This window comes from Rosa rugosa, chromosome 4 (assembly GCF_958449725.1).
Source record: "Rosa rugosa chromosome 4, drRosRugo1.1, whole genome shotgun sequence".
NCBI lineage: Eukaryota > Viridiplantae > Streptophyta > Magnoliopsida > Rosales > Rosaceae > Rosa > Rosa rugosa.
The window spans coordinates 26430713-26502801 of NC_084823.1; the positions used below are offsets into that span (position 1 = coordinate 26430713).

The following is a 72089-nucleotide window of genomic DNA, read 5'->3' on the forward strand; positions in this document are numbered from 1 at the left end:
GTACTAGCAGTACAAACACATCATAGCAAACCAATTCAAAACTTTATTTCATTTCGCAACATTCATTACAAATTGTTATGCCTCAGCGGCTACAACAAAAAAAGTAAGAAAATCTAGAGCGGTCCCAGCTGGCTTCAGGGGTTGCCTTCGGCATCTTTTGCTTCAGCAGGCGGCGGCACGATCGCTCGACTCGTTTGATCGGACCCTCGCGCTGTCGGACTTGGGGTCTCTATGGTGCCGTCAGCCCGGGTGTGCGCCGCCAGGAATCCAGCACGCGACACCTCTGACAGGGTGGGGTTGGGAGTCTGCTGGGACCCTTCCGTCGGATGTGCGCCACTTTCTCCACTGCCTGAGCGGACGCCTCCCGCTGGGGCAGGCACGACATCTCTCTCCGGCGGGGCACTCTTGGCCGACGGTGCATCAGGCTGTGACGCTTTGGCGAAGTCGATGGCGCCCTTCCGCTTCAGCATGTCTATGTTTGCTAGGGCCCCAGCCTTCGCTGACTCGGTCATCGCCTTCTTAAACTCCGCCGACTGCTTGAATGCTTCAACAGTGACGGCCGCGGCAGTATCCCCTTCAGCCCTCAGGCGGGCAACCTGGCCTTCCAGCCGCTTCAGCTCCGTCACCCTGGCGGCGGACTCCCGCTGCACGATAATAAGTTTCTTGTCCTTAGCGGCAATCCGCTCCTGCAGCAGCGCGACGTCCTGCTCCAACTTGGAGACGCGTTCATTCCTCTCCAAGTCCCGCTCGATGGCCACGTTGAGCTTACCGCGAGCGTCGGCAAAGTCACATTCCGCCTTGGCCAGCCGCCGCTCTACCTCCGCCAGTTTCTCCTTCGCCTCCGCCAACTCCCTCTGGAGACCTTGGATTTCCTCCCTGAGCTCCCCCTCGACCTTGGTCCTCTTCACCCTCACCGGCGGCTCCTCCCTTGGCGCAATGACAGTCTCCGCCGGCTGCATCACCCTCTCCTTTTGGGGGCCACGCCTGTTGGCAGGCATCCGCTCCTTCTGCTGCCCAGCTGCAGCGCTTCCCCTCTTCCCGCCGGCCACTTGGTCCCCCACCTGCACTACCGGCAGACCGTCCTCACCAAGATGGGAGTGGTGCGGCATTGGCAGCACCACCGGAACCTCGGATTGGCTCAGCGCCAGTGTCTCGGGGTTCACCAGCGTCTTCTGGGCCGCCAGCCCCTCGGCGTACATGGTCTCCAGAAAGTTGTCTATCTCCGCGCGGTCCACTGCTTTTTCAAAAGCGTCGCGACTCGATTTGTTACCCGGCGGAGTTTCTAAACAAAAAAAAAACCAGTCAGTCTGGATCACTTATTACAAAAAAAAAACGGTATGGCAGAGATTTCTCACCAACGGAGCGAGTTAGCTGCTGTTCGACCAGTAACTCCCAACCGGTCAGAAGTCGGAAGTCCAGCAAATTGCGGTTCCGCTAGCAACCTCTGATCCTTGCTACGCGACACTCTTCTTCGCGCGTTAGAGTATACCGCAGTCCCGCTGCACAAACACAGTAGTCGTTAGTAAGAATACAAGTCTGCAAATACGTGAACCCGCCAACTACGTTCAGCGGAAACCGGTTACCAACCTCGGATGGGTTGGAACTCCGACTTAATCTTAAATGTCGGCCCTTCCTCGTTCGACCTGGCGTGATACTCTCAACCCTCTGTGGTGACGCAGAAGGTCCCCCGCCAGTAGGACATTGAGTCCCTTAGATTCTCGATCAGCTTGGGCGCTCCCTGGCGGCGGCTCAAGTTCACTTGCCCTCTGCAACCCTGGCGCTTCACATAGACCAGCTCGTAGAAATGAAGCACCTCCGCCACCGTAGGCCCTTCACATCCGGACAACCGCCACAGAGAGTTTAACGCCAGCATCAACCGCCACATGTTGGGGCAGACTTGACCAAAGGCAAGGTCAAACTCGCACACCAGAATCTGAAGGTTGGGCACCAGCAGGAATGTCACTCCTTGGCGGAATATCGCCTCGTGTACGGCGGCAAACCCCTCCGGGAGAATCGACGCCTTCTCATCCGCCGTCGGCGGGCGCAGTTTCACCGAGCCCGGCAGCCGGAACGTCCGCTTCATCTTAGTAACGGCGGCGACATTCATCCGCCCTCCTGCCTCGTCAACAGGGGTGCCATCCTGGAGGAACCACGCTGACTCAGCGTCCTCCCCCGCTGTTTCCTCGTCCCCAGCGGAGCCGCTGGCAGCGCTGTTGCTTGCCAACCGCTCATCGCGCCTAGCTTTGGCCGCAGCAGCCTCACCCGCCCTAGAGCTCTCTGGACGTGATGCACGACCCATGGCTACTTCCCAAGGTATGGTCTGTACCGGCTCAACCACTAGCGGTTCTGGCAGTGAGGTTCCTGCATGGGCAGACGGACGCAACGAGTCAATAAATATCCTATCCGCCGCGCTGAACGACACGTCAGACCCGGAATCCTCACTGCTCGAAATCTCTATGACGTTAGCCATCCCAAACCCTAAAACCCACACCAGTTAGCACAAACACAGATCTAGCCTATTCTTACATCAGTTATAGCCAAGAACATCAGCAACAGTTTACCCAGAAAACACAAAAAAAAGAACAAACAACCCACAAACACTTGACCTAGATTCGACCATCTAGTGGATCCAGAAATCCCAACTGTGTCAAAAACACCAAAACCCATCCCCAAAGCCCACTTTACACACTCAGAACACCCCAAATTCACAAAACCCAAAAAACTGACAAAAGCAAATACACAGAAATTCAATGGAACAGGGATGAGATTCAGAGCACCAACCTTAAAGGTGAAATCTTTGGTGTGATTGAAAGCGCTTGTCCTCACCGATAGAAGCCTCGTCCCCAAGATCCGATAACTCCACAGCTTTCGTCCCGCAGAACTCTATTCGCAAATCGCAGAGAGCTTGAAGACGACGACTCGGGTTTGAAGTTTTCACAAAGTGTCAAATCTCGCTAAAGTTCCCCCCCCCTTTTATGTCAACATCAACGCGTTCTAAGCCGTCCGCTAAAAAACGACATCACACACCAGCCGTACACGTGTCACAAGTCTCCACTTACTCTCCGGATTAACCGAGGCGTCGCCTCGGTTACGAAATCCATAATTACTATCATTAATGGCGAGAAGACGGGCAGGCTTAGGAGACAAGCCTCCGCACGCTAACCCTCTACGGGTTGGACACGTGTCAACCACCACCAGACGAAGCGTCTGGTGGAAGTAACCACTTGGGATGAGTTCACCAACCGTCCGAAGCCTCCGCTGAGCGAAACCCCGCCAGCGGAACTTCTCCCTTGACATCTTCCAAGGGACGAAGTCTCCGCTGATCTCCCTTGACATCTTCCAAGTGACGAAGTGTCCGCTGAGCGAAACCCCGCCAGCGGAACTTCTCCCTTGACATCTTCCGAGTGACGAAGTCTCCGCTGAGCGAACCCCGCCAGCGGAACTTCTCCCTTGCCATCCTGCAAGCTGGGCATCTTCTGCTACGCACCTCTAGCGGAACCCCCTTTTCAGCTTGCTAGCTGCGTACTTTGTTCAGCACTATCGCTCAACAAAATACCGCCAGGCACGTCTACCGGACGCTGCTTCCTGCTACATTCAGCGGGGGGATATCGCCAACGGCGAATCCCGAGGCCACGCCTCACTCTGACAACGTGCGTACTTTGTTCAGCACTATCGCTCAACAAAATACCGCCAGGCACGTCTACTAGACGCTGCTTCCTGCTACATTCAGCGGGGGGATATCCGCCAACGGCGAATCCTGAGGCCACGCCTCACTGACAGCGACCGCCACGCGGCGTTACCGTCAGACCGTCCCTACGAGACACGGGGACTTGTCAACAGTCTACGACGGCCCTGATCAGGCACGTTGACCCCCGTCATTTGGGTACTAAAGATTGGGCTCGCTACCCAACACCCTCTGCTCCGTGCAGCTCCCCCTCAACAAACAATTTGCCGACCATCCAGAGGTCTATCTTTGCCGGGGAGTGGGGGACTCCCTGGGGGGCCTAGCAGGGGCCCACCCGAAAGGGTATAAAGCGTTTGCTCAGTAAAACCCACGGTTGACAACGCACTGACGCTAATTATGCTCTTGCAAGTCTAGCGGAAGAAAACGCTTCAAACCGCCGAACAACTCCCCAACCAAGATTGCCCTCCTTGACTGGGGACTTGGGGGACTTGTACATATATGTACATTTGCAAGCATAATTAGCTATAATGGGCTACGCTCATTGTACTGCTAACGGTACTAATTCCAACCAAAGGAATGACATGCAGACACACCGCCAGGCGGGCTACAGCCCCAACGTCGGACCACCTCCAGATCGCCGCCGACGCGCCGCGCCAAGATGGCATCAGAAGCTTCTGAAACTGGGAACTGAAGCATATCAGTCCCACATCGAAAACAAAGAGAAGATCAACCTCTTCCTCACCTCTAAAAGGTTCTCTCCTCTCTCCTCATTAATTACGCATTTAATACTTACCTACTGTTACTTTGTCAACATAAATACATTGTCTAACTTAGGCATCGGAGAGTTGAAGACCGCCCAACGCGGTCTCCCTCTGACGCCCTTTGTATTTTACTTGACAGGTAGCGGAGGCTTTGAGAGCATCACAAGTATCGATCCGCTCACCGGATCAGCGTTAACAAAGGTTCAGCTACCGCCGGACTTTTAGACATTAACAATTTGTGAGAATACGAAATTGTGGAGAGAATGTTGAACTTCTTGACATCATGAAAGCTTGTATTTATAATGAGATGTCCTCCTTTAAGTTCCAATTTGTATTTACTTCAATTCTCTAAGTTTATATTGATCCAGGCTTTTCTTTGTATCTCTGATTGGTTTTTTTATCGGTTGACACATCCTTGGACCAATTAAATAATTCCACATCATCAAAACTGCATCATAAGTCCAAACCGTATCCAATATTATCTCTTGAAGTGTTGGAAGTCACATGTATCTTCTCAAGTCTTCTAAAGTTCACGGCAAAAGAAAGTATGACGCCATTTAGTCTCTTACTTCAATAATTATTCCATTTTCCATCTTGAAATCTAATTGCATGACACCCTCTCTTGCACATGACGTTGAAACAACTTCTAGAAGCTTCATGAATTTTCTTTGATGTCTCCTAGCTTCCTCAGGTCTTATGGTATTATCAGGACTCCACATGCTAGCAGGTTTCCTAGTCCAATAAGGACTTCTTGGATGAAATGTTTGTAGATGATTCCGGAACCTTCTCAAGCACTTCTTGTCCAACAAGGATTCCTTGTGACACTAGGTTTCCTTATCCAACTCAGATTGGGTTTCTTGATTCAAGTAGAATTCCTAATTCCGCAACTTAAGAGTTTGAATCCATGTCAGCTTTTGATTCCTACTCCAATTAGGATTCCTTTTCCTAGTAGGATTGGGAGATTGAACTTTCATTTCTTCATTTCTCTTCATTTATGCGCCACTTGTGCCTTCTTATATCATTTTTAGTCTTTGAGACTCCATTTTGCTCCTAAAGTATCTCCACGACTACAATTTACCTATAAAACACAAACTGAGTTATTATGATTAAGTTAAAGGAAATAACTTAACAAAATATAGAGATAAAAACATTATCAACGTCGCATTTTATGCTTCTATCAGCAACATCAGCATATTTGTTAAAAATAAAAAATGCAAGAATAAATATTTGTTTACAAGGTCGCATATAATGATTCACAAAATATGCAAAGGAATTATCGTTGGTTGCAAATGATTTTAGGCGAGGTTAGGTTTTTTGTCTCATTTAACAATAAGCATAGTTTTGCCACATTGTTATGTATAAATAATGTGACAAATAGCTATTTCTAGCTCAAATTTAATTTTTTATTTAAATTTCTAAAATAATTTTCAATATTTGAAAAAAGTTACTTCACTAATTATATTTATTAAATCATAAACCAAATAATGTCTATAAATATTCTATCCAAAAATAATTATAGCTAATAAAAAAGAAAAAAATAGTTCACTAAGACTAGCTAAAACCTAAACCAAATATTACTCAAAAGGGCTAAATACTGATTACTACCCTGTAGTTTGGGTCCAAAATCAATTCAGTCCCTGAACTTCTAATTTCATCAAAAACACCCCTGCACTTTCAATTTTGATCTAATAGGTCCAATTTGTTAGTTTTCCAATAATTGAGTTATTTAACTTGTTAACGTGGCTCATATATGGCCTATGTTTTATGATGTGGTGTCAAGGTGGCCTACATAGTCAATTTAGGAGTGAGTCCTACTATTAAAAATAAATAGATTTTCAACAAATAATCCAACTATAACTTGAACTCATAACAGAATATTAACGAATTGGACCTATTAGATCAAAATTGAAAGTGTAGGGGTGTTTTTGATGAAATTAGAAGTCCAGGGACTGAATTGATTTTGGACCTAAACCACAGGGTAGTAACTAGTATTTAGCCCTACTCAAAACTACTTTCTGAAATGTCATTTTAAATTTAGCAATGAGAGTGTTGCAATAGTTGGTATATCAATGCAGATACTGTGAGGACAGGACTCTTGACTCTTAGGTGGTTGTGCATAGTGCTGTAGTTGTGCAGAATTGTTGTTGCATTGGTATGTGATTGAAACAAGTGAGATGTTTAGTTTACCTCCAAGTGGGATGGTAGGGTGCATTTGGATTGCGATATTAGGTGAGGTACCTATATCGATTGTTGGGCGAGATGTATGTTGTACCTTGAGGTGTGGAGATTCGATGTTTAGGTCAGCCTTATCTCCAAGGTGTTATGTGGTGAGGCATATTTTATTGTTTCTATGCCGATGATGAAGTTTACAATGGATCCAGTGTGGTTGATTGTAGTGTTGTTGAAATAGAAGATGTGGCGATCAGTGTTAGTGTTTGGATCGAGGATAAACTTTGATCGGGGATAATTGACTAGTTCAATACCCTGTGGAGGCTTCAAAATGAGTGCTTTTCTTGCAGGAGAATCAGAATTGGATTTTCTGGGGATGAGTTTATTCGTACTTGTTGGTTTTGTACGTTTAAATTTCGGGACGAAATTTCTCTAAGGGGGGTGGAATGTGATGCCCCAGAAATTCGTATTTATTTTCCGAGGATTTTCCGGAATCTAATTTGTGGTTATTGGACGGTTTCGTGGCTCGTGGATGGAGCGGAAGTGTTTCGGATGAATTTTTATTCGGAAAGTATGACTTTAGGGGGGTTGCAAAGGTTGACTTTTGAAGCGTTGAGATTCTCCGAAAACTTCCTTCACGAAAGTCGTAGAGCGCGTCAATACGAGTTCGTGGACATGTGGAATGCGAGAATTGGAGTTTGTATGAGAAAGTTATGAGCGTTTGAAGTTTTGGGAAAGTTCTATAAATAGGAGTTTCCATTTTCGGAAACTTACTATTTCCATTTTCACATTTACCATTTCCGGAAATCAGAAATCCTCCGTTCTCTCTCTTCACCCGCGCTCGACCCGACCCGAACCTGGTGATCCGACCCGGATTTTTCGGCGAGCTCCTGCGACGGCAGACCACCAGACGAGCCCAGATCGGTTCGCCTCCTCCGTGCGCTCCTCCCTGTGGTGTCCTCTAGCGCCGATTCTCGGTGGTGGTGGCGGCGGTAGAAGGCGGTGCAGATTGGTGTTTTCGGACTCGACCGGAAAACATAGCTCCGGCGACGGCACAGTTTCAAGCTTCCTTCCTTAGCTTCGTGGGGGTCGTCTGAGTCGATCTATGGTGTTTGTTTGGATCGATTTACGTGGAAATCGGTTCAACTCAGATTGGATTACTGTTCACGGCTTGTGAGGTAGTTTTCGACCCTTTATGCTTGTTTTCTGACTTCGAGCTAGTTATGAAAGTTCACAAGCATGCTTAGATGAAGAACTTTGATGTCGGGAGTTTTGTGAAATATTGAGTTTTGGCCGGCGACGGTGCGCCACTGCCTGTGGCGGTGTTCCGGCCATGTATGGGGCTGTTTCTGGTATTCTATGTCTTCTACTCGTCGATACGAGCGTTTTGATATATAATACGCATATTTTGGAGTTCGTATGGAATTGTTATGATTTTTACGGTTTCATACCGGTTAATTTATTCGATCCGTGAGGATCCGAGCGTCCGATCGACTTGTGGTTGGGACGTATCGATCGTGGATGTATTCTGGAGACTTTGGGAGGTCTCAGATGTAGTTTCGCCTCGATTGGCGCCACTTTGGGGATTTTAGTTCAAAACAGGGGTTTCAAACTTAAATCGTTTGTGAATCGTTACTAAGTTGAAACCATATGTGATTAGGTACTTGGGAAGTATTCTTGGACGGTTTTTTTGTGGTTTGGCTACTTTGTTCTATATTGAAGACGCAGCGGGAGTTTCGAGGTGAGTAATCTCACAAGGTTCATTTACGAACGAAATACCTTTATCGTTTTGAGAGTTATTTAGTAACTGCAAACTATAGTTGGTATTAGTATGCATTCCTGAGCGGATGACTACGTATATATATATTTACGTGAAATATATATGTTTTGGTGGTCTGTGGATTTATGAAAACAATAGGCATGAATGATGCGTTTTATTGTTTTGGGTTGTGGCTTTTGGAAAACAAATGATTGTGGAATTGTTGATTCGATTTGTTTTGAAAAGCGTTGAGTTTTGGGAAAAGTGTTGAGATTTGTGTATGAAAACAATATGCATGAAATGATGCTTTTTATTGTTTTGTGACTTTTCGGAAAACAATGATTATGGAAATGTTGATTTCAATTGTTTTCAAGAGCGTTGAGATTTGTGTAATGATTTTGAGTCCAGTGCGACTGCTTAATGATTTGCTCCAAGGGACTGTGCGGCCCAAGGAACGAAGGTCTATGACCTTGGGCAGAATATCAGGTAATCACGTCTTTGGCCGGACGAGTGATTACGTTTCAGTTAGAGCTCTAGTCTGTCTGCCATATAGGTAATTCATGGGGTAACGGGAATTGGTTATTGATAACTCATGACATTACGTGTTTTTAGGGAACAAGGTGTGAGTTGCTTCCTTATTAACGGTTTTTAAGGGGACAAGGTGCAAGTTGTTTTCCTTATTAACGATTTGGTACGATTGATAGAAATCAAGGTGTGAGTTGTTTTCTATGTTATTTTCGATAGAAATCAAGGTGTGAGTTGCTTTCTATGGTACGATTTGGTACGATTGATAGAATTCAATGTGTGAGTTGTTTTCTATGTTATAATTGATAGAAATCAAGGTGTGAGTTGCTTTCTATGTTATTTTCGATAGAAATCAAGGTGTGAGTTGCTTTCTATGGTACGATTTGGTACGATTGATAGAATTCAATGTGTGAGTTGTTTTCTATGTTATAATTGATAGAAATCAAGGAGTGTGTTGCTTTCTATGTTTCGTTTTAAAAGAAATCAAGGTTTAAGTTGCTTTCTTTTATTTCGATTTGAATGGGAATTAAAGTGTGAGTTGTTCTCCTTTATTTCGTGTTTTAAGGATCAAAGCGTGATTTGGTTTCTTGATTGAAACGTGTGGGCTTTTATCCCGTGATTTAGTGTGAGTTGTTTTGAGTTACTCATACGGGCTTGCAAAAGCTTACCGGGTTTGTTGTGTGACAACCCGGTGCACTATTCAAACGGTGTAGGGGTTAATCCTGCAGGTCAGGGTAATCGTGGCTGAAGTTGAGGTAGCTTGTTGGCAGCAGAACAGGTAGGAAGCAAATTTGGTTGGCTTTGCCATTGTTCTGACTTCCGCTATGTAGTAAACTCTGAGGAGCTTTTACGTTTTATCTTGTTGTTGACAATTTAATTCGTAAGCTTATGTAATATATGACTCTGTGGGTGGGTCAATATTGACATAGTGGGTTCAAGGCATCAATACGTGTGTAGTTTAAAGGGGGAAAAAGTTTCCAGGTACTTGGTATTGATGGTTGAACGATCACACATATATAATTATGGGGTTATATATCGATGTTTATTTGTGTTAAAAATCAGGGGCGTGACAATTGCAGTTGGAAGCTCCATGTCAGGAAATGAGCCTAAACCACGAACTTTTTTCCCCTTCCTTTCACATTCTTCAGCCATGATTAGAATCTCATCACACGCAGTAACTTGTACAGATTCTAGTGGAGTACCGTGTTCTACTTCAAGGGTTGGTTTCTCCTTATGCTCTTCTCTCTTACTATTCAGCCGATCCCGCAAAAATAAATATGTTATTTATTTATATATTCAAATAGTAATTATTCTTCAAAAACTAATACAACCTTAACAAAATCAATAATAAGACTTACATATTTATCACGTGCAGCATCACTAACCCAATTACTAGTTGTATCTTGATGCATAGTTGTCCAATTGTCTAGGAAAGACAAAGGATTCCCCTCCTATAGTTTAAAAAATTCTGACAAATTAACAGTTATTCAAGAGAACATTTAAATTAACTCACTTGAAACTCATCAAATTTACCTTGGCTTTCCTTAGGCCTAAGCCCGCCCGGCCCGACCCGACCCTTTCTCAAATAGGATAGGGTATGGGTCATGCAAATGAAGCCCAGCCCGATCCTTTGGCCCAGCCCTTTATATTTTAAATTTGTTATTTTTCTATTACATAGAAATAGAAATATTGAATCTATTATATTAGAAAATGGGTATTAAAAATTGAGTCTGTCATCTGTCCAGGAGTCCAAGTCCAACTCCAAGAGTGAAAAACCTAGACATCGAAGTCTCATAGACAGTTGAAAGATTAGCGTAAACTCAAGATCGAAAGAGGTAGCCACAGGACTCAAATTCAGCGCCTTTTTGCAAGAATTCTCCAACCCAAAAATCAATTTTGGCACCCCTTTGGGACTATACCCCAACCCATTCACTTTTCCCTTATTCTCTTCTCCCCCCCCCCCCCCCCCCCCCCCCCCCAAATCACTTCTCTTTCATCGGCGACCCAAACTGGTTTAGTAACTTCAAGGAGGAGGAGATGTCTTTTATGTTCGTTGAGTAGTGGCTCTTGCATTTGTTATATTTGACTTCAAGTAAACTCTAAATCTTTCTCCTAATAGTTTTGTACGGTGTACATACTTGTTGTATTGTTGTTCTACTTAGTGTTGTTTTCTTAGCTTAATTTCTCCCGACTATGATGGAGGAAATGTCTGAGTCAGTAACTAGTCTCATGATTGTTGCTTAAATATAACCAAACCCAACAACGGTGACTCAAATAGCCCTAGAACCTCATATACTCGGACAAATAGTCATAAAACCTCTTTTACCTAAAAACAAATAGATAAAAAAGAAACTGTTTGGAGCTTTTAGGAAAAGGTTGAAGTTCTTGATAATAATGTTGTTGTGCAATATGCTAAATGTAGTGTTTGCTCTCAATTATTGGTACGTGGAGGAAAGAATGGCACTAGCCATTTTCATAGGCATTGGGGGTCATATTAGTAGTCAATTGGTTGATATTAGGACTCAAATGCAATTAGGTTCAGATTCTAGTGGGATTATTAAATTGGTCTTATAATAAATTGTGCTAGAAAGGAAGTTGTGCACTATGTCATTAAGGCTGAACAACCATTTATATTTGTAGACATACATGATTTTGTGGGAATAATACAAAGAGGTTTTGCACGTCAGTTTGGGGGATTATCAGCTTCTATATGTAAAAGAGATGTGACGAAACTCTTTGTTGCAGGAAGAAATGAGTTGCTCAAAACTTTTGAAAGTTTTGAAGGGAAAATCTGTTTAACGTCTGATTGCTGGTCATCACGTCAAAAGATGGGATATAACTGCTAATTTTATTGATATAAAAAAGAATTTGAATAAAAGAATCATTACTTTTAAAATGATATAATACTCACACACCAGTGAGTCACTAGCTAGTCACATAAATGAGGAGCTGATTTCTCCGCACATTCATAGAAAAATATTTTCAATATCTTTAGATAATGCGACAAATAATGATGTTGTTGCTGAATTACTCCTTGATTTTCTCATGAATCTGTCCTTAAAAAGTTTTTTCATGTGCGATGTAGTGCTCACATTTTAAATTTGATTGTTCCCCTCATGCCTCTTATTTGATGAATTCATTCTAAGAACTATATTTGTGATATTTTCAACTGATAATTGTTGTAAAAATTTGAATATGCCAAAGAGGAATATCGATAATGATGTTCCTCATAGGTGGAATTGTGGAATCCCACCTTTGACCTATAAAGCATGGATACGTAGGATCTGAAGGTATGCTGAATGGTTTCCGTATCGAATATGGATACACCCTGGATACAGGTTGGGTGCGTATATATTGATGGTCAGCCGTATCCTTGACTATATAGTGCGTTTGACTTTAGGGATACGACTTTGGATACATATTGACCTATTTTGGATACATTCTGGGGGTAGTTTTGACTTTTTGTATCAATTAAAACCTAAATAGCAGCCGCACTCTTCTCTTTGCTTCATTCTTCGCAACTCCAGTATTCTTTGCTCTTCTCTCTTTGATCTGTTTTTGTACTTATGGACGATTTGAAGACTTGAAGGTGTGGGTTGAAGATTATTGAAGACTCCAAGTAAGAATTCGATTTCTAATTCTCCATCTGTTTCAATGTTAAGAGGTGACTCGATCTCAATTTATTGTTAGAGATGAAGTCCACAATTGTTATTTGATAATTTGTTATTGAGTTGAAGTGTTGGAGTAGGAAACATATGTCCAGATTTTTCGATCCCAGTTGATAGACTTAAATTTTTTGAATCACCTTATATCAATTACATCAAAAGTTAGGTAATTACGTCTTGGAGTAGGACTCATCCTTATTATTACGTCTACTCTCACATGAATGTAAGATAAAATGTTATTAATTGAATTTTCATGAATGTAAGACCAAATGTAAAGTCCATCTATTTCAATTATGAATTATTATTAATTGAATTACATGAATCATGAATGTAAGACCACATATCAGCAACTAAATGTTACTGATATTGTTACTGTCTTTTATTGTGATTATTGTTTGAATTGCTATATAAATTGGTTACTATTTTTATTGTGATTCTTTTTGTTCTGGAAGATGAGCGATGCAACAGCAACAAATCCGATTAAGGAGGTTTTCTTGCGGGGTTGATACCAAAGCATAGCTTTGTGCCGTATATCAAGCATAATTAGTGCGAGTGCGTTGTCCATCTAGAATTGGTCGGAGCGAACGCTTTTGCCCTTTCGGGTGGGCCCCTGCTAGGCCCTCCGAGGAGTCCCCAACTCCTGGCTATAGACCTCCGTATGGTCGGAAGATTGTTTGATGAGGGGAGCTGCGTTTAAGCAGTGGGCGTTGGATAGCGAGCCCAATCTTTGATACCCAAGTGTCGGGGGTTAACCGCCGGATCAATGGCTGCCGTAGGCTACGTTAACCGGTCCCTTTACTTTTTCCCGGAGGAGAAAAGTTTGACTGCGATGCCGCGTAGCGGTCACTGTCATTATGAGGCGTTGCCTTACCACTTGGCGGTTGGACGTGGACCATAGACTCGTGGAGTCTTTAGACCCGTTTAGGTCTCCTTCCCCTGGGGAGGGATTGACAAAATATGGTGACCAAGAGGCTAGACAAAATATTTTACATAGTGTACATGTCAATCTTGCTAATTGTATGAACAACAAATAAGCATGGCACATGTTTATTTAATTTTGCAATTAAATAGAAGCATGGCATGTGTATAGCATGTACTTATAGTAAAGTTGCTAATAATATTTTGTATTTTTCAAACATGCATAGGGATCATTGAGATCGGTATGTAAAGCATGGCATAGCTAGCATGTGAGGCCTAGCAAGTGTTGCTAAATCTACGAAATGTTGTAGGCATGCTCAAAAGTTATGAAAGCATGGCAAGACAATAGCTCAAATTGAAAGACCGTAAAAGAGAAGATATAGTTACTTATCTTATGCTGATTTGAACCGAGTTTGCATTGAAATTGACATAAGTTCCCAAATCATATTGGAGTTGTCCAAGCATGACGCTCCGTTGCTTTGGCGGATAAGGTGTTCCGATAATGTACGTCAACTCGTAGTTGCCGCTGAATGCTCGACAGAAATAGTTGAATTTCCTTGAAACAAAATAGATAATTAATATGTGTATTTGTAACATCACCATCGGTAACTTCCACAAGTGCTTTGACAAAATAGACAAATTATTTGAATATATGTATCAATTGAGCAAAGTGTATAAGCCATGTTTATAGCTAGTTGACGACAAATGTATATGTGTATCTATTTTGAATGTCGAATTTGCAGGGAGCATGCGAACTCTGACTATGTGCGATGACAATTGAGACATGCATGGTGGTGATGGTAAAAATTCATCATTTATATACAAATGCAATAATCATATGGTATAAGTGAGATAACCATTTGACATGCATGTTGTGCAGCGGTAATGTGCATGTTTGTTTTAATATGTATATGTACCCACCCTCTGCGTGCACGATAAAAAGCATGAGATTTGAAGGATATCTCACAAAATATACAATTATTTTGATGGCATAAGCCTAGACTTGCATGCCGGCATACTGACTAATTGATGTGTCCCATATTTAGTGGCACTTGGGCGGTAGGAGCATACACATATATGATGAGCTATGTACTTGAGATTATAGAATTCATGAGGGTATATCTATGTGAAGTAGTGATGGTTCTGGACACCACAAGGCAGCAAGTAATTAAACATATATGTGTAAGCCATGTGCCAATAATGTGTCCAGCGGATATGGCTGCAAGTAATTAAACATATATATATGTGGCTGCAAGTACTTAAACAAACAACGTGGCTAGCGGACATGCACCAAACACGTGTGTAAGCTATGTACATAGCTATGCATACCAAGGTGAGCTGAATGCTTGCAGGGGTGCACACGTGTTTAAGTACTCAAGTTATATGACAACAATTTACAGATGGCCATGTGCAGCAGTGCAGCACCCGGTGATTTATGTTTATAAACAAATGAGAGACCAGTGAAAGTCAACGAATCTTATCTTTGAGCTGATCGACCAACTGAGAAGACCTCAAGTTCAACTGGATATTTGCGCGGATAACTGAGGGCTGTTCCCAAATTTAGACTGAAGGCAACGTCAGAAATGGAGATGACGTGATGGTGACTGACCTTTCATCGGACTGCAGCTGGAGCCTGATGACCGGTGGTAGTTGCCGCTGATGGAGTTTAGCGGAAGAGAATTGCGGTCAATTGCCGCTGATTTATCTTAGCGGAAGAACTGTCGCTGATGAAGATTAGCGGAGCTTTGTTTCCCGCTGATGAAGCCTAGCAGAGAAGTTTTCCTGCTGATGAAGCTCAGCGGAGGCGCCTGCACGGTGCGTCAAGATGGCTGGCAGTTAGCGGAGCTTTGGCAAAGATGGGTTCGACGGAGAACTCTTTACTGTGACTGTGACGAGCTTTGTCAGCGGTGCTTTGTCAGCGGTGTTCGATTGGCGGAGATGCCTTCAAGAGGAGGATGTCAAGCGGACTGTGACCAGCGAGGCACGTCCAGCGGTGGTCGACCGACAGATTGTGACCAGCGGAGCTGAGCTTGTCAGCGGTGGTCGACCGGCGGACTGTGACCAGCGAAGCTGGTTGGCAGAGAAAGTTCTGCCAGCGGTAGCTATGGCCAGCGGATGTTTTTCCGACGGAGGATGACTCGGTCAGCGGAGAAGCCTTTTGGCTAGCTGTGGAGGTCAGCGGAGGAGCATGGTCAGTTGTTCGTGGCTAGCGGGGCTGACTTTGCTTGTGCAAGTGCTCAGCGGTGAGTCGGTGGAGCTGTGCTTGGCGGATCCCCTGACGGATTGGCTCTCGTGGTTCTTTGTTTTCGCTAGCGGTGCCTTGATTGTGTTGGCGGTGCCATGAGGAAGATGATGTGATGACATTTAGCCGCGCTGTTTTGTGGGGAGAGAGTGGGAGGAGCCAGAATGGGCGTGCATTGTTCGATCAATGAAGGGCTAGAAAGAAAGGCCGAAGTGAGTTTGCGTCAAAGAGATGAGCTCCGCTGATGCATGGGCTGGCTGTGTACAGTCTAGCGGAGACGCTGATGTTGACTGAAGAATGGTAAAGTGCCCAAAGTGGACCTCGTTTTGGCAGAATTTTTTTTTTTTTTGGTTTACCAGCGTTGACCAGCTCAAGTTTTGAGCGGGTGTTGCGTTGACTTCGTTTTGACTTGAAACCTTGCAACTTTGCAACCACTGGGAACAAATTTATGCTTGAATTTTTTTTTTTTGTTACCGCCAAGGATGGATAGCAGCGGATGTAAGGCTTGATTGAGAATATAAGGCAAGGAAGGCCGAGTGCTTCTAGCGCCAATGTTAACGTTAGAGTCCGCGGGGGTCTCTAGTTAGCTTTAGAGAAAGAGAGAGAGAGAGAGAGGGTGACACGAGATGTATAGTAGTTCGTCTCCGCCTTAGCGGGAGACTACGTCCACTTGAATGTTATACTAGTGTGTTGAGCGTTGCGGCCCAAGGGGGATTACAAAGTATGTAATGGGATGATTTTAGTTGTGGGAGGAGGCATTCCTTTTATAGGTGAAGGAAGCCATCTCCTTTACATTTTCTTAGATGTGGGATAAGAACCCACTATTCTAGTCTTGAAACCATGTTGTGAAGGAAACTTTGCAAGGCTGGAAAGGTGGCTTTCCGGTGACGTATTTGCCACTTCCGGATACCGTGGCGTAGTTTGAACATAGGGCTACAAGATGCAAGTAGCGGTTGGGCCTCACCATGGTTTGTGGGTGTCCCAAAGAGGGTGTTACTTATGCTTGGTGATGTAGCAAATAGCCTTGCTAGTAGAGGTATCTACAATGTGGCAAAAGCAATGGCCATTAAAAGACATGATATTAGATGATGATGCTTGGGCGAAAATTGATTACATGCTTTCCTTCATATTGCCCATATATGAGATGCTTAGGAGGAGTGACACGAATGAGCTATGTTTTCACAAAGTTTATGAGTGGTGGGACACTATGATTGAGCAAGTAAAGGTCGCTAGCTATCTATAAACAAGAAGACAAGGAACATACAGAGCCCTCGAAATTTTATGATGTGGTGTACACGATTTTGTTAGCAAGATGGGCTAAGTGTTCCTCACCTCTTCATTGCATGGCACATTCATTGAACCTTAGGTAAATTCGAACTATTTATTTGAGATTTAGTTTACATTTTTACTTGCAACTACAAATTATTAATTTTTCGTTATATATGTGGAACTTATAGATATTATAGAATGGAATATCTTCATGGAGCTCCGAATCGTCTTTCTCCACATCAAGATAGTGGGATTTCTAGGGAAAGAAAAGAATTTCTTAAGAAATATTATGCTAATGAAGAGGAAAAACGAAGTGTGAATGAGGAGTTTGCATCCTTTTCAGCATATTATGTCTTTCAATTGCTTGTTTCATTGTAATAGAATAACAACTCTTCAACTTGAAAGTTAGACAACTGAGCCTCCAAAATCCATTCCAAAATCAAATATGTACATGGCAACCACTAGAAGCAATGTTCAGTCAAAACGAAATACGGTATAGCATGAACACGCTGACGCACAGTAGGTGTTCAAGAAAATGCTCGGACAATTAAGAACACTTCAAAGCAATGAATCAAGTGATATCCATAATCGTACAGAAATGACATATTACCAAATGCAGGATCTGAACATACTGTAAATTCCAAATATTAACGAGTATGAGGTTCTGCTGAGAGATTGTAGTAGTCCAGCAGTAACCTTGATGTAGCTTAAAGAGACTTGAATGCGGAAGCAAAGAGAAGAATCAGACACAACTTCAATAAGGAATAGAGCACGGGATCAAGATTCCAGAGCCGTAGCTCTGATACCATGATAACATTGCAGCCATGGAAGCTTGATCTCAAGGTAGAAGATGAACATAAGCTAGACAGAAAATAGAGAAAATATGTAATTGAGTTTTTCAATAATGCAAGCTAATGAAAATTATTACAGCCACACCTGTTTATAGTAGTCTCTGGATAAAACTCTAACAAACTCATGTAACTAACTTTTACATAAGGTAAATCCTACTAGCATTTAGCTAAGCAAATAACAAACTGAGCCACATCAGCACATTTCATTTGGGCTGTTGAGCCGGGTTCTAAATCTCCAACTCACATTCATTTGTTTGGGTGTTATAGAAACTAGGGTTGTACGTTATAGAAATCAGTGGTTGGGCCTCGCATGAATGAGTTTGTTTGGGTCTTAAAGAAATAAGTGGTTGACCCTGGCATGAATGGGTTGGTGACCGGGACGGTGAGATTGGTGCAGCCCGAAGATGCCAGCTCAACTTCCGTAGCAGCCTTAGGATTAGCCATGACCGCTATTTGACCCTCCTAGTCAACTGCTTCATGATCAGCCGGAACTTGTTATTGGGGGAGCTTGGACAATTTAAGTTTCAAGGAACAAATGAGTTCAGACTTCTGATAAAAAAAGTTTTGATCTTATCTCATCATACGCTCTTTCTCCTCTCTCTTTGCTTCAAGTATCTTCATTTGTTCCAAAGGTCAAGAAATTTTTTCCGCTCTTTGTGTTGCTGAAATTTGCAATTGCTTTCCTTTATTTGATCCTTTACCCAGCTTATTCCTGATGTCCTTATCTCGTCGAACTTCATCTTAGAGTAATGTCAACTTCCTTGAATTCGTAGTTTTTTCCTTCTGGGTGTGATTAAGGTCTTTACATGTACCTTCAATATTACCAATCAAACCATATAATATCTTGTTTCCTCGAAGATGATTCAATGTCTTTCTTAGGTCTGCTAGGACCTGGCCATAATGAAAAATCGCCTCCGAATCACCTTGAACCATGTCGTCAATAAGGGAATAAGCATGATCATCGATGCACATGAGAAACCGATGTTACAAAAATCTACGGACATCGGTTTTTTACATGACTCGATATATTACAAGGTATTGGACATCGTTAGTTTACCAGAATTGATGTATAATGAGACAATTGACATCGTTTTTCTTTGAGAATCTGATGTTATTATATGTAAATATATCGATTCATACAATATTAAAGTGTTTATACTGACTCTGAAATCATGGGATATAAGGCAAATTATGCATCAAACTCATGAACAACAAGAAAAGTTCAAGGGAACCGATGTGTGAAATAGTATCAGTCATCGTTTCTTAAATGAATAATAATGTTAAAATGCACAGTTGTGCTGTTGGACCTATATTTCTTTAAGCATTTAATGCAATAATATGAGGGTTTAACAATAGTTAAACTTACAACTTTGTTATCATTTAAATGTATTTACATCGATTTATAATGGGTAACCGATGTCTATACTGATTTTGGATATCGGCTAAAAACCGATGTCTGGGTTTTCCGGATCTTTCTCATCACCCACAAAGACATCGGTTGAGATTTTTTTATCATCAATTTTTGGCCGATGTCTAACAGCATTTTTCTAGTAGTGGATTAGCTTCCGCCCTATTCTAGCTTCAGCTTATCCACCTATCAATGTCTGACTTAAGCATTGGAGGAGTGAAGTCTGGAAACCTCCAGACTTCCTCTTAACAACCCTTTTGTTGATTGCAGGCTATGCACCCTATACCCCGTACTCATGTCTGTGCATGATTTGTTGCAAGTAGCTGAAAGGTAATCTATATGTTCAAAAACTAACCAATCTAATTGCTATTCCACTTTAGCACTTCCCACTTGATAGGAGCATTTTAATGCGACGTTTTAACTGCATTTCCCTATGTTTTCTGCGCCATTTCCTTGGAAAAATCCCTGTTTTGGAAAGTTTCCATTCTTTGATTGGGAAAGTTCCTATTTGTATAAAGTTTCTATTTTTGTAGTTTTCATTTCTCATTTATGGCAAGTTTCTATTTTTCATTTTTAGTAACTTTCTATTTTTCATTTTTAGTAAGTTTCTATTTTTCAAATTAGGTAAGTTTCTATTTTTCATACTAGTTTCTATTTTCAGGACCTCCGAGCTAAAAAGTGGAAATGAATGCACGAATGGAAAGAGGAGCTTGCAAACGCCTAGGGGAACAAAAATGAAGGACATTGGACCACAGAAATGAGCAGAAATGAAGAAAAGAAGTTTTCCTAGTCCAACCAGGAAACCCTGCGAATTGGAGGAAGGCTTCCCTAGCAAGTTTCCAACGCAACCATGAAAAAGAAATGGAAAAATAATGTGTTTTGCGTTGAAAAATGAGAAGGCTTGAAGATGAAGCAACGAGGCCCAAGAACTCTATGGATTTTCGGCAAAATGGATCAAGGCCCATCAAAGCCTATGACATTAGGGTTTGTGACGCAAAACCCTAACCCTAGAGATGTTTTGCCGTGAAAACCAAAGAGAGAAACAAGGGAGATGGCGTGAAAATCAGAAAGTAAAAGAAGATTACGCAAGAGATTTTCTAGGGTAATTTTAATGGAAAGATAAACCCTAGGAGACTCTTGCCGTCCAAGCCAAGAGGAAAAGGAGGAAGTTGCCGTGATATTCATGATGAAACCCTAGAGAATTCGGCAAAAAGATATTCTAGGGAGAGTTTTATGGAAAGACAAAGTGTGGAGAACAAGAAATGTCCCAAAAGACGTCCAAATACATCCCTAGAAACCCTAAAGGTAGTTGGCCGAATTTGAAGTAGAAAATCAGAATTATCTCAAGGTATTTCGGCAACTAAATAATAGGGAGATATTTTAGAGAATTATGTGATTGGTTGGACACATCATAGGGCTTATGTGGCAAGCAAGCATTGGAGGAATATTATGGAGAATTAACAAGTAATTGCCGTGAGAATTTTGAGGAGTGCACGGCTTGGAGACCAAGTTTGCCGTGCTCCTATATATACTCCCCTCTTCTCAACGTCAAGGGTTCCCATTCTTTACGTTAGACACTTGAGAAAAAAATCAGAAAATCTTCTTAGCATAACCGTGAGTTTTTCCATCCTCTAGTCATCTCCACGAGTTCAAGCAAGGCCAAGGGAGAAGAAGCATAGCCGTGAGCATCCATCATCCATCTCCAACCTTGAAGCTTGCTTTCGAGATTCAAGAGACCATCACATCAATCGTTCATCATCATCTTCATCCACGGTGTAATCCGATTCTCCTTTGTAACCTTTGCTTTGAATTTCGTTGGATATGAACTAGTTGACATATATGTTTGAACAAGTTATTATTTCTGAAATTTTATGATTAATTGAGGAATTTTCAGATTCTTTTATTGCGATTCAAAGTTGCTTATGTGTGATTGTTTGATTAAATTTGTTTAATTGATAACTCTTGTATGTTAATTCTAAATGGTTCGAAACTTTTAGGGTTTATGTATGAGTGGTGCTACGAATTTAAGAACATGAATCAACTTTTTGGTTTTGTGTTCTTGAATCGAAAAGTAGTAAAGGTTTTGTACAAAAATCGGATTTAATCAAAGAGGATTGCAATTAGGTGGACTTTTTCATACTAAGTTGCACACTTGAGTTGATAGCCTTTCTAGGTGCTTATTGTGTTGAACATGACATGATTGACTAGCTTTCTAGGGCTTTAATGCATGTTTGATAGGATTAGTCTTTGTGCTTTCACTTAGATTAATTAGCGTTGAAAAGTAAAATATGGGAATTGTTTGCTTTCTAACGATTTACATGATCAACTCCTTTTGCATGACTTTGATGAACAATATTAGGGTTTAATCGATTTTAATCATAAGTTTGGATTTGATCTTTGTTCTCTCATTCCATTTGTGTTTTTTTATGTTTTTGTATTTTAATTGTTTTGTTAACTTAGTTTATTTTCGAAATCAAAATCAAAAATTCCCCCCTTTTTCGTAAATAGTGTATATATGTGTGAATACTATACTTTGTTTTAATTTTAATTGTTTAATTGTTTGAAAATGACAGGTGTACCCTCAATCCCCGGAATAGAACGATCCCTATTTGCTTATACTACTAACGACATTTTCAGGGTTAAATTATATGCTTGCTTAAAGCGTATCAATTTTTGGCGCCGTTGCCGGGGATTGAAAAATCATTTGTCACTTTGTGAATATATTGTGTTGTTTATATTGTGACCGAAAAAGAAAAAAAAAATATTACTTGTTAATTATTTTGTAATTGTCGAAAATTAGTTAATTAATTACTTAGGTTGTTATTTTTATTGTTGAACACGAGTTTAATTGTTAGTTGTAAATTAAAGAAGGAATAGGTGAAGTCGTGTTTATTAATATTGGTCTAAACCCCTTATTGGTACCTAGTTTAGGTCCCTTAAGGTTGAGGGCGGCCTTTATTAACATTCATTGAACTGTCTTCACACTTAGGACCTTTTATATCCAAGTAAGTATAGCCTATGTGGGGTGGTGTCTAGGAAGGGGACAACGTTCATAACGGGTTCTGGATTCAGAAGTGCTTACAAATGGGCGTAAACCACTATGTGGGAGTAGCCTATGCCCAAATGGATCCTACCTCTTGTGTTCGTCCTCCCCTACCTGGCCATTTCAGTAAGGTTGCCCAAAGGATGTAGGAGGGACTTAGTGTCTTGACGATTATACTTGGGCCGCACGTCCACTTGATTTACCGCTTGGAATTAAATTTGATATCAATAATATTTATGACAAACAAAAATGTAAGAATATGTTGTGATACATTAAGGTATATTGGATTAAACATAATCTTGGAAAGGTAGCTGTTACAGCCCATTGCACTCTGAGATTCCCTGTTCCCGTACCTAAGTGTTGAAAATAATTGTAAAATAAAAGAAAAAAAAAAAAATTTGTGAATAGTGACGTTTTGTGTGAAAGTTTTGTGCATATCTTGTCTAATTATATTTGTAAAGAATTATACTTAAAGAAATTACAAATGGAGTTATGAATTTTGTTAAATACTTAATTGTTGTAAGTGTGTAAAATCGTATGAGTAGACAAGGGCCCTTTTGTTAATATTGGCCTTAACCCTTCATTCGTACCTTTCTAAGGTCTTATGAGGTTGAGGGCGGCCTTTATTAGCACTTGGAGAACAGTTTAACACATGAGTAATTTCCAAGCTGAGTAAGGGGCATTACAGATGGTGTCTTAGGTTGAGACCCTGGGTGATGGGTTCAAATTGGATCTCAGAGATACTATAGACTGTGCGTAAACCACAATGTGGAAGTAGCCAATAGGGGCGTAAACCTCAATGAGGGAGTAGCCTCCGTAGTATCACCAAAATCAGTCCTCCCTCTCACTTACCTCTTAATCTGGCTATCTGGCCTTCTGAAACAAAGGAAAGTGACTTATGTCTAAGCAACTATCCCTATATCGTAGCTCACCAATAGTAGTGGTTTCTATTGGGCTCGACTTACAACTTGGAATCAATTGAGATATTAACTCTGTTTATGACATTTCCATGACAAAAATAAAATACTTGTACATAACTTTCAATTGTAAATTGGTCTGTTTTCTTACTTCTCTTACTTGTACAAAATTTGTAAGTCTCTTTTGTTGCATTGTGAATATTGACGTTTTTGTATGAAAATATTAACTTGTATTTTGTTTATTTTTGTAAGTTACTCACTTTTGTACATCTTAATGTTGTTCAGGAATTCCATGAATGTCCGAGTCCTCTAAAATCCCTAGCAGGAAAGAGATTGAAGAACGACTCGCTCGCTTGGCAAATCCTCCTACACTTGAGTACAGAAGACCTTCCTCCTTGCAATTCAAAGAGTACAAGTTTAACGAGCAGGGGAAGAGAATCTATTCTTCTGAGGAGTCTACATCACCTACACCTACTCCATCTCCTCCTTCACGTTCACCTTCACCTGTGGTTTCGTCCAACCCTACACCACCACCTGAAGAAGTTCAAGAAGAGAGAATGGCATCCATTAGGGAATTATCCACAGCAACAGTCGAGGGAGGACCCCCTATAGGCATTGTGTACCCTGTCCCTGCAGCAGGAAGACAAGCAGAGTTTGAACTGAAGAGTGGACTATTGCACCAACTCCCTATGTTCCATGGGCTTCCTATGGAGGACGCCAACAAGCATCTTAGAGCATTTCAGGTTGTGTGTTCTAACATGCAACCACAAGGAGCAGATGAGAACATTCTGAAGATGAAGGCATTTCCATTCTCCTTAGCTGACAGAGCCAAAGATTGGCTATATGAGATTCCTGCTGGATGTATCACCTCTTGGGAAACAATGAGGAAGGCCTTCTTGGAAAAATACTTCCCAGCTTCAAAGGTCATCACACTCAGGAAGAAGCTCAGTGGAATTGAACAAGCCCCAGATGAATCCTATTCCGCCTATTATGAGAGGTTCAACTCCTTACTTGCCCAATGTCCTCAACATCAGATGAAGGATGAGACCCTACTTACATGCTTTTATGAGGGACTCTTACCCTTAGAGAGGCAAATGCTTGATGCTGCAGCTGGAGGAGCTTTTGTGGACAAGTCACCTGCAGCTGGAAAGGAACTTATTGAGAATCGTGCCCTCAACAATCAACAATATGAGGGTATAGGGCACTCCATTCGAAAGGTGCATGAAGTAGGCAGGAATACTGCCATTGAGGATCAACTGAACAAGCTCACTCTCCTAATGAACCAAGTCGTCACTTCTAAGGGAATTGGTGCACCAATAGCTTGTGGGGTTTGCTCTATGCAAGGGCATGTTACAGATCAGTGCCCTCAACTCAATGAGAATGGAGGATGGGAATCCGCAAATGCTATTGGAGGATTTCAAGGTGGATATCAGGGAGGACCTCAACGTCCTAAGTATGATCCTTATTCCAATACCTACAACCCTGGATGGAGGGACCATCCCAACTTCAAGTGGACCAACAATGAAAACACTCAGAATCCTCTTGGTGGGAACTTCCAACGTCCTCAAGGGCCTTCATTTCAAGGACCATCTTTTCAAAGGCCTTACATGCCTCCTCCTCCACAGAACTCTGGGAATTCCAATTTCTCATTATGATAAGGCGTTGGAAGCCTTGACTAGCTCTACACAAGCCTTGACAAACTCCACTCAGGCTTTGATTCAAGGACAACAGACCCATACTAAGGACATTGCAGAACTCAAGAAGCAGATGGGCCAAGTTGTGGACTTCATGAGCAAGATCCATGAGACTGGGAAGCTCCCTAGTGTCACAATACCTAACCCAAAGGGTAATGTGGAGAATGTATCAGTTGTGACTACAAGGAGTGGAAGGCCATTTGTGGATCAACCCAAGCCACCCAAGAAGGCCCAAGTGAGCATAGAGATTGAGGAAGACCATGAACCCACAAAGTTGGGTATTGAAAAGGACCCTGCAACGTCCAAGGAAGAAATCAAGGCGTCCTCACCACTAAAGGCAAAACCGGAAATTCAAGGTACTAATTCTAACTTATCAAATTCGGTTATTGCTAACCCTTCTTCTTCTTGCATGCCCTTTCCACGCAGGTTTGCCAAATCAAAGAAGGATGAAAGTGACCAAGCTATCTTGGAAACTTTCAAGAAGGTGCAAGTAAACTTACCCCTCCTGGAGGCCATCAAACAAGTCCCTAAGTATGCCAAGTTCCTTAAAGAGCTTTGCACTACTAGGAGAGTAAACCGTGAAAAGGAGGTGGTAAAGGTAAGTGAGAACGTTTCTGCCTTGATTCAGAGGAAGATTCCTCCAAAGTGTAAGGATCCTGGAAGCTTTACTATTCCATGTACTATTGGTAACTCTAGATTTAAGAATGCCATGCTAGATCTAGGTGCATCTGTTAATGTTATGCCCTATTCTGTTTATGAAACCCTAGGTCTAGGGGAACTTAAATCTGATAATGTTATCATTCAGTTAGCTGACAGATCCAATGCATACCCTAGAGGTTTGTTGGAGGATGTGCTTGTGCAGGTTAACCATCTTATCTTCCCAGCTGATTTTTATGTGTTGGAAATGGAGGACTCCCCTGTGAGTTCCACTCCTTCGCTTTTGGGACGTCCTTTCTTAAGGACAGCTAGGACGAAGATAGATGTGTATGCAGGCTCTCTCACCATGGAGTTTGATGGTGACGTTATTGGCTTCAACATTTTTGAAGCCATGAGGTATCCTCTTGATATAAATGATTGTTATTCTATTGACATTTTGGATGATCTTGCCCAGAAAATGTTTGATGCCATGAATGAGGATACCCTAGCCACAACACTCGAACAAGGAGTAGGGTACACAAAAGGTGGTGCCATTATCTCAGAGGAGGAATTGAAGGACACTTGTGAAGGAAAGATCATTGAAAACGTCTCATTCCTTGAAGCTTCACCCTATGTAGGTAAGTCTACTTCACCCTTGTCCATTCAGTTATCTGCTAATAAGACTTTACCTTCAGTGGTTTAGGCACCAGAACTTGAACTTAAACCTCTACCAAACCACTTGAAGTATGTCTACTTAGGAGACAAGGAGACTTTACCAGTGATTGTGTCCTCCTCTCTTACTTCGTCTCAAGAGGAGAGATTGGTGGAGATGTTGAAGCAACACAAGACCGCCATAGGATGGACATTGGCGGATATCAAGGGAATAAGCCCTACTACTTGTGTCCATAGAATACTTCTTGAGGAGGGGACAAAACCCACTAGAGAGGCTCAACGTCGTCTCAACCCTCCTATGATGGAAGTTGTGAAGAAGGAGGTCATCAAACTCCTAGATTGTGGCGTCATATACCCCATTTCAGACTCCAAATGGGTGTCCCCAGTTCAAGTTGTACCTAAGAAGTCAGGAGTGACTGTTGTAAAGAATGCAGAGAACGAACTGGTGCCTCAAAGGACAGTTACTGGCCACAGAGTTTGCATTGACTATAGGAGGCTCAACGCAACAACAAGGAAAGATCACTTTCCTCTTCCATTCATTGATCAAATGCTTGAGCGCCTCGCTGGCCATGATTACTACTGCTTCCTGGATGGCTACTCAGGATACAATCAGATTGCCATAGCCAATGAAGATCAAGAGAAGACAACCTTCACTTGCCCCTTTGGGACGTTTGCCTATCGACGTATGCCCTTTGGACTTTGCAACGCCCCAGGTACCTTTCAGCGGTGTATGGTAAGTATCTTTTCAGATTATATTGAGAAAATCATAGAGGTATTCATGGATGACTTTTCAGTTTTTGGAAAGAATTTTGATGATTGTCTTAATAATCTGGAAATAATTCTAAAACGTTGCATGGAAACTAACCTTGTACTTAATTGGGAGAAATGCCATTTTATGGTTAAACAAGGAATAGTTCTAGGACATATTGTCTCTGCTAGGGGAATAGAGGTTGATAAGGCCAAGGTGGATATTGTGCGTTACTTACCCTCTCCCACTTCTGTGAGAGAGATTCGTTCTTTCCTTGGCCATGCAGGTTTTTATAGGAGGTTTATCAAGGACTTCTCCAAGATTTCGAGACCTCTATGCCAACTACTCCAGAAGGATGTGACGTTTCACTTTGACAAGGAGTGTCAAGATGCTTTTGACAAGCTTAAGGAGTTGTTGACGTCAGCCCCTATCATGCTACCTCCAGATTGGTCCTTGCCCTTTGAGTTGATGTGTGATGCCTCTGACTATGCAGTTGGAGCTGTTTTGGGGCAAAGGAAGGACAAACGACCCTATGCCATCTACTACGCCTCAAGGACTCTGAATGATGCACAAATGAATTATCTCCTTGCAGTTGTCTTTGCCCTTGAAAAGTTTCGTTCCTACTTACTTGGTACCAAGGTGATTATTTATACTGACCATGCAGCTTTGAAGTACTTGATGACCAAGAAGGAGGCGAAACCAAGGCTCATTAGATGGATCCTACTCTTACAAGAGTTTGACGTTGAAATCAAGGACAAGAAGGGTAGTGAAAACGTGGTAGCTGACCACTTGAGTCGTTTGGTGCACGCAGAAGACCCTCTCCCTTTGGTGGAGACGTTTCCAGATGAACAACTCTTTGGAATCCAGGTAAGTGAACCATGTTATGCGGATATTGTGAATTACATTGTTTCTAGGAAGATTCCTGATACCATGTCACGTGCTCATAGAGATAGGCTTAAGAAAACTGTTAAGCAATATGTTTGGGATGAACCTTATCTGTGGAAATATTGCTCTGATCAATTGATTAGGAAATGTGTGCCTGAACATGAACATAATGCTATACTTTCTTTTTGCCATTCTAAAGCATGTGGGGGTCACTTTGGGTCTAAGAAAACTGCGTTTAAAGTATTGGAATCTGGGTTCTTTTGGCCAACTTTATTTAAGGATGCACATGCTTATTGTTTGACTTGTGATAGATGCCAAAGAACAGGAAATTTAAGCTCTAGAGATCAAATGCCATTGTCTAATATCATAACTGTTGAAATATTTGATGTCTGGGGTATAGATTTCATGGGACCTTTCCCTTCATCTTTTGGGTGTTTATATATCTTACTTGCAGTGGATTATGTTTCCAAATGGGTGGAAGCAAAGGCCACTCGAACTAATGACTCTAAGGTTGTTGCAGATTTTATCAAGTCTAACATCTTTAGCAGGTTTGGAATGCCTAGAGTTCTCATTAGTGATGGTGGATCCCACTTTTGCAATAGGACGATTGAGGCCTTGTTGAAGAAATATGATGTTACACATAAGGTTTCTACACCTTATCACCCCCAAACTAGTGGGCAAGCTGAAGTCTCAAATCGTCAGATCAAGGGGATATTGGAGAAGACTGTGAATCCTAACAGAAAGGATTGGTCCTTGCGTCTGGAGGATGCTTTGTGGGCTTACAGAACTGCATACAAGACTCCCATAGGTATGTCCCCATATCGAATTGTTTATGGCAAACCTTGCCATTTACTTGTGGAGTTAGAGCACAAAGCTTGGTGGGCTGTGAAGCAGTTCAACATGGATCTTGATGAAGCTGGGCTTCATAGGAAGCTGCAGTTGCAAGAGTTAGAGGAGATTAGGAATGATGCTTTCGAAAGTGCCAACATTTATAAAGAAAAGACTAAGGCATTCCATGATAAAATGTGTACATATATACCTCCAATAATATGGAGTATTTACTACATCACCAAGCATAAGTAACACCCACTTTGGGACATCCACAAGATATGGCATGGCCCAACCGAGACATACATCGTGTAGCCCTATGTTCAGGCTACGCGGCGGTATCCGGAAGTCGCAAATCCGCCACCAGGAAGCCACCTTCCCACCCTTGCCAACATGCCTCCATAACATAGCTTTCTGCATGTTAAATAGACTAGAATAGTGTGGTTTCTTGTCCCACATCGAAGAACAAGTAAAGGAGAAGCATTCCTTCATCTATAAAAGGAATGCCTCCTCCCACAACTCAACAGATTCCACATTCATCCATCCCATTACATACTTTGTAATCCCCTTGGGCCGCAAGGCTCGACACACTAGTATAAGCTTTCAAGTGGACGTAGTCTCCCGCTCATGCGGAGGCGAACCACTATACATCTTGTGTCAATCTCTCTCTCTCTCTCTTTATTTATAGCTAACTAGAGACCCCTCGGTCACTAACGTTAACATTGGCGCCGTCTGTGGGAAGCCAACACAATGGCTTCGTCACCTACCGTGAGCTAAGTCTGCTTAGCGGAACTCAAAGAAAATTTTCCCTCCTTCTTTGAGCTACTTCAAATTCATTGGTCACCCATTTCTCTTTGGTCATTCATGAATTTTCATTGGTTCCCAGTGAGTTCATGTTTGAAGTTGTGTTTCTTGGCGGCAACTTTTGCCAAGGCATGATCAAACATCACTCCAGCGGTACAACTACTCAACTAGAGCAGAAATGTGCAGAAATTTGCACTTTGAGGGCCGGTCAACACTGGTCAACGCCGGTCAACACGTGGTCAACGCCCAAGGAGTGGTCAAAACTTGCAGAAACTGCTCAAAACACCAACATATGGGGCGGTCAATGCTTGGTCAACGCCCGGCGGAGTCGGTCAACGCCCATCGAGGGTCGGTCAGCGCCCATTAGGGCAAGTCAACGCTGACCATGGTTGGTCAACGCCAGCCACCAAAAAAAAAAAAAAAAAAAAATCTCGGTGCCAATTTTCTCTGGACACCCAGAGAATTCCTTTGGCCACCCTCCTTCTTCGCTGCATCAAACCGCCAGCAGCAGCTCGCACAACACCATCACCTCCGCCGAACTGGTCCTCCGCCGGACTCTAGAGTCCTCCGCCGACCTGGTCCTCCGCCGGACTCGAGTCTCCGCCAGACTTGAGCATCAGCGGCAAAACCTCCGCTTAGTAAGTAGCGCAGCCACTCCACCTTGAGCATATCCAGTCAAACGAACCGCCGAGCACCGAGCTCCGCTCCGCCGGAATCCATCACTGAGATTCTCCGCCGGACTTCAACACCGGGGCATCACCGCTGAGCAAGTGGGCAGCCTCCGCTGAACTTCTCCGCTAGGCACCGCCAAGGCTTCGCTGCCACCGCCAGCAGGCCTACCGCCGAGCACGCTCCGCTAGACAAGGCTTCACTGCTGGGCACCTTCTTTGGCCAGCCTCCGCTACCGCCGGCCAAGACTCAGCTGGCCAGGGATCAGCTGCTCAACCTCCGCAGCGATGGGCGCCGCTAGCAGTCATCCGCCCAACTCTCAACCCTCCTCCATCAACGAGCTCCGCCGGCGAGCAAAGCTCAGTGCGCTCCGCTCCGCCAGCAACAACCCGGTTCACCAAGAGCTTCCGCTAGCCTCTCCCTTTGACCATTACCGCCAGATTACTTCTCCCCCGCTGGGTTCCTGGACCGCCGCTAGCCACCTCCGCCGGCAGGCCTCCGCTAGACTCCGTCCGCTGAAGACCTCCGCCAACACAAACCGCCGGCCAAAACTCCGATCGGTCCCACCGCAGAGTATCACTTCACTGACCCAATGCTCCGCTAGCGCCATCTTCGCAGCTCCCCCCACCACCGGCGGTCACCAGCTCCGCTCACTCCATGCCCCGAGCTTTGATGGCTGTCAAAATCTGCAAAATAAGCTAAGCCTCTCTCCTCTCAATTTGCCTCTGCTACCGAGTTATATGAGATTGACTCCCTCCAGCTATCAGTTATATTATTAAGTTGTAATAAAGGGTGCACGTGCTATGCTATGCTATGGTCTATGTGCAAATATGAGATTGCTTATTTATATGTTCCATGTGCATGACTTGCAGCCACCTGCAGCACACACTTAATTGATAAGTTATTACTTGATAGGATTGGCCGATGGTAGTCATGGTACAAGCTAGTTTTTAACTTATTTGCTTGTTTCCAAATATTCAATTATGGCTGCACATGCATATGTGCTACGTATCCAAGCCTTTAGTTTATAAATTGCAAAGGAATCTAAACATATCTAAACTCTTCCGGCAAGAATAAGTCGAAATTGCTTTCAATTATCTACGACCTCATGCTTGAGTAATTGTGTCATGTTCATCTACTACATTCTAAAATGTACACATGTAATCACTTCGTGCCGTGCATATATGTCACCTAATATATTTACTCACTTTTATTCCTCGGTCGGTTCGTTGATATGGATACAATTGCTAAATCATTTACTTTATCTTATGTTAAGGAGACATAGGTACTTTGCCGGAGCAATGGAGCGTCATGCTCGGATAACTCCGCTAGCCTCCAAATCGGCCCAGGATAAGTCACTGTCTTATCTCTCACGCTCTCGCAATTAGAGCTATTGCCATATCTATACATGTCTCCATGACCCTTACGCATGCCTACGGCGTGTTATTAACACCTTTACTACATCGTACATGCTTGCTCTGTGTGTTTTGTCATTTGTCATTTTTTCATGCAGATACATACTTTACGAGTCTACGGTCTACGACCAAACCGCCACGCGGTAAGGTAACGCCTCATAATAGCACTGACCGCTACGCGGCATTGCAGCAAGGGACTAGTTAACACAGCCTACGGCAGCCATTGATCCGGCAGTTAACCCCGACGCTTGGGTACTAAAGATTGGGATCGCTACCCAACACCCTCTGCTCCGTGCAGCTCCCCCTCAACAAACAAATTACCGACCATCCGAAGGTCCGTCATGGCTGGGGAGTCGGGGACTCTCTAGCGGGCCTAGCAGGGGCCCACCCCATTGAGCTTCCGCTCATGCCTTCCCGGCACCCCATTGAGCTTCCGCTCATGCCTTCCCGGCACCCCATTGAGCTTCCCGCTCACGCCTTCCCGGCACCCCATTGAGCTTCCCGCTCACGCCTTCCCGGCACCCCATTGAGCTTCCCGCTCACGCCTTCCCGGCACCCCATTGAGCTTCCCGCTCACGCCTTCCCGGCATCCCATTGAGCTTCCGCTCATCCCCCTTGAGCTTCCCGCTCATGCCTTCCCGGCAATCCTCGAGCTTCCCGCTCACGCCTTCCCGGCATTCCCAATCTTCACATTCATGTCTACTCGACACACCACACGTTAATGGAACATGGAATTCTTCTACCATTTGTCGCTCCCGACAAATTGAATTTTTTTCGCGTTCCATTAATACGAGCGATAACCAAACGCTTACCTTCGCAGCGCTCATACAACTTACATTTATCATATGCAATCCATATGCTCACACGGCCATACGCGCTCTCGAGTTTGTACGTCATAATCGATCGTACTCGGCGCCATTCGCGTGTATACATCAACATGTATCACGCACCTCATACGTTTATATATGCCAAACGCATTTCAATGCAACTCACATTTGTTGCCCAATGCAACGAGCATTCTACGTATGCCTGCTTTTTGTTTTTGTTGTGCAGGTTAACGAGTCCCTTCTTGCTTACGGAGTTCGGAGACTTGTAGGGGCTCCGTACAGCCCGGTTACTTATGCTTGATGACTTCATGATTTGAACTCCCCAACCAAGAAGCTACTCTTACTCGGGGACTTCGGGGACTTGTACATACCTCCAATAATATAGAGTATTTACTACGTCACCAAGCATAAGTAACACCCACTTTGGGACATCCACAAGACATGGCATGGCCCAACCGAGACATACATCGTGTAGCCCTATGTTCAGGCTACGCGGCGGTATTCGGAAGTCGCAAATCCGCCACCAGGAAGCCACCTTCCCACCCTTGCCAACATGCCTCCATAACATAGCTTTCTGCATGTTAAATAGACTAGAATAGTGTGGTTTCTTGTCCCACATCGAAGAACAAGTAAAGGAGAAGCATTCCTTCATCTATAAAAGGAATGTCTCCTCCCACAACTCAACAGATTCCACATTCATCCATCCCATTACATACTTTGTAATCCCCTTGGGCCGCAAGGCTCGACACACTAGTATAAGCTTTCAAGTGGACGTAGTCTCCCGCTCATGCGGAGGCGAACCACTATACATCTTGTGTCAATCTCTCTCTCTCTCTCTTTATTTATAGCTAACTAGAGACCCCTCGGTCACTAACGTTAACAAAATGATTCGAAGGAAGACTTTTGTTGTGGGCCAAAAAGTTCTTCTCTTCCATTCTCGTCTCAAACTCTTCCCAGGTAAACTTCGTTCTCGTTGGATTGGGCCTTTTGTTATCACTAATGTGTTTTCTCATGGAGCTGTGCAGATAAAGAGTGAACAAACAGGTAACAAGTTCAAAGTGAATGGTCATCGCTTGAAGCCTTACTATGAGGCGTTTGTGGAGCATGAAGTGGAGGCTGTATCCCTCCAAAACGCCCCACAACCAGAGGATTAAATGGAGGTACAAGTCTAGGCTGAAAGACTATAAACATTAAGCGCTGCTTGGGAGGCAATCCAATTCAGAAGTAGCTGTGGAGGAGCCTTCAACGCAGATTTGCTTTTTCCTCCCTACTTCTCCATTTTGTATCTTTTGTTTTTCTTTGCACTCTATTTTCGTCAATTCCATCTCTATATGCTTAAGTATTTCATTGCATGTTTTTAATTGATTACATTAAGGACAATGCAATATTTAAGTGTGGGGGAAGAGATTTATATTTGAGTCTTTTATTGTGAGTCATATATATTGAAAAATAAAATAAAAAATCGAAAAATGTCAAAAATAAAAATAAAAATAAAAAATAAAAAAATAAAAAAAATTTCGTTGCTTTTGTTTTTATTTTGAGTCATAGGATGCCTTTCAACTGTCTAGGATGATTCTATATCTCTGAAATTATGGCTAAAAGAGGATCACAATATCGAGATGATTTTAACATGGTATTCTTTGGTTAATTGAGATATATGAAAAATGCATGCATGTGTAGTGGATATGGATTGCATGACCTTGGTACAGAATATGAGCATGTTAAGATGAGTTTTGATTTAATAAGCCAATGTGAGATATTTGAGCCATGTCCCTTTTTCTTGGAGTGAATGAAAAATATATATTCTAAATTTCTTGGCGATGTTTTGATGATCTCATTATTCTTTCATCTTGATTGACTGCTTGCCATAGATTAAGTTTAATGGACTAGAGAATGCTAGAATTCGCTCTTGTGCTTGTTGAGACGTTATATCAATACATGGCCCTGATTCTGGAAAGGATAGAGGCACCCTAGGAATTACCACCATTGCCAAATGAACCTGTGTCCCTAATTGTGCCCGTCGTGGGACTCCCCTAGATAAACCCCTTTGAGCCTACGTCAAGCCTTTTCTTTCATCACCCTTAAAATCTTTAACCTAAAACTTAGTATAGCTATAACCCTACCCTTTGTTCTAAGAACTTAGTGGAGCTAAATTGAGACTTTACTTGAAGATTTTTGGCGTCAATATTGAAAGATAAGAAGAGGTGAAAGCTCAAGTGTGGGGGTAGACTTGTCCATGAAAGAAAAATATGTGAAAAAGCCGAGAAAAAGAAAGTGAAAAAAGAAAAAGTGTACGGCTAGAAAATAAAAAGAAAGAAAAAGAAAGAAATATCTATGGATTTTAGTTCCCCATACTTGGTGAGTTTGGAGTTTACTTTGAATTGAAGGCCCACTATAGAAAAATTTGGCCTTTGTCCATTTCACTAGAGTTCAAGGGAAGTTTACAATGAAGATTGGGCCCAACATGAAGACATGAGGCCCCTTTATAACACCCCCATGGGATAGTGACGTTTTGGCATACTTGGTGGATTTCTAGAAGTCTCTCTACATTTACGTGAGCTCTACTAGGTTTTTAGGACACTTTGTTAAATTCCTTACCCTTCGTTTCTTTAAACCTTGAGCCATGGCCCCATTACAACCCTTGAGAAGACCTTCTTGATCCTTAAGATGGGACAGCCCTTGATGTGGAGATGAGTTGCAAGAGTTGAACCTATGGCTTGGGTCCATCCGTGCAAGTAGTTGATATCCTTCATGAGATCTTTAAAGAAAATTATACTTGTGCTTTCGTTTCTTGCATTATGTGATATACTTGCTATCTTTCACATATACTTGAGTGTATAAGCTTTTAAGCATTGCCATGATCTGAGAGAAGAAAGAGTGGATATACCTTGTGAGGATATGAATCATACTTGTCTGAAGCATGCTAAGCCTAACCCATCACCATTGTTACAACCAAGTCCTACTTATGCATGTGCGGATTATATGTTTTAATTAACTTTCGAATGCTTAAACATTGAATCTTGGTTGAGTGTTAATCTTGGTGTTGTGAAAGTAAGAGATTGCTGAGACAAATAGTTGAAGGGCAATAGAATCTTTGTTCGTTTAAAGTCTTTAAATTTCGTTGTGTCTTAGTGTGATTTTGCTAAGGGACTAGCAAAAGCTAAGTGTGGGGGAATTTGATAGGAGCATTTTAATGCGACGTTTTAACTGCATTTCCCTATGTTTTCTGCGCCATTTCCTTGGAAAAATCCCTGTTTTGGAAAGTTTCCATTCTTTGATTGGGAAAGTTCCTATTTGTATAAAGTTTCTATTTTTGTAGTTTTCATTTCTCATTTCTGGCAAGTTTCTATTTTTCATTTTTAGTAACTTTCTATTTTTCATTTTTAGTAAGTTTCTATTTTTCAAATTAGGTAAGTTTCTATTTTTCATACTAGTTTCTATTTTCAGGACCTCCGAGCTAAAAAGTGGAAATGAATGCACGAATGGAAAGAGGAGCTTGCAAACGCCTAGGGGAACAAAAATGAAGGACATTGGACCACAGAAATGAGCAGAAATGAAGAAAAGAAGTTTTCCTAGTCCAACCAGGAAACCCTGCGAATTGGAGGAAGGCTTCCCTAGCAAGTTTCCAACGCAACCATGAAAAAGAAATGGAAAAATAATGTGTTTTGCGTTGAAAAATGAGAAGGCTTGAAGATGAAGCAACGAGGCCCAAGAACTCTATGGATTTTCGGCAAAATGGATCAAGGCCCATCAAAGCCCATGACATTAGGGTTTGTGACGCAAAACCCTAACCCTAGAGATGTTTTGCCGTGAAAACCAAAGAGAGAAACAAGGGAGATGGCGTGAAAATCAGAAAGTAAAAGAAGATTACGCAAGAGATTTTCTAGGGTAATTTTAATGGAAAGATAAACCCTAGGAGACTCTTGCCGTCCAAGCCAAGAGGAAAAGGAGGAAGTTGCCGTGATATTCATGATGAAACCCTAGAGAATTCGGCAAAAAGATATTCTAGGGAGAGTTTTATGGAAAGACAAAGTGTGGAGAACAAGAAATGTCCCAAAAGACGTCCAAATACATCCCTAGAAACCCTAAAGGTAGTTGGCCGAATTTGAAGTAGAAAATCAGAATTATCTCAAGGTATTTCGGCAACTAAATAATAGGGAGATATTTTAGAGAATTATGTGATTGGTTGGACACATCATAGGGCTTATGTGGCAAGCAAGCATTGGAGGAATATTATGGAGAATTAACAAGTAATTGCCGTGAGAATTTTGAGGAGTGCACGGCTTGGAGACCAAGTTTGCCGTGCTCCTATATATACTCCCCTCTTCTCAACGTCAAGGGTTCCCATTCTTTACGTTAGACACTTGAGAAAAAAATCAGAAAATCTTCTTAGCATAACCGTGAGTTTTTCCATCCTCTAGTCATCTCCACGAGTTCAAGCAAGGCCAAGGGAGAAGAAGCATAGCCGTGAGCATCCATCATCCATCTCCAACCTTGAAGCTTGCTTTCGAGATTCAAGAGACCATCACATCAATCGTTCATCATCATCTTCATCCACGGTGTAATCCGATTCTCCTTTGTAACCTTTGCTTTGAATTTCGTTGGATATGAACTAGTTGACATATATGTTTGAACAAGTTATTATTTCTGAAATTTTATGATTAATTGAGGAATTTTCAGATTCTTTTATTGCGATTCAAAGTTGCTTATGTGTGATTGTTTGATTAAATTTGTTTAATTGATAACTCTTGTATGTTAATTCTAAATGGTTCGAAACTTTTAGGGTTTATGTATGAGTGGTGCTACGAATTTAAGAACATGAATCAACTTTTTGGTTTTGTGTTCTTGAATCGAAAAGTAGTAAAGGTTTTGTACAAAAATCGGATTTAATCAAAGAGGATTGCAATTAGGTGGACTTTTTCATACTAAGTTGCACACTTGAGTTGATAGCCTTTCTAGGTGCTTATTGTGTTGAACATGACATGATTGACTAGCTTTCTAGGGCTTTAATGCATGTTTGATAGGATTAGTCTTTGTGCTTTCACTTAGATTAATTAGCGTTGAAAAGTAAAATATGGGAATTGTTTGCTTTCTAACGATTTACATGATCAACTCCTTTTGCATGACTTTGATGAACAATATTAGGGTTTAATCGATTTTAATCATAAGTTTGGATTTGATCTTTGTTCTCTCATTCCATTTGTGTTTTTTTAAGTTTTTGTATTTTAATTGTTTTGTTAACTTAGTTTATTTTCGAAATCAAAATCAAAAATTCCCCCCTTTTTCGTAAATAGTGTATATATGTGTGAATACTATACTTTGTTTTAATTTTAATTGTTTAATTGTTTGAAAATGACAGGTGTACCCTCAATCCCCGGAATAGAACGATCCCTATTTGCTTATACTACTAACGACATTTTCAGGGTTAAATTATATGCTTGCTTAAAGCGTATCACCACTAATGATAATTAGTTAGTAGATACAATTGTGTGTCGCTTCTTAAAATTTTTGGATTCTTCAACAAAACCATATGTGGTGTGTATTATCTGACGTCATGTCATGTTATTCCTTGCTTAGTAAGTATTAATTTAACCTTTAATAAATATGCTAAATTAAAATGTAATTGATGCTGCTTTGATTGCTATGAAGTCAAAATTTTCTAAGTACTAGAAAAGTTTTCCTCCTGTATTTTATCTTGCTGTTGCTATGGATCCTAGGTTTATGGACTATCTCTAGTCTAAAGCATCAATTGTTTGAATTACATGAAGTGTACAAGGATAATGTAGTGCGTGTGGTTCCAAACTCTAGTATAAGCTCCAATTTAGCTGTCTCTTCTTCTGATTCTATTGTTTGACCTAATGATGAAGACAAGGACTATGCTAAGGAGATCTTTAAAAAGGTTAAAACAGCAACTTCTACTTCTAGCTATTCAAGTTTTGATTTACAATATTATATTGATATGTCTACACTTGAACATGTTGATGGATTGGGATTTAACCTTTTAGGTTGGTGAAGATCTCATGAAGAAGTGTATCATGTGATTTCCTTGATAGCTCGTGACCTACTATCTATTTTAGCTTCCACAGTAACATCAAAAGCAGATTTTAGTGCTGGCAGGAGAGTTGTATAGGAGAAGAGGGCAAGTCTGAGCCTAAAGATAATTCAAGCACTGATTTTCTTGAAAGATTGGAAGTTGGTAGAAGTAACACAACAAGATAAGGAGCAAGATGAGCTCTGAGCTGAAGAGGAACAAAAAGCAAAATTAGCAAGATCAGAATGGATGATTGCACTTGAATGTGCTCATTCAAACACATATGAGGTTGAGTCGATTGGAGATTGAGGAAAGGTATCCCTATGTTCCTTAGATCTAGTCTGTTTTGATCATGTGTTAAAATTCTGGTTTCAGTACACTTGTTTGGATGTGTTGTTTTCAGTCTAAAGAATGTGTAAATACACTTGATGCTGGTGCTTTACTTTAGTTGCTTTGTGCAATTAGCAATATATATGTCCAGATGCTTTGTTTTCAACAAATTAAGATGTTGGTGCAGTCATCCATTTTATTGGATTACATATTTAGCTTATCATGGTTTTGGACTAGATTTTGTGGGCATTGCTGCAGTTAAGTTTTACAACTTTGATTAGATATTGCTGCAGAATATAGTGCAAAGAAAATATACTAAGTTCATTAATATTGATCTAAAGACAATGTCAGAAAGTATTAGTAACTGGAAGAACTGAAAGTGAAACTGTTATGAATTAGGAATGTCTTAATTTGTTCATGATTGGATTGGAGTGCTTATAGTTGTTTAATATGTGATTTAGCTAAATTATTTATGCGGTTTTCCTTTGCAGGTTCTTTGTTTAGTTGCGATGAAAAAGGTATGTCACATTTTTGATAGTGATCATGCAACTTCCACTTGAATTGAGTATATGCCGATTGCATCTTATCATACATAAAATAGATAATTTTCGGATGTTCAATTTTCACGTCAAATTGTACCTAATTAAGAATTAATATAATCTAGTATGATATGAACAAAATATATTAATTTTGCATTAAACCACTGACTTTGTTAATGCTCAGAATACCGCCACTAGATGTCGGCTTCCAATAACATGGACAGGAGTCCAAATCTTCCGATATGTCTGTATAATTGCAAAATGCCGCTACTTGTCAAGAGAAATACAACGGCGTCAAGATGGGAGACCGCGGTTGGTTGTCTTCGCTCCTCCGGTGCTAAAGTCAGACAATGTATTTATATTGACAGAGTAGCAGTAGGTAGATATTAAATGCGTAATGAATGGAGACAGAGAATTGGACCTTTTATAGGTGAAGTGATGACTTACCTCAGTCTTGTTTTCGATGTGCGACTGATATACTTCAATCTGATGATCTTTAGCCCTTCCTGGAGGGATAACTTTGGGTGGCGCGTCAAAGCATGTTTTGGCCAGAGGCCGGTTTGTCGGTGGAGGTTGGCTTGTAGTGAATCTGGGGGGGGGGGGGGGGGTCACACCTGCACAGCCACTCCGACAATGAGAGATGGACTCTCATATGTGCTGATTATGGCCGGCAGTACCATGTATATATAGACTTAAACTTACCATCAATCCTTCTCTCAGTGTCTTCTTAATATCTGCTAGAATCTTACTCCATCCGCGGTAACATATCGGAGCTCGACTTCGAACCTCAATCCCTATAGTCAAATATTATAGAGGTAGTGAACTTCTTATTACTGTACTCAGTATTTGGGAACCAATGCTCCTAGTCAAATATTATTTCCACCTTCTTGTTGTCATTGCTAGCAATCATCTCAACCATACATTTTCTGGTTGTTTATTCACGTGCTTTTTTAATTCATCAGCAGTAGAGGAAGTCTCAACATGCTCAGATAAAAAGAATGAGAAGACATAAACTGAAACTAATATCTTATAAATTTATGTTCGGTTATATATCAAAGGGCTAAATACTAGTTAGTACCCTATGGTTTAGGTCCAAAATCAATTCAGTCCCTGGACTTCTAATTTCATCAAAAACACCCCTGCACTTTCAATTTTGATCTAATAGGTCCAATTCGTTAATAACTCAATTGATTTTGGACCTAAACCACAGGGTAGTAATTTGTATTTAGCCCTCAAATCATCGTTAACGATAACTAGTAACTTATGTATTCACATCTTTACCTGAATTATGAGGTATAAGGTGTTGATCAACTGTTGACTCTTTAAATGACAGTTGAGTTGTTGTGGGTGCTACATTAGAAGTTGCTCTTAGTGCCGATGGTGACGACATTTGAGAAGCTTATTTGGATAGTCTTATTTTTGCATTAGGAATTATTCTTGCTGCAACAGTAGTAGTAGGCTTCCTTATCATTTTTCCTCGGTTGGCTTGTAGAGATTAAGGTGTCATCTGTGACAAATAACGAAAAAGGAGTTGAAATCCTATAAAAAAAAAGTACAACTTGTTATTCAAAGGTTAGTCTCTGCCTAACATATAAACAAAGGTATGGTTGAACAAAGGAGAAGTATTTTGTCACGATATTAAAAATAATTCCATACAAATTGAAAAGAAAAAGGAAAATGGTCGGCGATGGAATGTACTACATAGTATCATAAATTGCAAGACTTGTGTGCACTAAAAGAAACCAGGCATCACAACCATTAGTACAGTTATGTCATGCATTTCATACCGTGCTTCACTTTGCTCAGTGTCTTTTAATATATTTGAAAAGAAGAGAGAAAAGATCAACATTGATATGTATTGGTTACAGGTACTTTCAGCTCTAATCCTAATCAATCTAACACCAAAAAGTCCTAACCAATCCGTAATTTTTTTTAGTGTTATAGGATTGTCCCTTTTTTAGTATTATAGGCTGTCATTAGTTTCTTTCTACCAGTCAGCACCAAGTTTCTTTAGTTTCTTACCACAAATATCTAATTACATAAGAACATAGGAGTAGGCTGCAAACCACCAAGCTAAAAAGAAACCAAGGTGACCTAAGGACGTGGCAGTTTCTCCTTCACAAAAAATGATGAAAAAATGTTGACTTTTAAAAAGCTGTTACTGTAATTCTAGTTCTATCATAGTGAAAGCAGTAAGGATTTATGGTCATTTCGCATGTTAGAGGACAACGACAGTAACAAATATCTGGTTTGGCGATATATACCTTTCGTGCTTGATTAGCTGATCAAACGCACGGAGGTCCGTTGTATCAACCAGCCTATTTTGTACCTTCTGCGAACGACATCAATATATATGTAGCCTCAATCAGGTTGGGCCCACCCATCCTCTTCCTCCATATAATCGGAGACTTGATCGGCCTGCTTGACCATCTGGGTGTTCCTGGCCTGGTGGTTCTGTTTGTTCAGTCCCAGAAATTCCAAGAGGAAGCCTGTTGATGAGTTCATGCTTTTTTTGGGATGATTACTACATTTGCAGGTTTCGGGTAAATTGGGAGGTTTTTTTTCTTTCTTTTATTCTAAATTTGAAATTAATTGTGAGAAAAACATATTTTCTTACGCAAGTTGGAGACCTTCATAAGGAATGTAAAGGAGAATAACAGGTTTCAGACCGATTAGTACTATCAGTTAGCCCAACAAGGCCTCCCAAGGCAGCGCAAAGAAGCATTAAGGAAAAATGACATATACAAATATTGGGTTGATGTTGTTGTGCATGATGAATTGAAAGTTGCATACTCAGAAACATGAAACAATAAATGACTAATAACAATTTATATGTGGCGATAGGCCAAAGTTAATAAAATAGTCTAAATTTGTGATTCAACTTCAAGTTTTTATACTTAGATAACTGTGATTTGTTATTGTATGTTATTGAAATGTATGATTCTGTAATAGTTGGAAGATATGTTTATGGTAGCTTCAGTTGGGATGACCTTCGAAGTAGTTTTGTACCAAACAGACTAGTTTGCAGCAATGTAAGTAAAACTCACTGTTTGTATGTGAATCTGAATAGGGGTGATTGAGTGGAAGGAAAAGATGACTTGGCTCTTTGCTTGATGTCTCCCGATAAACCTACAATAGAGGAAACGGTTAAGACCTCCCAGACTTCACTCCTCCAATGCTCAATTTAGACATGGGAGCAAAGCGGAAGCTAATGAGGAGGGAGAGTTGGAATGGAATAGAATGATTACCCAGAGCCTAAGGTGAGACCCCCTTTATATAGGTGGTGGTGTGCGCCTGCGCGCTAAGACCTGTGCCAGTTGTCGCTTAGCTGGAAGGCTCCTTGTGCACATATGTGGGTTAGGATTGCATGAATGCAACCATACACTAATTTTGTGGGCCTACCAACAAGTCCCCAAGTGAGAGGGCTCTTCTCGATCGATTGGGGGTTTTCCTTGTTTTAGTGTGTCCGCACATGTTGAGTATATGCTGTGTGAGTGCAGTGTATATTGGCCGGACACGCTCTTCATCATTTCGGATGGGCCTTCCATCAGGCCTGTTGGGGAGTCCCCCACTCCCCGGTTGAGAAAAGTCCTTAGGAACAATTGTTTGAAGAGGGGGAAATTGCGCGGAAATTGGGCATCAGGTAGCGAGCCTAACATAGTTGCCCAAGCATTGGGGGTTGACACACCGGATCAATGAGGGCATTGTGCTTGTCAACCTGTCCCTTGCTATGTGTAAGCCTTGTGTGCTCAGCGGACGGCCTGGACAGTTGAATGCATTAAGAGCAATGATGATCGTGTCTGGAACTTGTGACACGTGGCGTGATGTTATTCTCTGAACATAGACGATGTGAGGCATAGAGAAGTGAAGGGTTTCGCTTTGGAGAGCGTGTAGTGTAATTATTTCATTGGTGAACATGTGGGGTGATCTAGGGTGTTACTCTAATAATTGACGGTTACGATTTTGTCACGGACCTCTATAAATGGCTGGTTGCTGGTTTGGAAAAACACTTTACCATTCTGTGTCGTTTGCATACTAGTGTTAGAGCTTGCGTTTGTCTATCTTTGCATTGAAAAGTTGTTGATTTATTGTTAGATTTCGTCTCGAAGACAGCTACAGGTAATGACCTTGATCTTTCTCAGTTTATTATGTATTGAAATAGGCTGGTGTAGATTGTCGTGGCGTAGTATCTGTGCTTGCTTTTCTCTTGTGATTGTATGATGTGACTCGATCGGCGTCTGTTCTTAATTTCTAGTGTTTGTATGATGATCTAAACTGTAACGTCCCATATCTCAATTTACCCGTTTACTAGTCATTTGGATGATAAACGACCTTTACTTTCACTTTTACTGTCGTTTCAGTACTTTTAGTGGCCTTAAAAAGTTGACTTTTTGTTCGGGTCAAAATTTGAGGAAACTTTCTTCATGAAAGTTGTAGAGGACGTTATAGCGCGTGCATATGTGGTACGTAAAAATCGGAGCTCGTATGCGAAAGTTATAAGCGAAAAACGGAAATTACTGTTCATAGTAATTTGTCTATAAATAGCCGAGTTACTGTGGTAAGTTTCCATTTTCGGAAACTTACCGAGCTCTCTCTCTTCTCTCTTCCTCTCCGACCTCTTCACCTTCTTCCGGCCATAACTCCTCCATCCGGTGATGGATTTTGACGCATAAGCTGTCGTTGGAAAGCTCTCTTCCTTCTCTTCATTTCTGGGTTTGTTTGGTAGCTTAATTTGAACTGTGGAAGGTGCAGCAACGAGAAGAAGAGGACGGTACTGTAGCAGTTTTGAGTCAACGCCGATATTTTCCGATTCCGGCCGTCTCCGGCCACCAAACCGGCGTCGAAGGTTCGGTTTTGGCCAAGGATCATTTTGCCCCTAGCCTTGAGCCACGATTTGCAGCGTGGAGGAAGAATCGAAGAGATGAATTTCTGGGTTACTATTCACCGATCGGGTTCAACCTTCTCCTTAATTGTTGAGGTACTTCTACTTGTTTTCTGACTTTGTCTCAGTTGAGAAAGTTGTTGGGTCTGTCGAGTAGGTGCTGCTACCAAAGTTTGGTGGTCATCGGAGGTGGTGGCCGCCGGCGCGTGGGGCCCACGCGCTGCCACTGTTGGTGGCGCGTGGAGGCGAGTAAAGTAGGTTTTTAATTTCTGTTTTAGCCCAATTAAATCCTATAAATGTTGTGGAGCTTATATATGAAGTTTGGTGAAGATTTGTGAGGTTTTGAATGTATTATGAATTTTCAAAAATTATAAGTTTCGATTATCGATTTACGACAATCCGACCGTTGGATATCTCTTGGTTCTGTCTTGGAACCTTTAAATTAGCGAATTGGTATTAGTTGTATAATTTGGGTTGAGTCCGAGAAGAAGTGGAGATGTGATTATGAGGATTTGATTTTAGGAATCGTATTAAATGGCCGAGTTGTTATTCACGGAATATAATTGTGTACAGGGCGATGTACCGAGCTATTGCTCGACGAAGGAACTCGGATGCGTGATCGCCTAAATAGTACAGTGAGTGGACTTTTGTTTAAATAATGATGCATGCGTTTATTTTCTTGAATTAATGCTTTATTTAATTAACATATTACTTTTCGAGCATATGAATTGATTTCGGAATTTGATTTCAGTTTATCTCGTGGATTTGCTTTCAATAATGATTTTCATGAAGTGATTATGATTTATTCCGGTTGTGAATTTCGGATATTAATTTTGTTATGTTCGGATTCGAAACTTTGATTTATGTTGTTTTTCAACAAAGTATTTTCCATGGTATTTTTCCAAAATGGAATATTAGTTTATTATTGAACTTCCTTGCTTATTCATCATTGACTCGAGAATATTTTTGGCGTGTGGGACACGCCGTTGATTTATTGATCTTTCTTATTTATTTATCCACTTTCGGATTTGGCATTGGGAATGCCTTGATGATGATTTTGGAATTGGTTTTGTTTCGAATTATGGAGATTATGATTTATTATTATTTCTCGCATTTTTGCTATTGATTTGAGATACTCTTGGCGTGTGGGACACGTCGTTGGAAATTCATTTGCGAGAGTTGGGGAAGCCTTATGTATTTACGGATTTATGTGGTTTTCGGATTTTCTTTTGCCATACTTTGGGTGACTATTATCATTGCTAGCATTGATTCGTCCTCCTTTGTGGCGAGGTGATGGGATCACCGAAGCCCGTCCTCCTTTGTGGCACTGGTTACTGTCTTTGTCACAGTAATGCTGAAGCCCAGTATCCTAATCGCTACACATAGTGGCGTGTGGGTATATAACGGGAGTATATGGGAGTACTTTAGCCTGGGAGGCTATCACCCGAGCCTGGGAGGCTCATTCGTATGGCTATCTTCTTCCCCTACTTTTATATTATTACTTGACTAGCGGGGCCTAGTCCGATTTTCTCTTAACCAGTGGGGCTGGTATGTTTCCACGAGATTTTAGAGTTTAAAGAATTATGTTTTATAATTGTTGCATGCATCGGGTTTTTAATGAAATAAATGTGGGAAAGTATAAAATCCTTTTTCTTTTCAATTATTTATTTTTGTCCACTCACGCTAATGTTTTTATGTATTTTCCTCTGGGCCCTTCGGTTTCAAATGCCCAGTTTGCAGGCGAAATTAGTTGAGGTCGGGCGTACATGGAGTCGAGGCATAGCCAACAGCATTGCTTCCGCGTACTCATTCTATTTCTATTTTCTTTGTTACCTAGTGGATTAGTAGTGCTCTGATAACCTGTGAGATTAATATTGTTTTTAGGTTGAGACTGATATTTGTGAAATTGGAGTTGTGATTTGGGGAGCAGGTGGCTCCAGAAGAATAAGGATGAGTGATTTAGAAGTGTAAATTTCATTTCTCCAGGTTTTGGGTAGTCCATTTTAGAGGAAATTCTGCCAAATTTTTGGAAGAATTTCTTCTAAGGTGGACCCCGCAGGGCCACTTCGAATTTCAGGGTGAAATCCGGGGGCGGGTCCTGTCATAAACTCTCCCAACCTTATCGAGACTCCAAGAACGAGTTATTGTGTGGCTGGAGTTTTTCTTTTGGTAATACAAGTTGGGCTATCTCCATTGGGCTTGGATTTCCAGATTTGTGCAAGACCCTAATTGGGCTTAAAATTGGGTGTAGATGGAGAGGATGGGTGTCCAGTGGACCAGCCACCTACAAATGTCGAAGCCCACTTCAAGACAGTTCGTCTCAATGTTCGGGCCTGGCCAAATTCGTTTATCGACAACGCAAAAGCCCATTCATACGGTCCAGTACAAGATTCAATACATCGGGTGCCCAAATTAAATTTGGGTGTCTGCAGAAGAAATATATTCGACGGATTCAAAAATAAATATATGTACATCCGTCAATACAAAAAATTCTCTCAACACCAGAAATACAAATTCCAAGAACTACAACGGTTTGATCCATCCTTGAGGGTATGTAGGCAATCTATCGACCCACTAGATGCAACCGCAAGTCCAAACAAAATCCCTGACTCCCTGGTTCAATTCAAATCCTTGACCTCATCAGTCAAATTTCACCAAACACCAGGAAACGTCATAGCCTTTCCAAACAAATCCAAAATAAATCGAATCCCTGGTTCACTTACACCAAATTTGTCCAAACACTATTCTTAGTCCAAAAAGCAATACCCTCCAATGGGTCATTCACTCATTGGAACTCTTGAACTACGAATGGCTTGATCCCTCTCCAAGGGCACGTAGGCAACCCATTCAGATATCCGGGTGCAACCACAAAAACAAACAAAACACACATCCCTACAATTGATTTCTTTATAATAGGAATCAAATGGTGTTTCCCTGTAATGGGGATTGTAATTAAAAGACACATTCTGTCTTGAATGGGTCGAACCCGAACTAATTAAAACTCTATTCTTTTAATGAATACGAGTGAAATTATGTTGGGTGATATTTTCGCTCATTGTGTGCAATTTTTACTCAACAAACCTGGAAGAGGATAAGAAGTAGACTGGTCCGCTGAATGAGGGACTCAACAGGCTGTTCAAGCTGAAGCCTGCGACTCACAGTTCACATTCTTCCGTGATAAGAAATTGATTAATCCTCAAGCCATGACAGCGTTGCAAGAGGAGGAGAAGAATAAAAAAGAGAAGTTGGAGCAACTAAAGCCGGTAGCAAAGGAGCGTGCTGGTGGTCAAAACATCCAACAAGGAAGCGAGAGATAGAGTGGATGGAGAAGAAGCGAGTGTGTCGAAGGAAGAAGAGGAAGAGGAAGTGGATGGGATATATATGAGGTTAAATGAGTACATATATGTATTATTAAACATGATAATTACGTTAGCAAAAGGCGTAGAGGCCAAATTTATGATTCCATTTCATATTTATTTATTAACGATGCAAAACACCCAAGTTAAATGGTTCCAACAATGTAACAAATGACATTACATCAATGTTGTATTATATAGTACAAAATTTCATATATTGCATGTGCTTGTTGTAGGTCATAAACATGTTTGCTAGGTACCTAATTGATCCACAAAGTTAAGTTTGGTTCTTCCCAACATAATTTGGGGTAAAAAATTGTCTCCTTGATTTATAATATTACACTTTTGATTTGAACGGATTTGTCTTTTATGAGATGCAATAATCACTATCTTTTACATTTTCGTGTATTAGGAGGGTGTAAACAATTACATAGAGCTACCAGGTATGAAGGATGGGTGGATCATATTAGAAGCTACTGCAGACTAATTGATTATGATCCTAAATTAAAAGAATGAAAAGGGTATGGATACTTTTATCTTAATCAAAATGCATTTAGTACAAGGTGCAGTTTATCACAAATTACGTGTGATGGTGGTTTAGCACTGCAATACATATAATAATACGATATTATGCAGATAATCATTCTATCATGTAATGGTCATGAGTGTGGACATTGATACTTGTTGGTGGTTAAACTTAAGACCAAAATTGCTAAAATACTTGATAGTTACCCTGACAAAGCAGCAAAATCAAAAAAGAAAAAGACTGCTAATAATTTGTTAAGTATTGGCTTCAAGTAAGCTTCCTTATGGCTAATAATTTGTAAAGTATTGGCTTCAAGTAAACATGAAGACTGAGAACATGACCATGATTTGTAAAGTATTGGCTTCAAGTAAGCTTCCTGATGGAATGACCTTTAACATTGCTAAATGTGTTAGAGTTGGAGAGAGAAAGTTAATAGGGCTTAAAAGACATGATAACCATATTATAATGCAGTATTTGTTTCCCTAAGCTATCTGTTATGCTCTCCCTGAATATGTTGCAAGGATATTTATAGAACTAAGCTCATTTTTATAGTCAATGATGGAGGATGATGAAGTAAAGGCAAGATGGGATATGACAAACATTCCTACAGTAGAAGACCAAATTTGTTCCGAAGGTGAACCATGATTTTTCCAGTTTTCAAGTGTTTATGACTTGTAAAACGATGTTTCATTTTGTGTATATTGAATGAGGCTGATTCAATTTGTTTTGGGTTCATTAGTTTCAGCTTATATCAATCAATTGATCAATTGAAGCAATGTGTGCAAGGTACTGTGTAATGTAATGAAGCTTAATTTTAGTATGTTTACCAAATCTAGTTATTAGAATTAATTCAGTCTTTTTTTTTTTGTCTGAGTTATTCTATATAAGGATGTTTGACTCTTTTGCAAGTTATTAAGTGTTGATTGATCAAGTTCGGCCCTAAGAGCAGTAGATTCATGATATCAAAGGAAATATAATCACAACATGATTAAATAGACTACCCTCAATGTAAAAAAAATAAAAAATAAAAAACTAGACTACCATAAGTTGAAATTGTCACTATAAACTGACATTATTTTTAACATACATTAAAGGACTCTTAGCTTACATGTGTTCTTCATGACAAACCATCTTTTCCCTACCAATCTCCTTCACTAGCTTCTTTTTTAAAATTATCTTTATTGATTGTAGAACCAGCTTTCTTAGATGTCATGCTACAAACTTCTCCCTCACTTTTAGCATATTGGTCTCCATGATAATGAGCAGTGCTAAGAACATCAGTCTCACCACTAATTGAAACTGTTTTTGGTTGTAGGTGAGTAGATGAAGTTAAATGAGGGCCGATGCGTGGAATATTTGAAGCCGCATGCTGTGGTGTTTCAAAATGAAACACACCATCATTTGAGCGAGACCTTGCATGTTGTTTACAAGCAACATCATTAGCTTGGTGGAAATGCTCTTGTGCTATTGTTAGTGTGGGGACTAAGATTCTCATCATGTCTCGTGCATCTATGAATAAAGGATTAGGAAGGGTCTCACTGGACAAGTGAGCAGGAGAGTGTTTACATTGATTTCTCTCATTCGGTGCATCATCTTAATATAGATGGCGAGATGACTGAAAACACCAGATGGAACAACAATTTAAATTAGATGATCAATTAGTACAAGTGAAAGAAAACACAAGCAATTGCTTACGCAGTGTAAACCTCTCCACTGAGGAAACTTCACTGCGTGGCTTTTAACGTAGCCAACACGATAGTCAAATCCAATATGAATCAAATCGTTACAGATCACAAGTAGTGGTATTCAACACAACCACATTGACTAGCAACAATGCTAACTTGTTCACAACTGTAAAAGATCTATTCTAAACAATGATGAAACACTATGTATAGATGAAGAAATCTGGACACGTCTTCAGATTCAATCTTGTCTTGAAGCCTCACTGATCTCAATCACATATGTAAGTGATGAATGCAGTGAACACGTAGTATGATCAATCAATTAAACAAACAATGAGAGTTTTGTAAAACAGTTAGTGCAGACTATGCAGCACAATTAAAAATTCTCAATCAAAAAAAAAAAAAAAAAAAAAAAAAAAAAAAAAATCTCCGTCCATAATGCAGTTTCAAAACCTTTTATAGAAGACAAGGACTCCCCCTCAAATCAATCATCTTAAACATTGATTGAGATAGACATGGAAAGGTATTTAAAACTGTTTTGAACACATAATCGGATATGTATCCGAAAATAGATTTTTAAGATCAATTAAAATCAATGCATATCAATTTAGGATCATGCACAAAATGATATGTATCTCGAGATCTTTATCTTCATGTGATCTGCCTTTTAATTCCTTTGATTCTCCGAGCAGTTAGGAGAGGTACTCTCCTAAATCTTTGCATATCCTTTTTCCTTGAGATCTTAGGAAATCATGTGTTGAAGGGAGTAGTCCAAGTACTTACAATCTCCCCCTTTGGGCAATCCCATTCAACACATGACAATTTTTCTTCTTGATGTTCCTGCATGTTAGAATTTAAACAAACATACATATAATGTGAACAAAAAAGTGCGACTTGGAAAAAGGAATCAGTTTCCTTCCTTTTCCTGTCCAGGTTGCCAAGATAAAGTTACTTAAAAATAAAAAGCATCCAAAAATATCTGTGCTTATGCACTTACAACCCAACAAGCAAAAATAAATATTGTTTGATAGAAATTAAACTGCAGAGATCATAAAAAGCAGAAAAATTAAAAAAGTTACTTCTCCCCCTTTGAATGGGAAGGCACATCAAATTCCTCACAAAGCTTGGTGACGTTGTCCAGAAACTCCTCGTCATCCATGGAAGCGGAGCTCTCCTCCGGTGTAATAGGTTCCGACCTGACGTCGGAAGGACGGGGAGCGTCAAACCCGGGAGGGTGACGCTGCATGTTCCAGATCTCCTGTGTGAGTGTGGTCAGAGCATGACGAGTACGAACTAGAAGGGAATGCATGTCGTCCATGTCCGTAGTAAGGCAGGCAATGCGCCAGTCAGCCACCATGATCTGGTCACGGAGACTATCCAGAGAGACAGGAGGAGGAGGAATAGCAGAAGAGGCACCAGAAGAGGAGGGGCGAAGAGGGGGGCTCCGACTGCGTTCACGTTGCATGCCGGGATGGAGAATGTCGGCTCTGGCAGCAGCCTGACGGCCTTCCTCTGGAGGTGGCAGGCGGCGATGTCCACCAAGGCGAGTTGTTATTTTGGTGCGAACCATGGTGAGAGAAACTGTGAGAGAAGGAGCCTGCATACTTAAAACCAGAGTGAAATCCGAGAGAGATAACCAAGGATATATATCATGAACCAGTAGGTCTTGAGAAACTGAAGAGACAAGTCAGTTTGAGAAGGCGTGTGCAAATTGGAGAGAAATTATGATTCATTATGGTTCCAAGATACGCATGCAATGAATCTCTCCCCCTTAACCTATACTTAACCAATAAGGCAATGAATATCAACCAGATGGCACTTAATGAGAGAGAGAGAGAGCAGGAAAAAAAATATGCGAAATCTTCACAATCTGTAATTAAATCTCACAATCAATTTGCTTATTGAGAATCCAAGCAAGGAATGCATTGGTCATGTTGAAGGAGAAAAAATAGCATAGTTAAAGCACAGAGAGCATTAATCACTTAGGGAAGTAACTATACGTCAGAGTATCAATCATGATGTATTCTATCAACAAGTAAAGTGGGTACTCATGCGTAGACTTCAAAGAATAGACTGATGAGTAAGAGTTTATAAGCAAGATGTGGGGCTTAGAGACAAGTTTAGTGAGAGAGAGAGTCGTAGTAAAGAAGAAAGACTGAACATAGGAACTGTGCTCACGAATTCTCCTAAGAGAAATAGGAAACATTTTTCCCAAGAATTTTAGTTCTCTGAGTCATAGACTTCTTTATTTTGTAACGACATATACTCATGTAGCAAGACATGTCTCAGTAGCTCCCAGATCAGATGATCTTAGGGTACTAAGCATAACAAGGATGCTCCATGGAGAGAGTCTTGAGTATATGTGCATAGTTTCTCAAGGTACATACATTGATCTACAACCTTCTCTTTTCTTGCAAACCCTGGAAAGTTCACCACAACCAGAGCCTGATTACTTTGAGAGGTGTGATATGATTTATCCATTCTCGTTTCTTGCAAATCCTAGAAAGTTTACCACAACTAGGACCTGATTACTTTGAGAAGAGGGAATGAGCTTATTTGAGCAATTTAGCCAGTTCTCCTACAATACTAAGACTCTCTTTGTCAATAACCAAGAAACATGCCACCACATAAAGTTTATAAGTGCCGTGCATAACAACGTTGCCTGATGTAAGAAGCTAATCATGAGTACACAGTTAAATGTCCAGAATAAGACATGATGACGAAGGATACTTAACTGAAGATAGTATGATTCACTAAGGACAATGGTCAAGGTACACTAAGATCAATATTTTCTCAAACTACAGTGGACAGACATTCGTGTGTGTTAATGCTTGGAACAAATCCCAAGTGCATTTCTTAACATCTCAAACCTAGCAGTATCGAGTGGCTTAGTAAACAGATCAGCCAGTTGACTTTCAGTGGGAACAAAGCTTAACTCAAGTAGATTTTGTTCAACTAAATCCCGAATGAAGTGATATTTAAGATCAATGTGCTTTGTTCTAGAGTGTTGAACAGGATTCTTGGTAATGTTTATAGCACTTGTATTGTCACATAAAACAGACAACTTACCTTGAGAAAAGCCATAATCATGAAGCATTTGCTTCATCCAAAGCATTTGCGTGCAGCAACTGCCAGCTGCAACATACTCAGCTTCTGCAGTAGACAAGGAGATGCAGTTTTGTTTCTTGCTATGCCAGGCAACTAGATTGTTGCCAATGAAGAAGCATCCCCCTGAAGTGCTTTTCCGATCCTTTAAATTTCCTCCCCAGTCAGCATCAGAATAGCCTGCAATTTCTACATTAGTATCGAAGGTATAGAAAATGCCACAATTAACTGTACCTGCCACATAGCGGATTATTCTTTTGACAGCATCCATGTGAGATTCTTTGGGGTTTGCTTGAAATCGAGCACACACGCCCACACTGTAAGAGATGTCAGGTCTGCTTGCAGTGAGATAGAGCAAACTCCCGATCATACTTCGATAGAGGGTAGGATCAATTGATTTTCCTTCATGATCTTCGCTCAACTTGGCAGTTGTACTCATGGGGTTGGTCACTGTCTTCTTGGAAGCAAGACCGAATTTCTTGATCAGGTTCTCAGCGTATTTTGATTGAGAGAGAAATAAACCTGTGTCTATTTGCTTTACTTGCAATCCAAGAAAAAATGTTAGTTCACCACACATGCTCATTTCAAATTCACTTTCCATGACAGATTGAAATTCTTTGACAAGATATTTAGAGGTGGAACCAGACACAATGTCATCAACATACACTTGGGCAATGATAATGTCATTTTTGGTTTGTTTCATAAACAATGTTTTATCTATGGATCCTCTAGTATACCCTTTTCCCACAAGATGAGTGGATAGCCTCTCATACCAGGCTCGAGGAGCTTGCTTTAGCCCATACAGGGCTTTCTTGAGCCGGTAGACATGATCTAAGTTGTGTGGATCTTGGAAACCAGGGGCTGTTCTACATAAACTTCCTCCTGAAGAAATTCATTCAGAAAGGCAGTTTTGACATCCATTTGAAACAATTTGAACCGGAGATGACAAGCAATGGATAGGAGTAATCTAACATATTCCAACCTAGCTACAGGAGCAAATGTCTCGTCAAAGTCAAGTCCTTCAACCTGTGAATATCCCTGAGCAACTAGTCTGGCTTTATTCCTAATCACGTTTTCCTTTTCATCACTTTTATTTCTGAAAATCCACTTAGTTCCTATAACATTGCACTTACTAGGTCGTGGTACTAGGTACCATACATCATTCCTAGTAAACTGATTCAGTTCATCCTGCATAGCGCTAATCCAGTTATCATCCAACAAAGCTGCTTTAATATTTTTTGGTTCAACGATGGACACAAAACCAAAATGAGATATAATGTTCATGCTTACCAAATTTTCGGTAATAAAACACAGTAATACATTCTCTTCACTTACCTCGAAGGAACTTACCTGAACTGCAGCCTTTCTCCTTGTTATCGGACCATCTGTTAGATTGCCGATGATATCTTGAGTGGAGTGGTCTTTTTGAACTTGCTTGAACACTCTTCTTTGGGTGGGAGCTGGTTCAAAAATGTTGTCATGGATTTCCTCTTCCTCTTCCTCAGATGATGTTTCAGTAATCTGTGATGGTGTGACCGAGAAGGGTGAGGTATCTGCAAATGTTACGTCCTGTTTCACACATTGATCATCAATAGAAACATTAATGGATTCCATCACAACACGAGTTCTTTTATTGTAAACCCTATACGCTCTACTGTTCAGAGAATACCCCAAGAACACCCCATCATCACTTCTAGCATCAAACTTACCGAGGTGCTCTCTATCTCGTAGAATGTAGCAAGGACTGCCAAACACATGAAAGTGTCCAACATTTGGCTTCTTACCTTTCCACAGCTCGTAGGCAGTTTGATCAGTACCTGGTCTGAGGAATACTCTATTTATTGTATAGCAAGCAGTGCTAATCGCCTCAGCCCAAAAGTTTGTGCTTAAACCTGCAGCATGTAGCATTACTCGAGCCATGTCTAGCAATACCCTATTTTTCCTTTCCACTATCCCATTTTGTTGAGGAGTGATTTGAGCTGAGAACTCATGTGACACACCAAGCTCATGACAGTAGTTAGAAAAATAGGCATTTTTAAATTCAGTTCCATTATCTGATCTTATTCTCACTAAGCAGTTATTAGATGACTGTTTCTCAATGATTAATTTTTGACTCAAATTCTTAAAGGACTCAAACGTTTCAGTTTTGTCTTTTAAGAAGTTTACCCAGATGTATCTTGAGAAATCATCCACAACCACTAGTATGTAGCTCTTACCTCCAAGACTTTCAGATTGAGCTGGTCCCATGAGATCCATGTGTAATAGCTCCAATACTTGTGTGGTTGTTGCAGAATTTATCACTCTGTGAGGTGCCTTAGTTTGCTTTCCCACCTTGCAGTCTCCACACATCTTGTCAGTTTTACCTTTTAAATTTGGCAAGCCTCGGACACATTGTTTGGAAGATAATTTCAGCAAGTCCTGATAGTTGACATGTCCCATCTTTCTGTGCCAAATTTCAAAGGTTTCCTCTGTGGATTTAACAGACAAACAAGACTGCAAACTAGAAGATTCATTAGCTTGAATGTGGTAACAGTTATCGACAGATCTCTTACCTCCCATGATACTTTCTCCTTTCTGATTTAGGACCAAACATCTCTGTTTGTTAAACCATACATCTTCTTAGTCGTCAGCCAAATGGCTGACGCTAATCAGATTTGCAGTTAATCCTTCAACGAATAACACATTTTTAAGGTTAGGTATACCTGGAGTGTTTACTGTACCTCGAGCTAGAATGTTAGCTTTCCTCCCATCTCCAAACGTGACTGATCCAGTGGTATTTTCATCCTCAAATGAAGTAAACCAGGTTTTGTCTCCAGTCATGTGTCTTGAGCAACCACTGTCAACATACCAAAAATCTCGTCGCTTGTCAGCTAATGCAGTTAAAGCTACTAAACAAGTTGCCTCAATGTGAGAGCGTTGATGAGTTTGGCTAGCACAAACAAAAAGACATGTATCATCAGTTTCATTAACAAGGGACCTATGATTTTTGCTTTCAATTTTTCTGGTCCAGACATCTTTTCTTCTTTCAGCTTGAGGATTCTTCTTAGAAACAATTTCAGTTAATTTGTTAATAAGTTCCTTTTGTTCTTTAAGCTCAACCTGTAGGGTTTCAACAGTACATTTTTCTTGAGAAAATTTTAAGTTTGAAAACCGTTCATTACATCTAGGTCTGATATGGCCAATCTTACCACAGTGATGACAAGTAGGAATAAAGGTTCTAGGGTTTGCGTACCTGGGTTGACCAGTGGGGGATTCTTGGTCAAGTTTTACCTGAAGGTGTTGGTTTGAATTATCTTCCTTTATACTTTTGACATGATCATCAATGGAGACATCTTTCTGCTCTACAGATGGTTTTGAGGCTCGTACGAACTTGGTGCTTTTGGAATTTTCTCCAGTGTATCCTAGCCCACATGTATCATGAGGAGCTTTTCCTGATCCGAGCAACTTGGACATGGAAGTGGAACTGATATCGAACTTGATGAATCTTTCTTGAGTTAATTTTAACTCGTGTTGTAGAGACTCATTTTTCGCCAACAATTCCAAGTTCAAGGCTCTTTGTCCTTTAACATCCAGCTCTAGTAGTTTGATCCTGTTGAGAAACTCATTCTTTTCAGTCTTCCACGTCAGTATCTCTTGGTCACTTTGTGGATTTGCTGATTCACTCAAGAATTTGCTTTTCTCCAACTTCCATGCAGATTGTGAGGATTCGAATAGATGCTCCACCTTTTCTTTTTCAGTTCTCAGGAAGTCTACTTCTTTTTCCAAGCTCAAGTTTCTAATCAGAGTAGCCTTTGAAGCTTTGTAGAGTTGTTTGCAGCGGACATTTGTTTCATCATCATCAGAGAAATACTCGTCACTTTCATAATCAGGCAACAGTGATGATACAAGGGCCACATTTTCAATTTCTTGAGATTCATCATCACTCCAAGTTGAAAGGAGAGACTTGTTGTTGCTGTTTCCAAGCTTCCTATTTCCACAGTCAGTAGATATATGACCAAAACCACCACATTCATAGCACTTTGGTTTTCCTGATTGATTTCCTTTGAAGCTTCCTCTTCCACTCTTACCATTGTAGTCATTGTTGCTACCACTGCCAGTATAGTTATTCCTTCTGGGAGCATTTGCGTTTTTAGAGGAGTTCTTGCTTTTGAGAAATTTTTTGAATTCCTTTGTCAGTAGAGCTAGGTCCAGCGATCCTTCTTCCTCTTCAATTTCTTTCACAGCTTTGAAAGCTACACCCTTGTTTTTCTTCTCAGGTTTTAACCTCATCTCATAGGTTTTCAAATTTCCGATGAGCTCATCAAGTGGATAATCATCTATATCAAAAGAGTCCTCTATGCTAGTGACTTTTGAGTGAAATTTTTCTGGCAGAGCCCTGAGTATCTTTTTGACTATTTTATCTTCATCAAAAGGTGCTCCTAGACTGCGACACTGACCGGAAATCTTAAGAATTCTACCATGGAAGTCGTCCACGGTTTCATCATCTGCCATGGTCATGGTTTCGAATTCAAAAATCAGTGCTTGCAGTTTCTGTGCACGTACCTTTTTATTTCCTTCGTAGGTAGTCTGTAGGAGATCCCATGCCTGCTTGGCAGTATCACAATGACTTATCCTCAGTTTTTCTTGCTCCGATAGGGCTGTGAAGATGCTGTTCTTAGCCTTGAAATCTGCTTGCAAGTCATGAACTTCTTCCTCAGTCCAGTCCTTCCTTGGTTTGGGAGTGGCAGTGGAAGAGCCTTCTTCTTTTGCTTTTGCCATAGGTACATTCCAGCCATTTTCTACGATGTTCCACACGTGTTCATCTTGAGCATAGAGGTATGACTTCATGTAAATTTTCCATTGAGTATATTTTTCACATCCACCTTCGAACCATGGAGGACTATTTATAGATCCCCCAGCAGCCCTATCACGTGAATGTTCCATCTTTCCTGGGATCTCTAGAGAGTTCTAGAACCCGCTCTGATACCAAATGAAAACACAAGCAATTGCTTACGCAGTGTAAACCTCTCCACTGAGGAAACTTCACTGCGTGGCTTTTAACGTAGCCAACACGATAGTCAAATCCAATATGAATCAAATCGTTACAGATCACAAGTAGTGGTATTCAACACAACCACATTGACTAGCAACAATGCTAACTTGTTCACAACTGTAAAAGATCTATTCTAAACAATGATGAAACACTATGTATAGATGAAGAAATCTGGACACGTCTTCAGATTCAATCTTGTCTTGAAGCCTCACTGATCTCAATCACATATGTAAGTGATGAATGCAGTGAACACGTAGTATGATCAATCAATTAAACAAACAATGAGAGTTTTGTAAAACAGTTAGTGCAGACTATGCAGCACAATTAAAAATTCTCAATCAAAAAAAAAAAAAAAAAAAAAAAAAAACTCTCCGTCCATAATGCAGTTTCAAAACCTTTTATAGAAGACAAGGACTCCCCCTCAAATCAATCATCTTAAACATTGATTGAGATAGACATGGAAAGGTATTTAAAACTGTTTTGAACACATAATCGGATATGTATCCGAAAATAGATTTTTAAGATCAATTAAAATCAATGCATATCAATTTAGGATCATGCACAAAATGATATGTATCTCGAGATCTTTATCTTCATGTGATCTGCCTTTTAATTCCTTTGATTCTCCGAGCAGTTAGGAGAGGTACTCTCCTAAATCTTTGCATATCCTTTTTCCTTGAGATCTTAGGAAATCATGTGTTGAAGGGAGTAGTCCAAGTACTTACAATGACTTGCACCACACTTCATTTTTTCACTATATTAAGAAAAATAAGAAAAAAGAAGTTAAGTTAAAAATTAGAAGAGATGTCTAAATGAAAAGTATAAATTATATAAAAAATATTATTGTATTATCAAAATCACAGTCAAGAATGCAAAAAGAAATTTTAAGCCTAAAGATATCCACTAGTTACTACTAATCTTTAAAGAAATTGTAGATGTACTCGATCCAAAGATTGGCTTCTCATGTGTGGAATTTGTTGTGGTTTAAGAATGTTATTTATACATAGGGACATTAACCGGTGTTGGTTGGCTAGTAAAAATAAAATATAATTTAATAATAATTTTTCTTTTGACGGTATAACAATTATAAATATAATGAATAAAAATCTATCGGAATTGTTTCAGCTGTATAGATGGAGGTCTAGTCCAGCGGAATCACGAGGTATCTCGCTTTATCACTATCGCTATCGGTCTCGTTTATCTGTAAAATAAATAGAGGTCAGAGGGAAGACTGGGTATGCCGGTCTTCGAGGCTCCGATGCCTAAGTCAGTATCGTTATAAGATAAAGATAATGGAAAGCGATAGTAAACAGTTGCCTTTTCGGGGCGTTGGAGATGACCCATTTGTAGAGGATTTGGAGAGATGCGGTTTCTTTGCACCCAATGTGGGCGGTTGAGTTTCCTATCAGGAATCCCGCTTACAGGTACTTTGCTATTCTCTGGTGGTTAGATGAGCTTTGTGCTTCTGATACTTGTGCCCGGAAGGTATATATACCAACATGAATATATTTTAATAAAGAGAGGGGAATATCGCAGCCTTACAGGATCACAAACCAAATTGTTCCAATGCTAGGTCTTTTCGTGGTTTGTGACAATGGCTAGATAGTACAGTTTTCCGCCACGAATTTTGGCTTCCTGCATATATTTTTCACTTCAAAAATCAAAAGAGGGACACAAGTCCTTAATATTCTGTCAATTAAAAGAATGGTGGAGGTTCGTCATATCACACCAGGATGGATTTCTTACTTTTGAGCGAAACTACTTTCTCAGAGACTGAATAATTAATATTGATGTCATTAATCTTAGAATGCATTAGGCAAATTGAAGAGCTAAAAAATGCGTCTCCAATCATGCTAATCTTCAAAGGTGTCTACTGGTAGAGGTTTGTCTGTTACCGTTTACATATATTTTATCTTTTAGTAGTGTATACATTGTTTATATAATCTATCCGTCTCAAGTTGTAACTCATCCGTGTAATTAGAATATGTATGGCATTAATGGCATGATTCTAATGGATAAGTAAACTGAAAATCCTTTAAGATTTAGGAATAATGAAGATCGAATTAAGTTAGGATTTATGATTTTGGTATATTCTAGTTTTTCTATTCAATTAGACCGATTGAACCAACACGATGTTTTTAATCTGTATCGAGTTGTCATTTGACAACTATACTACATAAAAGTTAAACCTTTAATGACAGTTGGTGGAATAGTGCAATAGTTAAGTAATTTTTGTCTCGTGTCTTGTTGTTGAGTACTTATTGAATTATATGAGTATTAACTCAGCTCATTTAATTATAGGTTCTCTAGAACCATATATGTGAGCCCCGGAAAAATCTATCGAGATAAGGTGAGATCGTTTGGAATAATTTTGACAATCTCGGTAATTATTAAGGTCTTCGGGAATAATTATTGGGGATTTTTCACAAGGTGGAATCTCCAAAGTTTGGGATACTACAATAAAGTACGCGACGTTACGAGTCTGTGAGAATTTTCGGGGAATTTTTCCGACACCGGAACTATTTATTATGAATTTCCGAAGTCTGGGAATTATGGAAATTCATTTTATATAAAAAGGAAATGTTTTGGCACGATCTGAGCCGTTGAACCATTCACCGCTTCATCTGAGCCATCCAAAATCGTTTAAGGGAAAGTATATAAGAGAGGAGACTTGATGGACGCACTAGATCGTTCCAGAAACTAACAGAAGCCTTGACCGTTTCTCTAGCTCGACGACCCGCGACGGCGACCCACGACGGTTCTCCATGGTCCGGCGACGACTCGACGGCGAACCACCCTCGCTCTAATCCTCTTTCCAGCGCCGACATGCCTCTGGTCATGGATCATCCATGCATGGAGTAAGGAGAGAGAATCGAAGCCCGAAAGCTTCGGGTTTTCCGGTGAAGCTTCTGCAGTTTCCGGCGATTTTCGGGGTTGCCTGAGGTATGGAAATTGATCCTCTCGGTGAGCTCTACGTATTGGTATACTTATTTTTTAGTTCTGGATGTGTTTTGATGGATTGATGTTTTGGTGGGTGTCGGGTACCAGCGGAGCCGCTGTCCTCTTTGGTCGTTCTATGCTTCTGGGCTCATATCCGACATCTTGGAGCATCGTCTGAGGTCCGGGAAAGCTCTGCTCATTGGGTTGTTTGAATTGAGAAGTTTGGAGTGGGTGGAATGTTGAGGTGATCAATAACAGGACAAGGTTGCTTCGTTCTGTGTTGTGAAGTGAAGGCAGTAGACTCAAGGATCAATCCTCAATCCTATAAGTAAAGGTAAGCTGGAAGTTGTGTTGAAAATTTACTTGGAATCCATAAGTGGAGTATGATTGTAAATGTTGGGATTGAACTAGTTTCGGGTTAGTAGTTCTGTTTGACAATTCGATGTTGTGGAAATCTGGAAATTTGGTTATTAATGTTTTAAATGGTGATGCTGCTTGTGGACAATTGGAGTTTGAGAATAAAATTATTGTTTAATGGTTCTTGACTATGTGTGGTTGAATTGCACGTGGTAGCTCCCTTTTATTTGGCTACTGGTCATTGAAGATTAGTTAAGGTTAGTAAGGTATGCTATAATATATTGGATAGAGGTGAAATCGACTTGGCATAATCATGGTTTATATATATTTATCTTGGCTTATCTGCATGTTGAATGCTACACTGTGAGACTTTAGAAAGTTCGTCATGGTTTATGTTAAAGTTGGGTGCCCTTAGTAAACTGGGCGCAATGAATATGAAAGTGAAATAATTCCATTTAAGACATGATTCATTGTAATTGATTGATATTCTAGCTCAAAGGAGAATGTTCGATAATTTGGATAGTTATCGAACTTATCACGATTGGTCAACCATGAGTCAATGTTGGTTATATCCTTGTCAAACCAAGAAAAGTGGGTCGAATGATTTGTGAATAGTCAAAACTTTAGTATTAGCTCATTGAGTTAATAACGATCATTGTGTTGGAAATTAGGACTCCTGCTACCCGAGGAATGGAAGGTTCGTGAATTCCGGACAACGCAAAACGGTAAAGCTTCGGAATCCAGGTAGGGGATTCGGGACTCTCTTCGATTAGTGGGTTTATTATATTACGATTTTTATTAAATGATGCATGTTAAGTTTATGTGTTTTGGCTATGTTAAAATGCAATGCATACTAACCAAATCGTGAGAGATGTGATGGCTTAAGAGCGAAAGGTGGCTCTGACTTCCTTGGGTTCGATCCCCAAAACCTCCGGAGGGTTAGCTACACCGGTCGGACGGTGCGTGATCGCAATGACGACCCGATCTGTGTGTGTAGCTAGGTAGCGAACGCTCTCGCTACGCTTACCTGGTTATAAATTAATTTGAGGTAAGGTCGTGTAGTGGGTCTATGGGACCGGCCATCAGGTAATATTTGGATTTGGCGCCGTATTTATTTAAGTATCATGCATCGGTTTTCGAGTTGAAAAATATTTTAAAGTTTGTAGTTCTTTAAATGACATGGTTTTGAGTATGTTTTTATACTGTGGCCACAAAGCAATATTACATTGTTTTCAAACCTAGTCGAGATGATTTCCCAATGAGCAGCGAGGACGAAAGCTCACCCCTACAATAGTGTGGATGCAGGTACTGTGCACTGGTGACGGGATTGACGGACGGAGCAGGGTGCGCGGAGATAGCTTCGGTGAATAGTAGTAACTGAATTCAGGTTCCGTGTCTAGTCTTGAACTCTATCTCTTGAGAGTCGTTAATTTGGAACTTGTTATTCCTTATTTCGTCTTGTATCGGAGTGTACCAACTTTTATTTACCCTAGTGGTGATCTAGAAGCGCTTTAGACGAATAAGTTCGATAAATGATTCTAAAAAGTTTTCACCTCAAAAAGTATTTCGACGTTTCCGCTACGCGATTTACGAAAAGTGATTTAACTAAAATGCCTTGCGGGTTTTTAGGATGTAAACTGAACATTCAGTTTATGTCTTAGAGACACGCGGCACTGTGACGTGCTCAAGCTGATGAGGTGCAGTTTGGGGTGTTATAGAAAGTGGTATCAGAGCAATGTTTCCAAAGTTTCGATTTCTGTCGATTTACAATTTCTGGTACCACAAGTGTTTTTGTCAGCTCGGAAAATCCAAATTTTGGTTCAAGTTGTTTGTTTTTAAATGTGATTGTGTTCAAGGAATTTCAACCAATTTTCGAAAATAAAGGGTTGCAAGTATTACCAACGAAACCCCGTTGTTTGAAACTTTTGCTTTGGAAACTGTGTTTTAGAAAAATGTTTCGAAAAGGTATTTCAAGAAGGTGGTTTAAGCTTGTTTCAAAAAGTGTTTTGAAAATTAATGATTTGGCAAAGAAACTATTTTGTGTTGTGACTTGAAAGTTTAGTTGCGATTTAAAATCATTGACGTGATTTTGGTTGAGCCGACACTAAAATGCATTTTTGTCAGAAAAGACAGGTTTTAAGTAGAGCTATTGTTGTAGCAATTATTTCAGCTTGGTTTTGAGCATTTGAATTGCTCGGTAAAGAAAACCTCGTGGTGTTTAAAAAGGTTTTTCGAAGTTCGTCTAAAGTCTTGGTTCTCAAGTTTTCCTGTGATATAGAATTTGTTCTGTAATCGAAGTCTTATTCAATTGGTTCTGAAATTTCAACTGCTTTATCACAAAGTTGCATATGATTTCAAATGATGATTTCAAACGACCTATTCATGAGGTTTATTTCATCATTTTCTTATGGGTTAGAGACTTTCTTTCAAATAGGTACATATATCATATTCGTAATTCAAATTACCTATTCATCAGATTTATTTAGTATAATATCTTTGTTAATCTTTTGATTTTGTGTAAAGCTTGAATTGGATGGATTTTTAGTAATTAGAAATTTCAATTTATGAATCCGGTACAAAACTTAGTTTCATTCTTTCAAAATAGAATCGTTGTTTCTAATTACCTGATACTTAGATTGCTTTAATATGTAATACCTATGATTTAGATGTTTGTTTTTGTAGTTTTAAATTATTTGTGTGACTCTATATCATAGGTTGTTTATTCCATAACCTATAGTATTGACAATTAATATACCTATATTTTGGATATATGTATTTAAATCCTAATAGAGTTTTACCTTTGAAATATATCTATAAAGGTAATTTGCAATTGTACAAGGAATCACAACATGCAGGGCACTAGTAGTTAGGAGATTTATGAAGACTACATTGCAAAGTGCTAGTCGAGATGACGGATGAAGTGTTATAATGTTCTTTATATTAGGTTCGAAAATGTAAAGTTTATATTTCAATTGTAAAAACAAATTTAAAATTGTTTATTTCAATACTGGATGAACATCATTTATGGTTGTACTCATTGTCCCTATTTCAATAAATTTGTAGGTTTATTCCTTCAAAAAGTATGTGTGTTTAAATTATCATGATATTAAAAATAAACTTCTTAATATTGTAAAGTTCAATTTCAATTGTAAAACAATGAATGATAATAATGAGTTTGCTAAATTATAGTGCAAAAACTCTTGCACATTCAAAATTATTCAATGTGCCAAAATTAAGGGATAATTATATATTAAGCAAACTCTACAGTTACACATAACTATTATGTGGTCCTTGACCACCCCATAGAATCAGGCACCTATGTGGAGAAAAATGTAGGGGCGGAAAAAAAAAATCTTAAAGCAATCAATCTATATCAAGTACATTTTACATGGGATAATTACATTAACTCGACCATTATTTTAGAAAATTAATGAATATGGAATGATTGTATAACTACACCTATTAGAACGGATAAGCAAAATAACATACCTTAATGAGAGGATGTTTAATCATGTCGAGAAAGAAAAATATTTATATAATAGGAATATAACAGATTCTGATGATACACAATAGCAAATATATAGATCACATCGGAAAGGAAGAAATATAGGATAATTAAGGCAATTAATCGTTTTAAATAAGAGAAAAATCAAGGATTAAATTGATTGTATTAAATTCTAAATATTTAAATTCAAAAAATAGTCAACAGCTATATTTGAAGAATATTTTATTTATTCAATCAGAAGGGCAAAAAAGTCAAACTAAAAAATGTGAAAAATGTTAATTATAGATTTAAAACTTATAAGGAAGGTTCAATTATGTGAATTGGGTGTAGATTAAAAGAAAATATAGGGATGGGTTTTTCTTAATAGGAGCTTTGTTTTTTGGGTTTTTATCTAATTTTCTCAAAAACCAAATGCTATGAATGTGGTGGCTATGGCCATATTTCTACTGACTGTGGCAACAGGAAACATGGAAATAGCAACAACAAATCTCTTCTCTCAACATGGAGTGATGATGAAACTCAAAAGGTTGAGAATGTAGCATTTGTTTCATCTCTCCTACTTGAGTAAGACAGTGACGATGCCTTTTTTGATGATGAGACTAATGTTGCTGCAAACAACTTTATAAGGCATCAAAAGCCACATTGCTCAAGAACATGAGTTTGGAGAAGGAGATTGAAGCCTTGAAAACTGAAAAAGAAAAGATGGAGCTCATGTTGAAGACCTCACAATCCAAATGGGAACAATAAAGAAACAAGTTTAATACTGAGTTGACAAACTTTCAAGGAGATGAAAGTTTTCTGACTTGGAAGACTGAACGCATTGAACTAAGCAACAAGATCAAATTGTTGGAACTTAAGGTAAAATGACAACATGCATTAAATTTAAAGTTGTTAACTGAGAATGAATCTTTGCAGGGTGAACTAAAATCTACTCAAGAAAAGTTCACAAAGTTCGAGATTAGTTCTGGAGCTATGTCCAAATTGTTTGGCATAGGAAAGGCTCCCCATGATACTTTTGGACTTGGTTATTCTGGAGGAAGTTTGAAAAATACCAAGTTTGTGAAAGAATTGATTCCAGATGTTGAGAAGATTGAGTTGTTCACTGATGTTAACAAGGAAATCAACACAGTTGTTGAGGACAAAAATGACAAGAAGTCGAGGCATGCTAGACAGGAAAAACTTGATCAGGGGACTTTTCCTGGTCAAAACAGGTATTCAAGTTCTAAAACTTTTATTACTACTTGTCATCACTGTGGTAAGTTAGGAAATATTAGACCTAGATGTAATGAGAGATTTACAAATCCACATCTTGCTGAAGAAAAATGTTCTGTACAGTCCTTGCAATGTGAACTTAGAGAACAAAAGGAACTCATTAATAAATTAGCTAAACTGATCACTAAGAATAACGTGCAAACTTTAAAAGGAAAATCAGTTTGGGCTAAGAAAGATTTGAATAAGTGTTTCCTTGCTTGTACTCATTCTGCTGATGCTACCTGTCTCATGGCTTGTGTAAGTACAGATGAAAACTCAACACATATCGAGGCCACTTGCTTGGTAGCACTTACTGCTTTGGCAAACAAGCGTAGAGACTTTTGGTATGTTGACAGTGGCTGTTCTAGACACATGACTAGAAACAAAGCTTGGTTTTCCTCATTTGAGGATGAATGTACAACTGGATCGATTACTTTTGGAGATGACGGGAAAGCAAGCATTCTTGCTTGTGGCACTGCCAATACCCCTGGCATACCTAATCTCAAGAATGTATTATATGTTGAAGGATTAACTGTAAATCTAATTAATGTCAGTCATTTGGTGGATGACTATGAAGATGTATGGTTCAACAAACAAAGGTGCATGGTACTTAATCACAAAGGAGAAGGTATCATGGGAGGTAAGAGATCATTTGATAACTGCTATCATATTCAAGCTAACAAATCCCTTGATATGCAGCCTTGTCTATCAGTAAGATCTACATAAGAAATCTTTAAGCTATGGCACAGAAGGTTGGGACATGTGAATTATCAAGATCTGCTGAAGCTGTCTTCCAAGCAGTGTGTCAGAGGCATGTCAGCTCTAAGTGGCAAGACTAACAAGATGTCTGGAGGCTGTAAAATTGGTAAGCAGACCAAAGCACCTCACAAGGTGGTGAACTCTGCTACAACCACATAAGTTCTGAAACTGCTACATATGGATCTCATGGGTCCAGCTCAGACTGAGAGCATTGGAGGTAAGAGCTACATGTTGGTAGTAGTAGATGATTTCTCTAGATACACTTGGGTTAATTTCTTGAAAGATAAATTAGAAACATTTGAATCTTTTAAGGGACTGAGTCAAAGAATGTTGATGGAGAAACGGTCCTCTAATTTGTGCATGGTTAGGGTCAGGTCTGACAATGGAACTGAATTAACAAATGCATCTTTTGCTAATTACTTTCATGAGCTTGGTGTTTCCCATGAGTTTTCAACTCCAATTACTCCTCAGCAGAATGGAATTGTTGAAAGGAAGAATAGAGTGCTGCTAGACATGGCTAGGGTGATGCTGCGTGCTGTAGGACTAAGCACAAAATTTTGGGCTGAAGCCATAAGCACTGCATGCTACAATATCAATAGGGTCTTTTTAAGGCCAGGCACAGATAAAACAGCATATGAGTTGTGGACAGGTGAGAATCCAAATGTAGGATATTTCCATGTGTTTGGTAGTCCCTGCTACATTGTGAGGGATAGGGAATAGCTTGATAAGTTTGTTGCAAGAAGTGATGATGGTGTGTTTCTGGGGTACTCTGTAAATAGTAAGGCTTATAGAGTTTATGACAAAAGAACAAGAATTGTTATTGAATCTATTAATGTCTCAATTGATGATCAGTTTGTTAGACAAGAAGAACCATATGTAGATGTACCATCAACTTCAAGAACAGCTTCATAGAATGAATCAGCTGATGCTGAAGAAAAAGAAGAGAGTGTCGACAGTATCTTCGAGCCAGCTCCCCAAATGAGAAGAGGTTTCAAACAAGTACAAAAGGATCACTCAAGTCAAGATATAATTGGGAATGTGTCAGATGGTCTGAAGACTAGAAAGCAAACTGCTGCACATGTAAGTCAAGAAAAGATACTTCTTTGCTTTTATAACAGAAAATCGGATAAACATAAATGTTACATCTCGGTTTGGTTTTGTGTCATTACTTGAGCCAAAAAAATGTCAAGGAAGCCTTAGGTGATGATAACTGGATTAGTGCTATGCAAGATGAACTTAATCATTTCGCTAGGAATGATGTGTGGTATTTAGTACTAAGACCTAGTAAATGTAGTGTCATAGGAACCAAGTGGATTTTCAGGAATAAGAGTGATGAGAAAGGCAATGTGACTAGAAATAAGGCAAGATTAGTTGCACAAGGCTACTCACAGGTTGAGGGACTTGATTTTGATGAAACATTTGCCCCAGTTGCAAGGTTAGAGTCTGTGAGATTGCTCTTATGAGTAGCATGCCATCTAAGGTTCAAATTGTTTCAGATGGATGTCAAAAGTGCTTTCTTGAATGAGATTTTACAATAAGAGGTATGTGTGGAGCAACCTCAAGGGTTCAAAGATCCACACAACTTGGATCATGTTTACAGGTTCAAAAAGGCACTGTATGGTCTGAAACATGCACCTAAAGCCTAGTATGAGAGGCTATCTGCTCATCTTGTGAGCAAGGGATACATTAGGGCATCTGTAGACAAAACATTGTTTGTGAAACGATTCAAAGATGACATTATCATTGCTCAAGTGTATGTTGATGACATTGTGTTTGGATCTACATATGATTTACTTGTCAATGAATTTCAATCTGTCATGGAAAATAAATTTGAGATGAGTATGTGTGGTGAGCTAACCTTTTTTCTTGGATTACAAGTTAAACAGTTTACCACAGGAATGTTTCTCTCTCAAACTAAATATGTGGAGAACTTGATCAAGAAATTTGGACTTGAGTTCAAGAAAGTGGTAAACAATCCTATGAGTACCACTACAAAGCTAAGTGAAGACAAGGATGGAAAATCAGTTGATCCAACCCTCTACATAAGCATGATTGGCAGTCTCCTGTATCTCACTGCTAGTTGACCTAATATCTCATACAGTGTTGGAGTGTCTGCCAGATTTCAAGAAAATCCCAAAGAGTCACCTGGAAGCGGTTAAGCGAATACTTCGATACATCTTAGGTATCGTTGCCTATGGCATTTTCTATACGTTTGACACTAATGTGGAAATTGCAGGTTACTTTAATGCAGACTGGGGAGGCAATAGAAAAGAACTTCGCTGACCAGCCCTGGTCAGGGTGGGCTGCCCACAGCCAATAAACATTCGACATCTGTCCATTTAAAAAAAAAAATTGGCTAGTTGAAACCCCAAACGGAGAAGACGGCTATCTTTTATTGCCTCGGAATGCTAGGCCACTGTACTAGATTTCAATTTCTTTTTTTTGATTCGATGTAAAGTTGTAAACCCCACGAAGATGGAACAAGAAACAGTGGCTAACTGATTTAGGTGGCACACTCAGGAGGATCGAACCCGAATAGCTCAGACAGGTCAAACCCAGCTTACTCGGATGTCGTGACCCACGTCAAGAAGCTTCTTTTCGCTAAGGAATTTGCCTTCTCTGATTCTGGTGATTAGCTCTTATTGTAGGAATTCCCTTATCTTATTTGTTGCCATGTGGGTTGCTTTATTGAAGAACAAATGAGTCTCTATTATGCGTGTAGAATTCGATGTTTGTTTTGATGGTTCAATTTTGTTTTGCGATTTGTGTATCAATGCTCTCAGATTTATTAGAGATTCACATTTATACTGACATCTTTGCAGTTTTAGTTGTTATCATGTAAGAATGTTGCAGTAATCTGCATAGCCAATTGTATTCATTATTTGCTTCTGCAGCAAAATCACATAGTAGAAGTTCAAAGTGACAGTTTAGTCATTAAAACTTTTGGAAGGTTTTCATCCAAGAGGACTTCTAAGACACTCGGTAATTGTCCCAGAGGGAAGATGCAGGGAAATGAACAAATTATGATTTGAATTCCGACTATCTTTATTCTGTTTTGCAGGTATTGGTACTGGTCCTAGTCTAAGAAGATAATAGTGTTGATGAAAGTATGGTTTTAACCATTTTTTCAAACATGAAAAAGGAAGTTTGATACATCTCAGAAATTTTGACATCTTCCCATGATACCAGGCCAAATACCAGAATAACTTGAAACTGTAAAAAGGACCCTTTAGAAAAGGTAACGGTTGCTAGTTCAATACAATATCAGCTGTGATGACTCAATCTCCTATAGACAGCAAAGAAAGCAACCTCTTTATCATACTGCTATTTTTCGCTCTATCTTATGACAACTTACACCAACAAGAAATCTGAAACAATGAAACTGAATTAGCGAACAACAATGGGTGGTTGATAAATTTGAGTTTCAACAATTGCCACTTCCATTTTCAGCAGTATCCAAAAGCAAAAAAGCTTCAGCAGGGTCGTCATCCAAAATCTCATCCTCTTTACTCAGCATTCACCCTACGTCCAACGTCCCAAGTTCCAATCTCTTTCCTAAACACAGTTTATCAAAGAAACGAATAGTCAACAACCATGTTCTCTCGAGAATTGGCCTAGCATTCCAAGAAAGCATGACAGTAAATATTGCTGGTTTCTCCACAATCAAAAGTATGCTCAGTAATAAACCTAAAGGAAATATTGCTATATATTAATGCACTAAGCCATCCATCATCTTCGACATAGCAGATACATGTACATCACTCAACCTGCAATGAAATTCATTGACACTTAACTTCTGCTAGCTAGCAGTTAGCTAGAGAATTTATCAATATAACATATTTTTGTTCTGCAATCTTGACAAAAGAAAAGAATAACAAGGAAGAAGAAACAAGGCTTACAAAATCAATTGTAAAAGCCTACAGAGCATCAATAGCCATACCCCAAAGTCATAGCAGCATAAAAGAATCATCATAGCAGATCAAATAATTGAGCTAAAACTCCTCAGTCAATGAGAATCATCACACTGTTTTTACCTTGTAAGTCATCGGAATCACTTAATGGTTGATTGCCCAAACTTGTACAATTTTCACTATCCATTAACCTGCAATAGAGTAACCAATTAGAATCAAGTAACCAACTTTTGTCATCGAAAGAGTTTCAAGAAGCTAAACGAGAACACAATCGAACTCTAATTACCCAGAATTGATGATCGAACTCTTTGGATTAGAACACTAAAACAAAATTTATACCGCCTGATAAGAGATTATCGTACTATTCTGAATTCAATCAAATTGAAAGTTGATGGAGAGACTTCACTGCTTCTTGTTCCATCTTCGTGGGGTTTACATTGAATCGAACAGCAAATCGAACAAAAGTAATTGAAATCCAGTCCCATCATCGAATGCCTTTGGGTACTGAAGAAATCTAGTACCCATCGCTTCCATTCCCTATAATTCAGTAAAAGAATGCAGAAGGAAACCCAATTTGGAAGAGAGAGAGAGAGAGAGAGAGAGAGAGAGAGTTAGACGTTAAAAGAGAGCTGTCTTCTCCGTTTGGGGTTTCAACTAGCCAATTTTTTTTTTTTAAATGGACTGATGTCAAATGTTTATTGGCTGTGGGCTGCCCACCCTGACAAGGGCTGGTCAGCGAAGTTCTTTCCGAGGCAATATTAAGTATAGAAAAAACACTTCAGGAGGTTGTTTCTTTGTAGGGAATAATCTAGTGGCTTGGCATAGCAAGAAACAAAATTGCATCTCTCTCTCAACTACAGAAGCCGAGTATGTGGCTACTGGTAGTTGTTGCACCCAAATGTTATGGATGAAGCAAATGCTCAAGGATTATGGCATACCTCAAGGTAAGTTGTCTATCTTCTGTGATAATGCTAGTGCCATCAATATTACCAAGAATCTTGTTCAACACTCTAGAACAAAGCACATTGATCTGCGATATCATTTTATAAGAGACTTGGTTGAGCAGAATATTCTTGAGTTGAGTTTTGTGCCTACTGATAGTCAACTAGCTGACTTGTTCACCAAGCCTCTAGACACTGCTAGGTTTGAATCTTTGATAAATGCTCTTGGTATTTGTTCAAAGTGTTAAGCTGTCTTAGTATTCTGTCTAGTCATAACTGAGACATAATTTGAACATAACTTCTTTGGACTCGATTTATGTTGGTTGCATATATGTTCAATAGTATATGACTTGTTTTCATGTCTTATTCTGGACAATGACTTTGAACCTTTATCTGGCACTCAATCAGTAAAACTGTATTTGCACTTTCACACATATTCATGAGTGGTGGCATGTTTTTAGTTCAGTGTGTGGGGACAGTGAGTTAAAAAGTCAAGGCTGTCTCAAAGAAAAAGCAGTTGATCTAGTTAAAGAAGGTACTCTTAAATGGTAC

At 40.1% G+C, this 72089-nt stretch overlaps 2 protein-coding genes and 1 long non-coding RNA gene across 3 annotated transcripts; 1 reads left to right on the forward strand and 2 right to left on the reverse strand.

Moving 5' to 3' along the window:
- The first annotated feature begins 44056 nt into the window (after positions 1-44056).
- On the forward strand, positions 44057-46090 carry LOC133743042 (uncharacterized). The gene is made up of 3 exons (XR_009862875.1): positions 44057-44268; positions 44746-44807; positions 45906-46090. It is a non-coding gene; the product is annotated as an uncharacterized LOC133743042 (long non-coding RNA).
- A 6198-nt stretch (positions 46091-52288) lies between these two features.
- LOC133744560 (uncharacterized mitochondrial protein AtMg00810-like) lies at positions 52289-53544 on the reverse strand. The gene is made up of 2 exons (XM_062172652.1): positions 52806-53544; positions 52289-52398 (listed from the first exon to the last, which is right to left on the reverse strand). Exons 1-2 carry the CDS (start codon positions 53542-53544, stop codon positions 52289-52291), a joined length of 849 nt encoding a protein of 282 aa, XP_062028636.1.
- A 1916-nt stretch (positions 53545-55460) lies between these two features.
- LOC133744562 (uncharacterized) lies at positions 55461-57764 on the reverse strand. Its single transcript, XM_062172653.1, has one exon. The coding sequence runs from the start codon at positions 57762-57764 to the stop codon at positions 55461-55463; it is 2304 nt and encodes a 767-aa protein (XP_062028637.1).
- Positions 57765-72089: the final 14325 nt, after the last annotated feature.

Coding starts and splice junctions, on each gene's coding strand:
- LOC133744560 (XM_062172652.1), bottom strand. CDS start 53,544: ATGAAACAAACCAAAAATGACATTATCATTGCCCAAGTGTATGTTGAT. Junction 52,399..52,805: donor TGATTATGGCTTTTCTCAAG/GTAAGTTGTCTG, acceptor TTCTTACATCAG/GCAACGTTGTTATGCACGGC.
- LOC133744562 (XM_062172653.1), bottom strand. CDS start 57,764: ATGGAACATTCACGTGATAGGGCTGCTGGGGGATCTATAAATAGTCCT.